We start from the raw sequence: 71,309 nt of genomic DNA on the forward strand, positions 1-71,309 counted from the left end.
ATGTTGACAAAGATGAATGGGTTAAGGCCATGAACCAGGAAATGGAGTCTATGTACTTCAATAACGTCTGGGAGCATGTTGATCCACTTGATGGGGTAAGACCTATTGGGTGTAAGTGGATTTATAAGTGAAAGATAGTTGTAGATAGAAAGGTGTAAACCTTTAAAGCTACACTCATGCCAAAGGGTAATATCCAGGTTGAGAGATTTGACTATGAGGAAACTTTCTCACCTGTTGTTATGCTAAAGTCTATCAGGATTCTTCTGTCTAGCCACATTTTATGATTATGAAATTTAGCAAATGGACGTCAAGACTGCCTTTCTTAATGCTAATCTTGAGGAGACCATCTATATGACTCAACCAGAGAGGTTCAAAGTTCCAGATCAAGAGCAAAGAGTTTACAATATTAATAGGATCATTTATGGGCTGAAACAAACATCTAGATCTTGGAACATCAGATTTAACACTGCTGCCAAGTCGTTTGGCTTTTACCAAAATGTTAATGATATTCTACTCATTGAAAATGATGTAGGGTATCTGACTGACTTAAAAAGTGGCTAGCTGTCCAGTTCCAAATGAAAGATTTGGGTGAGGCACAGTATGTTCTAGGGATCCAGATCATTCGGGATCATAAGAACAAATGGTAAACCTTGTCTCAGGCATCATACATCGATCAAATATTGATCAGGTACGGGATGCAGGATTCCAAGAGGGGTTTATTACCCTTCAAGCATGGAATCGTTTTTTCTAAGGATCAATGTCCTAAGACACATTAAGAGGTTGAGAAGATGAGACGGATTCCTTATGCTTCTGCTATAGGAAGCTTGATGTATCCATTATTGTGTACCAGACCCGACATTTGCTATGCAGTAGGGATTGTTAGTCGGTATCAGTCCAATTTAGGATTTGATCACTGGATGGGGGTCAAGATGATCCTCAAGTATCTTCGGAGAACGAGGGACTATATGCTTGTGTATGGAGATAAGGATCTGATCCTTACAAGATACACGGACTCTAACTTTCAGACCGATTGAGATTCTCGCAAATCGACATCAGGGTTAATGTTTACTCTAAATGGAGGGGTTGTAGTATGGCAAAGCATCAAGTAAGAATGCATCGCGGACTCCACTATGGAAGTCGAATACATAGCCGCTTGTGAAGCAGCTAAGGAAGCTATTTGGCTGAGGAAATTTCTTTCAGAATTGGAAGTTGTTCCAAATATGGATTTTCCTATCACACTTTATTGTGATAACAGCGGGGCTGTGGCAAATTCGAAGGAACCTCAGAGTCATCGTCGGGGTAAGCACATCGAACGGAAATATCACTTGGTCAGGGAGATTGTGCATCGCGGTGATGTGATAGTCACGAAGATCGCATCGGAGCACAACGTTGCTGATCCCTTTACAAAGGCCCTCACGGCTAAAGTGTTCGAGGGTCAACTAAAGAGTATAGGTCTGCGGGACATGCGACGTCTTATCTAGGGCAAGTGAGAGATGATACTGGGGTGTGTTCAAGTTTATTGTATATTGCACATTTTTATATTGTATTGTATATTAGTCTCCCGAGTCATTAATACGAGTGAAAAATTATTGGGATTGGTGTCCTAATTCTCTCGGAGTCTCGTTATTTTATAAATGTACATTGTTTGATGAATAAAATAAGTATTATTTAATTCTGGATTTACTCATATCCAATAAACAAAGCTCTTTGGTTATCTTATGTGAACTTAAGCATGTATATGTGATATACAAGTGGATCATGCCTTAAGTGATAACCTAAATAGGTCTGTAGTATAAGGATTAAGGTGGGATACCTGATCTTGGTGACACTACGGATACGACCTGCTTTGTAGAGGTTTGCAAGCGTTGTAAACTACCACAGATGGTAGATCCTGACCATTCATGTGGAGAGTGCGAGCAGAGGTGTCCTACACAAAGAGTTTGTATAAGACCTGGACCACGAGATGACTATACTCTGTCTATAACGTCGTTGATACTAGAAACTTACATCTCACCTAAACGACCATAGGTGACACGACCTCAATCCTAAGTGTTTTGGAAACTCCTGCCTTTGAGGGCAGTCCTTTGATTAGTATGGGTGAGAGTGGCCAGATTGCCAACTCAACATGCCTACCTTTTTGAAGACTTGTCTGATCTGAGAGTTGGGAACTCAATCCACAAGATGGAATTCACTCATTTCTCGAAACAGGGATAAGTAGAGAGATTGATCCTTTAATGGTTGATTCCGGGGCTTGAACATAGTGGTCACAGCTTTTCTTTGGAAGGGAAGACTCAATCATAGTAGGACTATGACTTATGTTCATTAGAGGGATCAGTTGTACTTAAGGAGTTCATCTACAGAGGCTTAACGATTATTGGCCCAGTTATACTTACGAACGACCTGTGAAAGGTTGTCGCACTTCTGATTGGTTAAGATGGACACATAATATATCTGTGGTAAGGAGAGTTCAGCTGTCGATCTTTAGTGGAGTGCCTGGTAATTAACGGATGGTGGATCCCGTGACTAAAGAGTTTAATCAGTTATTCACGTACCATTGGAGCTTCGAGCTACAGGTCCATAAGATCCCCTTGGTAGCTCAATGGATTCAGTTAAGGATCAGTTCATGGTGTTGATTTGAAGTGTTCAAATTGACAAGAGGTATATTGTTTATATATGATATGATCAGTATGATGTATGAGATACATTTAATGGAAGATTAATGTAAATGAGATTTACATTAAGTACCATGGAATAGAAAAAGAACTATGATTTATATATTTCATGAGATGAAATATTAAAACTATAGGTTATAAATATAGTATGATAAGTTGGTTATCATTATATTTATAATAATATTAATTATTGGATAAATAATTCTTTTTCTCTAATAACCAATTGAGTGGAAGATTATTGGTGGTTCATGTTAACCGTGAGATAAAAGGAAAATATTTTTCCTAATTTTAGTAAGTTTTTTATGAAAATTAATTTTGAGATTTTCTCTCGCAAAAAGAAAAGTCACGGTAGTTGTCAACTAAATATCGATTTACTAAATAACAGCTTGAGAAAAGTAAACGATCGTGTAGTGTTTTGTAGGCAACAGACACTGATCTATGTGATGAGCTAAACAATCGCTTAGCTTTTGCTAGACGATCGTTTGGCTTTTGCTAAACGATTGGGCATCAACTTATGTGATAGGTTTTTGTCTTCTCCCACTTGCCCAATCGTGTACACGATTGTTCATTCCTCCTTCTTCTGCCTCAATCCAAGTCCGAACAGAGCCTACCCTCTGCATTCTCACATAAAGAATACCAAGGTAACCTTCTTGGGAGTGTCATACTCAACTCGATGCCGTCGAGGTTCTGTGGAGGCCGTTCGTGTTGTTTGAGTGTTTGTGACTGAGGCGATCGCTGAAGACAAACACGAAGTATTCGTGCAATGTTGCGGTCATGTTGTTCGAGCGTTCAAGGTTGCTATTGTTCGAGCGTTCGTGAGCAATGACCGTGGAGGCGAGTCTACAAGTGTTTGTAGCTTTCGCCTTGTTCATTTGAGTTTTCATGTTGTAATTTCTGTAACGATTGCATAATTATATGTTTTGTGTACAATTGTAATTGTAATGTTCATTCATGATTGTAATTTAGAATGATCTTTATTCCACTGCTCATGGAAATCTCGAGTTCGATTTCCTTAAGGTATTGTTATTGTATCCATATTAGTAGTGAATGCCCTGAACTCAAAAGACAAATTACAGTAAGATAGAAAACCATGCATGGCATACTTAGTACATGACTTAGTCCCCTTTCGTAGAGCAATGGGTATATCAAGAGAGGCATCATAACCTCATGTCTTGCCTGACCCCTCATCAGGGTCACACTTAATAGTTTGCGCTCTCCCCCACCCTCTTGTGTTTCTTCTGATGACTCGTCATTACTTGCAACTTTGTGATTTTCTAAAACTATCACCTCAGTGTTATCATTATCAATCACATCACACACATCACCCTCAACACACGCATCACTATTATTAGGAATAGAAGTATCTTAACTTGAGCTGGTGTCGATTCTGATTCATGAACCGTAGCCGATGAAGCAACAAAAGACATTATTTTCTTTTTAAGATTCTTCCTGTAGTACGTTATCCATGGCACCTTTTTAGTAGGAAGGACACTTCCGTGAAGAAGGATAGAAACACTTATAACCTTGCTGGTGAAGAGGATTCCCAACAAAAATACACTTATGAGCACGAATGGCAAGTTTAGTTCGGTGAAGGCCATGACTATGGACAAAAATAGTGCAGCTAAACATCCGAAGAGGCACATCAGGAATAAGATGCGTAGTTATGTAATAATCTTTAAAACATTCGAGAGGTGTTTGGAATTTTAGAACACAGGAGGGCATCTGATTAATTAGATATGCCTATAAATAAGAGGGAAGAGAAGTAGAAAGCATGAGGGATCGAGCAACCTCAAGGAGGTGCCGATTTTTCCATTCAGCCACCCCATTTTTTTTAGGGGTATAAGCACAAGAACTTTGATGGACATTACTTTTGAAAGCCAAAAATCATGAAGGGTGTTATTTACGAACTCACGGTCATTGTCACTATGAATGGAAATTTTGGTGTTAACAGTGTCTCCATTATAGTATAAAATTGTTGGAATAAAGACGTTACTTCTGAATTATCAGTGAGAAGAAACACCCATGTAAGACGGATGTGATCATCAATAAAAGTTAAAAACCAACGTTTTTCGGACGAAGTGGTAATGTTTAAGAGACCTTAAACATCACTATAGACAAGATGGAATGGCTAGGAAGGTTTGTAAGGTTGAGATGGGAAGGTCACCCCATGTTGTTTTGAACGTGTACACACATCACAATAAAAAGAAGAAACATCAACATTATGAAATAAATGGGAAAATAAATACTTCATATACTAAAAGTTCAGATGACCAACACGAAAAGGCCATAACATATAATCTGTTTCAGAAGTTGAAAAACAAGAAGACGACAAAGATAAATAAAATATTTTATCACAATATCTCCAAAGATTCAATTAAATTTATAAATCAATTAACTTTCCAAATTATCTTAATTTAGGCTTCAAAAACCAAAATTAAAGGGCATAAAATCCATCAATTTGATACAAATTAAATCCTTCCAAATATTTAAATCAATTCAAAACCACATGAAATTAATTATCTCTTTAATTTTTTTTTTTTTTTAAGTTGGCCCTAAAATCCAAAATCAAAGGGAAGCAAAATTCAATATTTTCAAGATAATCAGTTCGAATATATAATAAATTTAATTTAATTTATTCAATAAAAATTTTTCAATTATTTCAATTTAATCTCAATTTCCCAAATGAAAGGAAAATTTAAACTCAATAATTTTAGATAATTAACTTAAATTTTCCTAAAATTCGGGATGTTACATTTTTCCCTCCTTAAGAAACTTTCGCCCTCGAAAGTTCAAGTCCTTAAAGGCTCGTGATACTTAGTTCTTATCTCATCCTCATGTTTCCAATTGCTTCTTCAGACCGATAATTCTGCCAAAGAACTTTTAATTAGCACTAACTCCATGTTTTAGAAAGTCTTCACCTTTTACCATGAATTGTATAACTTATCTGAGACAATATCATGTTACTCTCTAATCTTAAAACAAATACATATCACCATATAGACCTTCCCATACAAGAGTCTGAAAATCTCACTTAAATGAAGCTCTTGAAGTCCCCATATACTGTAGAGCATTTTTCATTCCAAAATACATCACCATAACCTCATAATAGTTGTAACCATTACATGATGTCAGTTTCTAAGATAAAAACCTTTATGATTGCATATATCTATATTGAGAATGTTCACATTCCATAGAGTGGGTCATCTCATTGTCCATGCAACAGAAAACGTATCTCTCGTGGCATCTCAAGTCCAGGATTCAGAATTCGGATTCGGTACCTAATTGCCCTGACAATCCCCTACAACTGAGACACACTATCATATTTAATCCATAATAGTTGATACAAAGTCGTGTGAATCATCTTTCTTTCCTAATAAACAAAGTTGATGTGCTTCAAGGCAAAAATTAAGGCACATATGAAATACTTTGCTAAATGGTTCTTGTATCAGTGACTTAGGCTATTCCAACTCTACTAAAGTCCTTCTATGAGGAGCCTTAAGAATAAGAGTTACTCTCAATTCAAGTTCATCTCTAGTGCTAGGGGTCATTCTGGAAGATCAAATTTACTCAACCTTAATACTCATATAGTTTGTTTCTTATGGAGCTAGATTACTTTCACCTACAAATAAAATCGATAGCTTCATTAATTCCTTGTTCTAGATAATCGTGTCCACAATCAAAACCTCTAAACCTTGCCAATATCTTTCGACGTTTTCCCCCTCTTTAACAAGGCCTTACCCTTTTTATTTCCATAGTTTCTAGCAATTATTGCTACTAAACATCCTTTCATAAAACGTTGTTCCCTCCGACTCCACTATAATTTAAAGAAGATTGCTAAGCACTCTTCCAACGCGTGATAGTCTAGCTTAATCAAATTCTCATGCTAAAACTGTGTTCCATGTCCAATAGTTTAGGCAGAATATCCATTCAATCAACAAATACTAAGATCCATAGTTCCAAATAGTAACGAGATTGTTCATACCAACTCTAAAGGTTCGTAAACACATATTTCCTATCTTGGAAATCAAACCAAACCTTTGTTCTTAATCTCGAAACAATAAAACAATTCTCAAATCATTTCATCTTCCCTTATCTTTTCCAAGACCAATAAATCCAAGAGGCTTTTTTTCACTTTCCTAGTGAAATATATCTGTACCAAAACATGTGACTGTTTGAATCCCCTTTCACAGTCTACAATCCAAGCTATATATATATATTCGAATAATGCCGACTACAATCCAAAGTTCCAAATAGAAATAAGAGATTCCTCCTTTACACTAAAGCCAACGCCTCCTTTACACTAAAACCAATGCCTTGTATCCACCCATATCATGTTTTAAAATCCAAATCATACTTAACTATTTGGGAGTCTTGAACACATTAATTTCCATTTATCTCCCCAAATAAATAAAACCTTTCCTTAAATACTTTTATTTTTTTTCATATTTATCCTTGTTTAACCCAACAACTTGAAGGTGCACTTTTTACTTCCAGAGTGAAACATAATCCCTAAACCAAGACATGTGACCCTTTATAATCTTTTCCATAAATCTAAAATCTCATTCCAAACTTGGAACTATAGTAGGGTATCCCCACAAGATAACATTGCTTTTAAACTTCAAAAAGTGTATCCTTCCTCCTGGTATGGTTAATTAAACTTGAACTTTTTCATTGCGACAAACACATAGTTCAAACCCAAGCACCTTAAGAATTTTCAATCCAATAACTCGTTTTCTCCCATCTAAAGGCAACTATAATTTCAACCATCTTGGCATTCCTTGACCAATTCATCTTACCTAGGTCTTGTAAAGAGTACCTCATACTATCGCTTTATGCTCCATCTAGTAATTCTTCTTCCTTTTAGGCACGTTACATAAAGAACCAAAACACCATACATTGCTCGCTCCACCAACTTCGATACCATGAAAGTGATCATGACCTATTAATTCTTTCAAAAATTTTCTTGGAACATTTTGACTTTATATCTAGTAATCCTTAATAGAATTTATAGTCTCTTCTTCATCTCTTTCTTATCTTATAAAGAAACTTTAATCTCGTAACTAAGAACGTGTGCCTTGTGATAAAGTTCCTTGTAGCACCACTAGTTTTATTCTTGTAATGCAAAACTTAATATTATTCCTCAGTGAATTTCCAATTCACCTACCTTATTCTATAGCTTAACCAAATACATCCATTTCTTTCTTTCATGTCATAAGTGCATAACACTTCATAGTTCTATCAGGTTTCAATATCCCTGAACAGAAATATATGTTCGTTTCTAACAGTCCTTCCATGAATTAAACTAACGCCAAATGGCCTTATTATGATCATTCTTTCTCTCCATAGCACCAAAACAAAATAGCCATCTCATACTAACTTCTTTCAAGAGGTCGTTAAACTAGTAATAACAATCAGTCAATACATAAAGTTTAGACATGAAGGCTTTTAAACACATCTTCCATAAAACATTCAATGAAAGAACATACCTGGCGAGGACAAAGGATCCGTGAATAGCGATAAGGGACACAAAACCAAAACTTACATTGTAAGTCAGTCTAGAGAACCTAAAACTTAGGCTCTGATACCAACTGTGATGACCAGACCTTTTGAGTACTATGATAAGGGTCGTTACTCATAATTACACATTTACATTCAAAACATTTTGACTATTGAGGAAAATAAATTTTCATTAAAATAATAAAGACAGTTTTCCAAAAATAAATAACAAATAAGAAAAACCTTTGTCCGGGACCCCTAAAATAATGAAGAAAAAAACTTTAAAAAATAAAATTTAGACCAACATCGAGTTTCAAATCAAAACTTTTAAATAGCTTGAAAACGTAAACTGAGCGGAAGCGATTTACATGTCCCATATGGCATGATCACAGGTCTCTCTCGTCACCTGCCGGTCCGTTCCTATCATTACCTAAAAAACATAAATTAAGAAAGGTTGAGTATAAAATACTCAGTAAGTGATCCCATTACCGGGATCAGGCTATGCATCCACGAGCAGAGAATGATGGCCTATGGCTCATACAGCTACATCAGTTTTTTATGATGAAAAGAAACCAAAAGACGTACTGTCTTGCCTTGACACACATGTCTAGCGACCCATAGGCACACCGTCAAACATGAAAAAATAACATGAACATGAACCCGTCGACTCATGCATGTCTAGCGGCCCGTAGGCACACCATCAAACATGGAAATAACATGAACATAAATCTGTCGGCTCACGCATGTCTAGCGGCCCGTAGGCACACCGTCAAACATGAAAAATAACATGAACGTAAACCTGTCGACTCACGCATGTCTAGTGGCCCATAGGCACACCGTCAAACATGAAAAATAACATAAACGTAAACCTGTCGGCTCACGCATGTATAGTGGCCCGCAAGTACACCGTCAAACATGAAATATGAAAAAAAATAACATGAACATAAACCTGTCAGCTCACGCATGTTTAGTGGCCCGTAGGCACACCGTCAAACATGAAACATGAAAAAAAATAACATGAACGTAAACCAGTTGGCCTAGCATGTCTAGCGGCCCATAGGCACACCGTCAAACATGAAACTAGACCCGTCGGTCCTTTGAAATAAAACATGCATCAAGGCGAGACGGTAAACTGCCCTATTAGTCTATTCATGCATCACATACATCATTTTAGTACTAATTAGAAATTCAAACGTGCTTATAATACTTATAACTGTCATGCAACAAGTATATCATAAAGACAAAATCATATTTCTAAAGTCCATTAATTAACTTTGTAAATATAATCTAGGCCGCTTGGCACGAAGGCACTTGTAATAGTACCACTTACCTCAACTTGGTCACAAAAGTCCACGCAAATAATTCCTTAAAACTTTTAGAAAACTTGAATCAACCCAAAGTTGTGGCTTGGTTCAAGACAAATTCTAAAACTTGATTCAATTAGCCAATCTGATCAAGAATTAAATCCAAAATCAATAACTTAATTTTTCCACTATTACTCTCAATCCAAAAGAATAACCAACTAACAACTTAACCAAAACTTACGATCTTTACTAATTTTCTGCAAAACGAAAAAATGGTCTCTAACTTGATGGTCAATGCCTCAAAACTTCCAAATCTTGAATCTAAGTTTCACACCAAAGAGAGGTTACTAACCCAAAATCAAATGGGTGAATTTCACCTCCCAAATTATAAGAAAAATAAGTCTTCCCAAGGTTTTCCTCAAAATTTCGACAAAGATCGGGCAGTGGCGGTAGATGGCGCGTCGGCTCGTGGATACTATAGATAGGCAATGGGTGTTGCTGTTAGACGGAATAATTGTTTAGGCTAGAGGCTAATAGTGAGAGTCTTGCATGATGAGGGTTTGCGAGAGTGAGAGAGAAGGGAAATTTCTAGTTTTACAGATTTTATTCAGCGATTACGAACAAACTAGAGCTTCAAACACGATCTAACTGTTCAAAATGAAACTCTATATGTCTCGAACATACTGATTAAATTTGAGCACGATCCAACAGTTCAAAATTCGATAATCAACAATTTTGTGGAAGCTGTCGCTGAAAAATCGAATTGCTCTCTCTCCAATTTTTTGCCTTTTTTCACTCTCATTTAATTTTGAAAAAATTTCAATTTTTTTTTTTCAAATTTTTAAAACATAAAAAAATATTTTATCATAATATCTCCAAAATCTACAAAAATTCTATTAAATTTATAAATCAATTAACTTTTCAAATTATCTTAATTTAGGCTTCAAAAACAAAAATTAGAGGGATAAAATCCATCAATTTGATACAAATTAAATTCTTCCAAATATTTAAATTAATTCAAAACCACATGAAATAATTATCTCTTCAATTTTTTTTTTTTAAGTTGGCCCTAAAATCCAAAATCAAAGGGAAGCAAAATTCAATATTTTCAAGATAATCAGTTTGAATATCTAATCAATTTCAATTTAATCAATAAAAGTTTTTCAATTATTTCAATTCAATCTCAATTTCCCAAATGAAAGGAAAATTTAAACTCAATAATTTTAGATAATTAACTTAAATTTTTCAAAGATTCAGGATGTTACACTAGTCCTATCAAAACTCCTAAAGGTAGCATCATCAAAAAGGAAATAAAGTCCCCTATCGTGTCGGATAGTGCTAATCGTTTTCCCTGAGCTCAAATCCTAATAAAACGGTATAGGTAAAAAAAAAACTCGAAAATCCAGATCTTTAGTTATCTTACTAATAGACAATAAAGTGTAAGATATTTTTGGGACATACAATACATTCTGTAATGTTAAACCTTGAAACGGAAAAAGATGACCCTTTCCTGCAACAAGAGCAAAGGACCCATCTACAATCTGAATTCTCTCATTATCAGTACAAAGGAAATATGAGAGAAATTGATCAGATGAGCCAATTAAATTGTTTGTTGCTCCTGAATCTAGTATCCATAGTTTTTTACCCTCAATAATAAGAAGACTAAAGGACTGAGGAGTACCTGATTGAATAATTGCACCGTCCCCAAAATTACCAAGGTCATTATAGGTGGTCACTTGTGAAACACCATTCGTTGAATCACTCATAAGTGCTCGGCTAGGATTCGACTTATCATTTGGAGGGCGACGTTTGTCATTTGGGGGTCTACCATGTAACTTGCAGCACTAATCGTTAGTGTGTCACAATTTCTTGCAATGTTCATATACTGAGAGATACTTACCACTCTGCTAGTCACCATCAGAGTGATGGGTTAGGTTGAGGAAGAAAGGTAGCTGATGGGTTCGGTTGCTGTCCACCCAGAATTGATGAAGATTCACCTGTTTCAAATAAGAATTTTCAGCTATCAACACTCATGCTGATTAAGTGACCGACGTTGGAGAGATTGGTGATGGTGTACGGTGCATCAAATGGCACCGGCTGTGGGATTGGGTTCGCCTTCAGCAGTTGTAGGAGTTGGTTCAACAGAAGAGACTGGGTAAGCTCACGTTGGGTCAAGGAAGAAGCTGACTTGTCTCCAGCTGTGGCTTAGAAGAAATCAAAGTCGGCTACATCAAGGGGTTCGACGCCAGTTCCTGCTCGAAATAAAATGGTTGCATCAGTCGCTACTCGGATGGTGACGCGCGGACGCCCTAGTCATTGTGTGATAACTGCTGAAAAATCGGGCTGAAATGGAGCAAGTACTTATTGACAGCGGCTTGAATGGCGACAGATGGAATGGTCATGGTGGCATCAACTCTCTCAGTCGTCTTTTCGTCAACAACAACTAGGTTTTCATCTTCAGATACCATATTGAAAAAGGAAAAGAGGATACAAAGTTTTATGCGGAAAACCCTAGAAATGGGAGGAAAAATCATGGTAGAAGAGCTCTCTTTTATTATTATTCAACCTACCTCGTACATTAAATACCTAAGATATAAATAGGCAATATAAAACCCTAATATAGAAATGGAAAAATGGGGCAAAGTAAAAAGACTAAAACACCCTTATTTTTCAACAATATGTCCACTCTCTTTCAAGTTCTATAAAACATATAAAAGACAAGGCTATATAGAGAAAATATGCAATAAAACTAAGAAAGAAGTGTGATACACAGGCAAAATGGAAGAGTTACTAGAGTACTTAATCTACAAATATGTATGTTCATTTCTATCTTGTATAATCATCATACCAATAGAAAATTTGATTTCAACCTAACCATCCAGAATAGAGGGGTGCTACACTACGTTAAGTAAGAAATAAAAAACAACCAATTAAAGCTTAGTTTGATGGCTATATAGAGTTAATGTTTTGATTTCTTCTGGAATTTCATTAAAAAAAAAAAAAAAAAGTTAAGCAAACTAGAGATATAAATGCATAATAAGATTTTCGATAATTCAGGTTCAATAGAGGTTAAGGAATCTATGCACTTTTTATAAACAAGCAAAAATTGTGAGTAATCTGCAGAAGAAGTATTCTTCTGGTATACTTGGATTCATTCAGCCATTAGGGGAAAAACCTTCTCCCACGGGCAAGGCATAATTGTGTACGATGTGATGTCTTAAATGTCTATTTCAAATTACTTTCTAAATACTAAACGAAGTATTTTCGAGTTTTTTTAAAAAAGTTAAACATTAAGAAATTCATTCTAAATACCCGTAACCTAATTATATAAACTCTACATTTTCCAAGTTTTTTCTCAGAAAACAAAATTGGTTGCCGTTGATGACTTTCGTCGGGGTTATACAAATGTATCTATCTACCTCTTTATTTCCTTTGAAGTAGATTACTACAACTATTGCACAATATTAAACTTTTATAGATAAATAAGATTACATTTGACAAACTAGTTGAGTCAACCCTAAAAATTAGAATTGTTGTCGTTTCAATCAACCTAACCATTTTACAAGCTACTGAACTGAGTTCATTGATATCCCGAATCTCAGCATCACTCAACTAGACAGAAATTTATGCCTTGAAATTACTGTCCCTAGCATTCATAAAAGACTCCCTCATTATGAGCTACAAAGAGTGAATAACATTTATTTCTTAAACTTCCCAAGACAAACTTCACTCTTTGCAACTTCAAGAAATGCCTTAAAAGATGATCTCGGGTGCATTCTTCCACAATCATCCTTATCATCTAGATGATGCTTGGATTCTCCCCATTGAATTTCCTTTGTAGCATGGGACTTGAACCAAAATGAGAAATCATTTAAAGTGATTCTTGCAGTTGTCATACCACAGGCCGCATCACCTAGTGAAGCAGCTTCAAGGTAGCCAGCATCAACCAAACTATCCATGTTCAACCATGTAGAATCCCTATGGTTATTAAGTATCCATTCTGCAAGATCTTTGACTTATGTTTTGGGTGCATCAACCAACTAGACAGAAATAGGCAATATAAAATCAGGGCTAATACTTTACAACCCCTTATTTTCAACAATATGTCAACTCTCTTTCAAGTTCTATAAACAATATAAAAGACAAGGCTATATAGAGAAAATATGCAATAAAATCAGGGAAGAAATATGATACACGAGCAAAATGGAATAGTTACTAGAGTACTTGATCTGTAAATGAATATTTTCATTTCTATCTTGTATAATCATCAAACCAATAGAAATTTTGATTTCAACCCAACCGTCCGGAATAGGGTCGTGCTACACTACGTTAAGTAAGAAATCAGACACAACCAACTAAAGCTTAGTTTGATGGCCACATAGAGTTAATGTTTTGATTTCTTCTAAAAGTTGAATGTTCCTCTCTCTAACAACAATCATAATTTGACAATAATTGCATTCAAAACACTCCTAAGACAAATTCTTCTCCGTTTACCTCTACTTGGCTATTAAACCAAGGGAAAATCATGGTAGGGTCTATGCACTTTTTATAAACAAGCAAAAATTGTGAGTAATCTGACATTCTTCTATTATACTTGGATTCATTTAGCCATTAGGGGAAAAACCTTCTCCCAAAGGAAAGGCATAATTGTGCACCATGTGATGTTTTAAATGTTTATTTCAAATTACTTTCTAAATACCTAAACGGAGTATGTTCGAGTTTTTTAAAAATGTTAAACATTAAGAAATTCATTCCAAATAGACCCTTAACCTAATTATATAAACTCTACATTTTTCCAAAGTTTTTTATCAAAAAACATAAACTCTACATTCTTCCAAAGTTTTTTCTCATAAAACAAAAGTGCTTGTCATTGATGACTTATGTCGGGGCTATGATATGTGTGAGGAAAATATTATTCTAATCCTCGACTGTAATGAAGAAATTTTCACATTACTCTATCTACAATCGACCAACGACATAAAACATCTACCTCCTTATTTCCTTTGAAGTAGATTACTACAACTATTGTACAATATTAAACTTTTATAGTTAAATAAGATTACATTTGACAAACCAGTTGAGTCAACCCTAAAAATTGGAATTATTGTCGTTTCAATCAACCTAACCATTTCACAAGCTACTGAACTGAGTTCATTGATATTCTGAATCTCAGTATCACTCAACTAGATAGAAATTTATGCCTTAGAAGAACATTTATTTCTTAAACTTCCCAAGAAAAACTTCTACTCTTTGCAACTTCAAAAAATACCTTAAAATATGATCTCGGGTGCATTCTTCCACAATCAACACTCGTGTCGGTTGGGTGACCGATGTTGGGGAGATCGGTGATGGTGTATGGTGCATCAGACGGCACCAATTGTGGGATTGGGTTTGCCTCCGACAGTCGTAGGAGTTGGTTCAATGGAAAAGGCTAGGCAGACTCACGTTGGGTCGACGGAAGAAGCTGGCTTGTCTGCGTCAGTTATGACTCGAAAGAAATGAAGCTGGCTACGTCGTAGTCGGCTACATTGAGGGGTTCGACGCCAATTACTACTTGAAAGAAAATAGCTGCATCAGCCGCTGCTTGGATGGTGACGCACAGACACTCTGGTCATCATGCAATGGCTACTGGAAGATCGGGCTGAGAAGAAGCGTCTGAAGGTACTTGTCAACAGATCGTGTACTCTCCAAATCAACCACAATCCACACATCAATTTTATACAGTATAGCATAAAATGGCTTTTGGATACTCCTAGAATAAACCCAAATAGGATTCAACAACAAAATCTCCTTGGATGAAGTAGCATTAGCTAAAGAAGCACCAAAGGAAAATGTAAATAGAGCTCTCATATTAACCCAATCAGCCTTTTCCCCCGTGTTGACCCAAATTGACCACTTAACCCTAGTCATTCAAAATAATTTTCACTAAAGCTAACAATCTTAAAATTAGATTCTTTAATCACAATCAAACAACCAAATGGTTGAACCAACCCATCCCTTTGAATCTTAGACAAATAAGCAATAATTTGTTCTTCAGGTACAGATACATGAGCTTCAAAAACTTATATGGAATAGTTAAAAGACTCACCAAAAGCATCCGAGAGCTGAAACTTGTTCAAAAGTCCAGCATCGACATTGTATTGAACAAGTGCGAGAAGTCTATTGACGGTGCTAGTGGTGGTACTAGGACGAGCCCTATATAGATGTGTTCTTAACATCAAACAAGAGAACTGATGTTGAAGGAAATGTCACTGGTTGTATTTGCTTCCTGCAAATTGTTTAGCCCAACTTACATGAGTCTCAGAATGAGTTGAGCTTCGTAAAGCATGAGATGAAAAATCCTTTAAATGGCCCCAGATTTACTCATAAACTCCTTGTAAATTATGTCATTATGGAAAACCAGAAACTCTTCCTTGATACTAGCAATGCATGCAAGAGATAAATCATGACAATCATAGAGGATATGTACGTCAAAAGTTTAGAAGGAGGGTAAGTGTCATCATGGTAGCATATCTACTTATGTAAAAATACCTATCTTATTTCTCTGTGCTAATGATATGATGTTTCTTTTTTGTTCATCATCCATGCCTCGAACTTTTGAAATTTGCAAGTTTTTTAACAATTTCTTTATTCAACACAATACACATGTATAAAAATATGAAGCAGCCACCAAAGTTAGTGTCAATAGACCATTGGAGTAAAGAAATGTTAAATTAGAGGTGAATGAATTGATATAACCTACTTAATATTTTTTAGGAAAAAGAACATGTGTTCTTTGTCAAATGTAATCTTATTTATCTATAGAAGTTTAATATTGCCCAAAGTTGTAGTAATCTACTCCAAGAGAAATAAGAAGGTAGGTAGTCCCATCTGTTTTATGTCGTTGGCCGATCGTAGGCGAAGCTATGTGCAAATTTCTTCATTTCAGCCGAGGATTAGAGTAATATTTTCCTCTCATGTATCATAGCCCTCAAGTCATCCATGAGAACCAGTTTTGTTTTCTAAGAAGGGACTTGGAAAACGGTAGAGTTTTATATAATTAGGTTAAATGTCTATTTGGAAATGAATTTCTTAATATTTAATTAAAAAAAAAATCAGAAACACTCATTTAGAAAGTAATTTAAAATAAACATTTAAGACATCACATAATGCACAATTATGTCTCGCCTATGGGAGAAGGTTTTCCTCTAATGGCTAAATGAATAAGTATACCAGAAGAATATATCTTCGGCTGACTCACAATCTTTGTTGTTGTAGAGAATTAGATACCTTAGCCTCTATTAAACCCGAATTTTTAATCATCTTGTTATGCTTTTATGTCTCTATAGTTTTCTCAATTTTATTTCTCGTTGCTCTGGTTTTTCCCTTGTTCAATAGCCAAGTAGAGCTAAACGGAAAGAATTTGTCAGAGTGTTTTGGATGCCCTTATTTGCCAAATTATGATTGTTGTTATAGAGAGGAACATTCAACTTTTCCATTAAATTCCAGAAGAAATCAAAGTGTTAATTCTTAGTGGCGGTCAAATTAAGCTTTAGATGATTTTGTCAGATTTCTTACTTATTGTAGTACAATACACATTCTAGATGTTGGATTGAAATCAAACTTTCTTTCTTGTTTGAAGCTTATACAAGATGGAAATGAACATATTCACTTGCACTCTTCCATTTAGCCTTGTCTTCTCTATGTTTAATTATGTAAAAAAATCATAATAGTTGTTCGCTTCATAGTGGCAAGTAATGTCCAATCGACCAATTGTCTCCTCAATTAGAGGCCTAAGATTCATTTCAGCATTTTTTTCCTTTTATTACTTTACTTCTCTCTCTTTATATATAATCTAAATTTCCACTTTATTTTTTAATATATACATATTTCTAAGTGATAAAATTACACAAAAAAAAAAAAAAAAAAAAATATGCCGTGAACATTTAATTTTTAGTTGATAAAATCTTTTTTTTTTCTTTTCTTCCTTAAGAATAGAAACATTCCATTTTTTTAATTTTATTTAAATTTAGGTCATTTTAATTTTAACTCCAGCATCTAGGACATATATTTTAATCTAAATTTTAAATAACAAGCATGAAAGATGTATATTGATATGGACAACAATACAAATCTAGATATATTAGCAGTGACCTTCAAAACTTATTTTTTTTAATTTAGGTCTTGATTGATAACGGTTTTATTTTTAGTTTTTTTTAAATTTTTGAAAATTAAATTGTAATGTTTAAAAGTAATTAAAAAGATATGGTAGTTTCAAAAATATTTATAATAATATCGTAGTTTTAAATCCTTATTTGTGAGGCTGCATCGTTAACTAAAAAAAGTGATGCAGTCAACATTTATTACTTTTGACTAAAAAAATAATATTCTTTTTTTATTTACTTAAAAATAAGTCATTTTGATTTTGGCTCCAATATCTAAAACGTATACTTTAATCTAAATTTTAAATAATAAACATTAAAGATTTTTATTAATATTGACAATAATAGAAATATAGATGTATTACTGACATTCGAAACTTATTTTTTTAAAATAATTGTTTTATTTTTAGTTTTAAATTTTTAAAAATTACGTCTATATTACTATCTACCTTTTACAACGGTTTTAAAAAACTAAACCAAAATTTAAAAGTAAAAAAAAAATACTTTTTAAAAACTTTGAAATTTGGTTAATAATTCGACTTTTTTTTTATTAAAAAAGTACAAAATCATTGTAAAAAAATTGAGAGTAGTTTTCATTTATTATAAAATATTTTATATTATTAATACTAATTAATAAATAGTTTTAAAGATTATGGATTTAAATCCAAGATCGACTGATGCATTAGTTTTATACGGTCAACGTTGAAGATGCAGAGTCAAACTGGTGACTCTAGTGTATACCCCTTGATGTCAATCTTGATCCTTGATTCATGATATTACGATTGTCATACCCGTCCATCATTTTCATACATTCATAGATGTAGAAGTACGAGACACATTTATAGGTTGATCCATCATTTTCATATATTTATAGACCTCGATGAAGACGATCCTTGTGGGACACAAGTTTTTTTTAGGAAAAAAAAATGTGACAATAAGTAATTGTATTGATATTTTAATTAAAATTGATTTTTTTAATTTCAAAGTAAATTAATTGGAAATTATTAAGAAAAAAAATGACAAATTTGCTAATTCCCTTAAATTATGAGATTAGTTACAATAACAACCTTGAAATTTCATTTTGATATAAATATTATACATCGTTGTATTTAAATTATATTTATTTGAATGTTCTTTTAGTACATATTTATTTGACTTGTTAGATTATAAGTTTAGTTCTAAATTTTTAAAGTTTTAACTATTAGAGTGGTTAAGTTTTTAACTTCATGTAGTTTTGCCTATTAGAATAGTTAAGAGAAACGTATCTTTTTGTGTTTATGTAGATTTGAAGCTGATGTGGTTCGATCTCTAGTATTTGATTCTTTGATTTTCTCTCGGTTGAATGTGTACGATAGATGTATAAAAGCGAAACATATGGGTGTTCTTGAAGTTGGAGTCTTGAAATAATGTTCCTACATATGAAAACACATGAGACCATTAAGATTCGTCAATTTCTGTTATCAATTTCAATTTAGGACATGTGTCAGTTTTTAATTAGTCTCAAATTCAATTAATTGTAATTTTGTCGTTAATTTAAGAAATGACGTGGCATTTTGTCATTTGTTCAAAAACTTCTCGTTCAACCATCATTATCTTATTTATCGAACAAAAATGGTTAAATATTTAATCACTAAAAAAAATTATATAATTATAGTTAGATTCATATTTGAAATTAAATTGATTTGAAATCATAAAAGTTAAAGTTTCTTGTGTTGGATACTCATATGAAATGATTTCATGTTAAGGAAAACAATTTCATATTAAATTAAAAGGTTAGCCCATGTATTTTTAAGTTTATTTCAATATGTTGTGCTTAAACTTTACAATTTCACACACTGGTTCACTAAATTGAAATTTTGAGGTTAATTATATTTATATATATATATGTGTGTGTGTGTCTAATACAATGACTAAAATTTTGTAAGAGATCCAAAACATATTATATCCAAAATAGAAAGTTCATGGATATGTTGGACATTTGTATCTTATTAGACATAAAACTAAAATTACGAAACTAATGTGTAGCAAGACTTAACTCTCATCTAGGAACTCTTTTTATTTCCTTTGAATGATATATGATTGACAAGCTAATATCATTTCTTTTTATTTTCTTTGAATGATATGATGATTGACAAGCTAATACCATTTTTATTTAGGGAAATTGGAGTGTGGAGTGGAATTTGAGGTTTCATTATGAAAAATGGCAAAATCGCCCAAGAATAAGAATTATGGCAACTCATGTGACATGCACATGGCCACAAATTTCTAAATGCTTGATTTGTCCTTATCTTGTTTGTTGTTGATGAAACTACAAATGTCAGGTAATTCCAAAATAGAAAACAGGATTGAGGTACATACATGGTAATTGTTGATATTTGTGAAAGACAACTGTCTTCCTAATTTTGCTCAGGTATTAACATAATCTCTATATTTTATTATTATTTGAGATTCTATTTGTTGTTTCTCTTGTCAGATTTTTTTTTTTAAAAAAATATCTCTTTGCATCACAATTTGGATGTGAGATCCACGGACAACAACCATATTCTTTTAAATATCTTGAAAACAACTATGCTTTTCTAAATATTTTTTTTAAACTACAATTTTTTTAAAAAAAGAACCTTTCTAATTTCTTAACATCCATATATTTTAAAATTTTCACCACATAGCCATATTTTCCAATTTATATTTTAAATTTTTTAACATACATATATATGTGTTAAAAACTTCACTACATACCTATATATAAAAACACAGCGTATTATAAAAATAATACTTGTTTTTTGTAAAAAAAAAAAAAATGATTAGTATCTAAGTTTAATTTTTTATTTAAAAATTTACATGAATAAATCTATAAAAGCTTGCAATAATTTTAAATTAATATGATCTAATTTAGATATTATATATTTGTGCATTTAAGGTTGCATATTTATATGAAGGTTAAATTATATTTTTAATTTCTAAATTTTAAAAATTATGATTAATAAATTCCTGAACTTTCAATTTTAATTCTAATGAATCACTAAAACATGCTCACTAGAATTATAAACTTTCAATTTTAAATTTAAGAAATGTCAAATATATTAAAAAATATTTAAAAGTTAATCGTTTCCTTGGACAAAAAATGGTTTTTGTCTCTGATTGAACTTGAATTTTTCAAATTTTTGGTTAATGTATAAAAAATTGTCCAATAATATTTATTAGACACTCATTTCAATATAATGTCTTCAATATTTAGTTTTTAATATTTTGAATATGTAAGAGATTTAATGGATGCAAAGTTGATATTTTTGAGAATTTATTAGATAAAAATAAAAATAGAGAGACCTATTTTTTAATTTTTTTTAAAGCTCAAGGACTATATATAGACATAAATCTAAAAGTAATGTGCAAATTTGTGCACCATTGACTTGAATTCCTGGATCCATCATCTCTTTTCTACACGACTATTATTTTTATTGTTAAACCAATTGATTTCTAGCACCATTTTGAGTGATGCCTGACTTTCGAGTTAATGTTCTCTGTTTGGTCCTTGAATTGTTAGTAGTGGACGCTTCTTTAATCCATATTTCTTTGTGTTCTTGTTACAAGTCATGAAAGCATAAGAATTGGGACAATGATTTTTATTTATTTATTTTTTTTGGATGTTTTTGGATGTAGAATGTCACATTCATTTGCCTTCGGGTGTACATAGTCGGCCGATTGGAAGATTTTTGTGGATCAACCCAAAAATTCAGGTTGGCTAATAATGAACCCTATTAGTTCTTTTTTGGAGGGTCAACCCAAACCAACCCAACAGGTTAGGTCGGGTTGGGTCACTGGTTCTGTTTTTTTTTTTTTTTTTTTAATTTGACTATTTTTTCGTTACTTTTATTTATTTATTTATTTATTTATTTATATATATATATATATATATATATATATATATATATCGGGTCAGGTCGACCCGACCCAACCCTGAAATGGGGTAACCCTCCACCCAACCCGAATTTAATATTTTTTAACATTTTTAACTCAATCCAACCCAACCCTTGCGGTTTGGGTTGAGTAGTCCGGGTTGGTCGGGTTACCAGGTTTTTTGAACAGAGGACAACAACGGACTTTAGAGTAAGGCCTGACCCTAAACCTATCACATAGACTTTCAATAGATTGAACAGTAGTGTGCCCTATGTTAGAGTGCAAACAAAAATGCTACTTCTTTGTCGATCTCGAACTCGAGTTAAGGCGCTAAGGGGGTCGATGGAAGCTACTACAAGCTGAAGAACTTGAGTTTATTCTCTTGAGTTGATGAACACTTGTACAAATAGAATTGAGTAATTTTGAGCCTATACATTGTCGAAATCCAGCAGATCTCCAATACATTCATGTCACTTGATAAATGAAACCATACAATGGGTCCATTTTTCGATTGCGGTGACGTTGGATGGTCAAATTTGATGTGAAAATTCTATGCAATATGTTTGTAAATGAAAAGTCGGATTTGTTGGGAATGTCCTAGAACTCGCAGTTCATAAATTTTGTGTTAAACATTCTATTTATCAATAAAATATTGTTGAGTATATTATTCAATAAAGTTGTTGATTTTGCATTCTATCATGAAAATCCAATAAACATATCCATGGCTATAGTATGAATACTTTAGTGACATAAACAAGATCAAATTAATAGTATATAACCTAAATGGTCTATAAGTATATGAATGAAATTGGGTATCTCTTAACACTATTAGATGTGGCCCATTTTGTATAGGTAATACAAACGACATGATCCACATATCATTCATGTAGAAATATGTAAGTGGGGACCTCCTATGCAATGAGTTTGCATATAGACTGAACCACGAAATAGTCACTTTTCTTTATAACGACCGTTTATTATTAAAACTGACTATTTCATACTTAAGTAACCTAGGATAACTTGATCTTAATCCTGAGCTAGCTATGAACAGGATTATCTTTTGATTTGCATGGGTGAGAGTAGTCCAACAACACTACTTTCCATTTTGGGATAAGATCGGATGGATAGCTGGGAACATAGCCCTGCGAGATTGAATTCACACTTACCCATTTTGGGTTAGTAGATAGGTTGTTCTCTTAAATACTGATTCTAGGTATTGTACAATCGAGGCCTCGCCTTCTCATGATAGAGAAGGACATGATTCATAAGTAGTATTATGAATCATTCATTAGAGGGTCAATGGGAACTTAAGGAACAAGATGTATTTACAGGGGTAAAATGGTAATTTTGACACAGCTGTAATTACGAACGATCTATGAAGGATCGACTTACTGATTATGGCTTATATGGACAAAAAATATATCTACAGTAAAGAGTCGAGCTATAGTGCTATGTCTTGATAGTTAACGAATAGTTATCAATTCGATTAAAAGAGTTTTGACGAATTACTTACAGATCGTTGGAGCTCATGAACTGTAGGTCTATTAGGTCCCTCTACTAGCTCTTAAATTGGAATAACAAATTGAGTATTGATGTATAAAATTAGGGTTATGAATTTGAAACGTTCAAATTCAATTTTAGGATTTTCGATTGATTGTATATGATACAATTAAAAACGTTTAATTTAATCGAAATTAAAGTAAATTGGAAAACTAATTAATATTTTAATTATGATTTAAATATGAAATTGATTTATTGGTGAAATTGATATTTTATTGATTTAATAAAGATATTAAATTAATATTATTTTGATTAAAAAGTTTAATTAAAAAATTAAAAAATTAATTAAAATTAGTTTTTTATTTAAATTAATTATATTTGAATTAATTTTATAAAACTAATTTAAATTACAAAAATAAAATGATTTTTTAAACCATTTTAAGTTAATGGGTTTTTCCATTTTTGGAAAGAAAAAAAACCTACTAACATAGTTAATGGATTATCACCAAATTCTAATGTCATTTTGTGATGATCATCAAGCTGGAGCTGCCCACCATGCAACCCTGTATAATTGCATGAATTCTATTTATATATAGAAGCTCCATGCATGAAGAAAATTAAGTATTCTGAGTTTTACTTGTTGAAGTGAAAACCTGAAAACTCTACACATCTCTCACTTGTTCTTCTTCAATTCAACTTGATTTAAGTGTTTCCATCACACAATCCAACTTGAGCATAGTGGAGAAGATCTCGGTGGTCGTCCTCTTGAAGATTCAAGCTCTATCTTGGTGGATTTCAATTGAATTCGTGGGGGAAATCTTCAAAGGTAATATGTGTTTCAAACCCTCTTATGAGTATCATATGAACCATATGCTTAAAACTTGTCAAATGTGTTTGTCAAGTTTTTCGCCTTCCAAAGAAGTTATTTAAGATTATTTGGATGGATCACGAAGGAGAGGCAAAAGTAGCAAGAAGAAAGGGAGGGGGGAAAGATAAAGGAGAGAGAATTGGAAGAGGAAGAGTGAACTCTTTTTTAAATGAACCTATAGATGAAAATTCATAACCAAAAGGATTATTTTTCCATCAAATTTGTATTGGCCAATTGACTTAACTAGGTGCACAAATATTGGAAATTTTCACAAAATGATCCAAATCTAAAAAAACTTTTTTATAAATGACCTATTCCTAAAAACTTACCTATGACTGACTTTTTGTCCATGTGAAATACCAATTTTACTCCCAATTTAAAAAACTCTTCAAACTACTTTACGAATGATCATTTACCCCATTTTTTTGCTTACATCTCTCACTGTGCGATTTTGGCTCTCATTTTCTCTCGTTTTTTCCTCTCATTTTCCCTCCTCGTCTCCCATCTTCATCCGAGCGTTTGATCACCTTCGTTTGTACACATTTTCCATCATCGTCGATCTTTGAAAGGTATGTGACTCTTTTACTTGAATGCATGTTGATATTCGTTTAGGGTTCTCGCCGGTCGTTTAGGTTTCGCAAAAGTTCGCGCCTACCTTTTGTTAAACAATTTCTCAACTTTTGTAAATGATCATGTATTCGTTCTTAATAGATCATTTAGATAATCCTAGGCCAACATTTAGTATTCTTTAAATGATCAGTTAGAGAAACGTAAATGATCGTTTAGATAAAGATGTGCGATGGTTTAGCCTTGTTTACGCGATCGTTTAGTTCTTTGTAATGTGATCGTTTATTGTTTGTTATGCTATTGTTTAGGTATTTGTAATGTAATCGTTTAGTTGCTTGTTATGTGATCGTTTTGGTATTTGTAATGCGATTGTTTAGCTATTTGTTACGCTATTGTTTAGTTGTTTGTTATGCGATTGTTTAGTTTTTATTATGCGACCATTTAGTTGTTTTAGGCGATCGTTTACTAATTGTGGTAATGTATACATTTGTTACAGGTTGCTAAGATGACTGTCCCTATTGAGAAATATTTTCCTGCTACAGCTTCTTGCCAAGTCCACAAAACTGCGTCCGTTATTATGAATAAGTTGACAAAAGAGCATATGAGAATGTTTAGGACAACGACCTTTGATCCATTGTTGGACATAGATCTTGTATTTAATGGGCAAACTTTTCACCATTTTCTATTCAGGGAGGTAAAGGATGCGAACTCAAACATTATATCATTCAACATATTGAGGAAGAAGGTAACATTCTCCCAAGGCGATTTTAATTTGATAATTGGGTTGTGGCCAACCAAGAAAATAGTAGAAAGAGAAACAAGCGGTGAGAGGCTGCGACAACTCATTCTTGGACCAAAGGACCCAAATGATAAGGATATTTCTTGCAAGAGCATGGGGAATGCGTTTGAGAAGTTCACTTTTATAAACGATGAGGATGTCATCAAAGTTACATTGGCATTATTCATCGAAACATTGATGATTGGAAAAGACAAGAAAACCCAATTTGATGTGAGGACTTTTGGGATTGTCAATGACCCTAAAGTCTTTAGACATTATGACTGGTCGTCCGTCTTTTTGAAACGTACATTAAATAACATGAAGACTATCATGTGCGAGAAGGAGGCAGATGGGACAAAGAAAGTAGAAAATGCTCATCATGCCTCACATTATTGTATAAAGGCATTTGCACTTGTATTCTAGGTATGTACTTTCATTACCATTTCACTTTAATCTATATGCATATATAACAAAGCTCTCATATTATAGGTTTGGGCTTACGAAATTTTATCCACGTCAAGTAAGTTCATCATCACCAAAGTCAGTAAGGCTGCAATTCCTATAATTCTTAAATAGATTTGTTCTTATGCTCCATCTTATAAATCATCGAGTAAGAATGTGTTTCAGCCCAAAAACGTAAGTAACCGATCACTTATAATTATTAGCATCTATCATAATTTCATGCATTTTGACTTACTCAATCGCTTATGTACAGACTATTGTTTAATGAGATTTGTACTAAGTGCAAAGGAGATAAGGTACAAGAAAGACCGGTTGGAAGGACTCAATGTTGAAGGAAGAAGGATTAAAGAGGGTAAGGGGCATGATCACTCTCTCGATACCCATAGGTCCTTTGGGGGGCACGATGGGTTCAACCAACATGTTGGGGAGCAAGAACGCCCTCCATCCGATGGACCCCATGTTGGTGAGCAAGATCAATATGTAACTAAGCATCGTGCCATAGAGCCCAAATCACGTAGGCCGGTTTAGATAACCAGGAAAAGGATAAGAGGGGACATGATGAATCGTCAAATACACAACATAAGTCCTCAAAACATCGCCAGTCCAAATCGCACAAAGTTCTTAGGGAGGAAATTAAAGTAGTTCACAAAGATTTGGCGAACTTGACTACCATGGTCCTTGGAACATGAATGTAAGGTGTTGGGGAAGTATATGGTCTTGAAGATTGTCCATATCCATGGTTAGTATCGAACTATGAAATACATCTGGGTTCATTATTGTGACCAAACCAAGCTTCACTTCGATCTTCTCCCAAGTTACATGGCTCAATACGATTATCCATTAAAGACATGGTGGAAATATTACATGTTGGAATGGTTGCATATCCAAAGTTTTGACTAGTTGGAATGAGTTGATTTGTTGGATTGCACTGCTGGTAAATATTCTCAATGTGTACTCTATGACTTTCACAGGGCGTAACTAATACAAATAATGATATCCGGGATGCATCACTGCCTTCTAAAAAGAAACTAAGATCTTCATCATCGACTATATCGATTGGGGGAGTCGGGACCAATAGACTATAGCAATATTTTGTGTGTATATCAAACATATCTAGATCGATATTCAGCCGTTGGTGCATAATATTCACTAATTCACTGATTATTATATTATTTATGACCTTCATATCTTTCATATGACCTTCAACATAATTACTTCTCAACTGGTCCCATTCCCCACCAAATCGTACGAAGATGCGAAATAGCGTCATTGATCTGCAATCGGATTAGCAAATTTTAAGCAATATCCAATCAAATTTTAAGAAATCACCTAGTAATTGATAAGTGATCACCCAACTATTTCTAAGTATTCGCTTAGAATTGTATATGTGATCACATATATACTACTAAACGATCGTTCAATATTATATACACGATCGTTTATATAATACTATATGGTCGTGAAGTAGTATAAAAAAGATCATTTATATAAGACTAGATGATCGTTTAAATGTTATATAAACGATCGTTCATATAGTACTAAACGATCGGTTATATAATACTAAACGATCGTTTATATAATACTAAATGGGCATTTTATATTGTAATGAACGATCGTCTATATGTTGCTATATGATCACTCATTCAATATTAAACGATTTGAATGACAAGATATACGGTAGAATATCACTTTCATTCTTTTCGTTTCTAGATCTGACAAACGAATCTTGATCTATACCCAAAGACACAATGAAATGAACAAAGATGAAAGCGATCGACAATGAGGATGTTGTACTGAAACTCTGAGAGATCAATGGGAGAATTTAGTGGTGGGTTCGACGGAAAATGAATAACTGAGAGTGACCTTCCATTCTTGATATCAATGTCATTTAATATTATTGGTATAATATTAGTTGGGAATAAATACGTTGGTGGAATATTAGTGTTGCATTGAATACATATTAAATGAAAGCTGAAGAAATCGTTGAAGAAAGAAGAAATGTGGCATAGTTTGAAGAGTTTTTTAAATTGGGAATAAAATTGATATTTTATATGGATAAAAAATCAATCATAGATAAATTTTTAGAAAAGATCATCCATAGAAAAGTTTTCGAGATTTTGGTCATTTGGTGAAATTTTCCGCAAGTATGGGTGGCAACACAAAAATATTTTCCTTCTGATAATTAAACCTTTTTACTTTTAACAGCTAAAATATCCGAAAGATGGCGAAACGCCGGTGAACCGCCATTTTCCCTTCTGCGTGCGTTCTCGCTCGTCACTCCGGTGCTCCCCATTTTCGGCCACGCCGATCTGAAGATGATGCAGAGAACTTCACCGCTATGTTCTTCTTCCTCTTTTTCTCATTCTTTTCCAAATATATCCATTCTTAATCGATACACTGAGCTTTTCCGAAAACGTCTCCCTCTTACTTGCAAGGGTTCGGCTTCCTCGATTCTTCAGGTGTCCTTGTACCATCTTCACACCTTCGTACTTTCGCAGCCTTCTCGCCGTAGAGTTGGTAAGTTCTTCCAGTTTGGTTGTTACTCTAATTTATCTCGTTTAAGTTATGGCTGATGGAACGCCTCTGTTTTGGTGTTATATGTGGCCTTTTTTTGGAAACGCAATTTGAAATCAACTGGATTTTGTTGGTGTTTTTTAATGATTTGAAGGGAATGTGTCGTTCTTTTGAGTTGATGTGGGTAATTTAAATGTGAAATGATAATTTGTTTTGGCATTTCAGCTACTTCTGAGATTTTAGAATCTGTGGAAGCTCCGTTAGGATTTGTTGAAATTGGTTACATATCCAATGTTCATGGGACTGAAGGGGAAGTCCGAGTAAAACCTACTACTGATTTTCCTGAACTGCGATTCTCCACGGTAAACCAATGGCAATAATTCTCGAAAGAACCTGTGCATTTATACATCATTGTAGGAATGAGCTACTCCTTGCATATTGAAATGAAATTGAAACTCTTACAGTATATGCCTTGTGCCCCCAATTCTTTGCAGAAGAAGAAGATAAAAAAAGAAAACCCCTCCAATGCAGTGCTATAATTTTCACACACATATATATAGTGTGGGGGGAGGTGTTATTATTAAGGGAATTACATCCTATCAAGTCTTTATACGATACAAATACTCAAACCTTGAGTGTGTCTGTCATCCTAGCCCCTCTCTCTCTCTCTTCTTCTTCTTCTTTTTTTTTTTTTTTTTTTTTTCCTTTCTTTCTTTCTTTTTTTCTCCCTCTTTTTCAAGAACATCCTAGTCCCTTTAAATCAATAGCGACTGCTACTTACCCCTTTTCTTTAGCCTGGCACAAGATGGTTGAAGCAGCAAGTTTCAGGTAGGGAAGAAATCCGAGAAGTTGACCTGGAAGATGGTAGGGAACACCCTGGTCGAAAGAGTTGGATATTGAAGTTTGTAGGAATTGATACTGCGGAACAGGTGACCCTGTTTCCCTTTTTGTGTATGACTAATCATGTTTCTATCTGAAAATTGTGTCTTTATTCTCATTAGTACTTCATGTAGCTGTTTAATGTATAGAAGCTATGAGTTTATAATTATTGATTTCTTTTCTCTCTCTCTCTCTCTCTCTTTTTTAACGCACATTTACTAGTTAAACAAAAAAGAAAAAAGGCAACCATCCAAGTTAGCCCGGCAGATATTACTATTTTCACTGATATTGTTATAGAGTCAAAATAAACTATTTTGAACTAAAATGTGTCAGTAATCTTGATTTCATAATCTATTCAGGCCAAGCAACTCATTGGATCAACTCTCCTAGTGAGAGAAGACGACCGACCACAGTTGGAAGAAGGTGAATTTTATTCCCGTGATCTTGTTGGCATGAGTGTTATTCTGAAGGTATGCAAATGTTTTTGCATGTACAAGTTGTCTCTCAAACACGTTAATTTTCTTATTCGACTTCCAATTATAATATTATTTTTGTTAATTAGGAAACCCCCATGCACCTCTTTAGGGAAGTAATCTGATTTGTTGAAGTATTCAGTTATTCAATTTTTGCATGTACAAGTTGTCTCTCAAACACGTTAATTTTCTTATTTGACTTCCAATGATAATATTATTTTTGTTAATTAGGAAACCCCCCATGCACCTCTTTAGGGAAGTAATCTGATTTGCTGAAGTATTCGGTTATTCAATTTTTGGTCTGCTTGTGGAGATTTGTTGCTATTCTGTAGAATGAGGACAGATTTGATGCAGCTCATTGTTTGTTGACAAATTATGGATGATTGCTTCTTGAGGAACTATATTTTGTGTAGAACTTTCCTGCACTACCTACTTTCAATTGAGCTTTTGCACTATTTATAAATATAAATTTTTCTTTATTTGATGTTTATATTGTTTTATCCCTTCATAAAAATATGTTATATATCTCTATTTCTTTCTTTGGTTGCCTTTGATTGCTTGTGATACTAATTGCATACAAACCTTTCAGGAAACTGGTCAGTCTCTGGGAACTGTTGTTAATGTATTTGATAGTGGAGGGGCAGATCTTTTACATGTCATGCTTAATAGTTCTGAAGATATTATTGATGCTACTGGAAATCCAACCTCAATTGAAACTGGAGTATCTGGTCGCCTCGTTTGGATACCCTTTGTCGAAACAATTGTTCCTATTGTTGATCTCCAAAGACGAGAAATGAAAATTACACCTCCAAAAGGGCTTCTGGAATTAAATTTGCATTCTGATGAGAGATCGAAGAAAGAACGACGCCAACTTGTGAGGCATATTTTTTATGTTCATGCTTTATATATAAATGAAGTAATGATGCCAACTTATTTTAAGTGATGAATGCCCTGATGAAAGGTCTCGATATTATTCAGGCATTTGAACTTCATGTTCCATAGTTGCTTCATTATACAAGTTTTTGTTGCAATTTGTGTATTTTATGACAGAAATATGAATTCTGCTACTCTTTTTTCCCTTTCTTTTCAGCCTTCTTTTGCTTGCAATTTTAAGTTCTTTTTTCCTATCTTGACGCTTGGTCTGGTAACCTCGATATTTCATTGTAGGAATGGAAAGAAAGGAAAAAGTTCCAAAAACGCCTCGTAGCTGCAAAAAAGAAGCTGTCTGAAATGGAACAGAAGCACATTTTTTATGGTTTCAAATTTGGAGAAAAAGCACAGGGAAGGTTACTTGCCGATCAGATAGTTGGAGTGAATTCCAAGTTGCTTCAAAAAGCTTTACAAGATATTGCGATTCCTACAAGAAGGTGTAGCTCAATTTTGAGTTAGATGTAGTTTGTACTCTTTTTATAAGTTTTGTTTCTCCAATGGTGTCTTTTAATTTGAACTAGAAATATATAGTTTGTCTCCATCTTTCCGTACGTTTTGGTTTCTGCATATCCTGATGGAACTTTTAAGTGCTAGTTTATGCCTTCAGAATATCCTTGAACCTGTACATAACCAATTGCCGGGCAGGTGCTAAGTCATTGGTTTTTTTATATAATTTTAAGTTGGCCAATCCTACCATTGCAATGTTACAAATGTTTCTTCACTTTTCATTTCTCTTTTGAAAGATATCGTTGTGATTAGTTAAAATTGACTAATTGAGTATCTCCTTCAGTTAAAATTTACTTACAATCGGTTCTATGAAGTTTAAAGGTCAAGATATTTAACTTTCTCGTTGTCTGATTTGATAGTTTCCTTTAAGTCAATGAGTTCATGTGTGGTTAAATCCTTTTGACTACTTTCCAATGCACTGACCTTGTATTGTCAATTGACCACTTGAATCAGGTTGACTGTTGACGAGCTATTCAATGCCTCTAAATTGGAAAATGTACAAAATACTTTGAGGATATTAGATAGATGTGTAATTTCTGGTGCAAATGAAAAGGAACTTGGTACACATGCCAATTTGCAGAAAAAGGGACTCAATCTCATATCTTCTGGAAAAACTGCCGTTGTTTTAGTTGTTAATGATGAGGGATGGTACTCCGACCTTGATATAGTTTGTGATATTGATGAGCATCCAACATCTTCTTCCCTTCCTGATCTACTTTGTGATGATAGAAGGTTTGCAAAGGTTGTATTTTATTTATTTTTTTATTGGCCCTTTATTTTGATGGATTAGTGTAGGAATGAAATAATAAGTTTGTTCGCTGTGATTCAACGTGCATTAGTTATGGAATCCACTTGTCATCACTAGAGTTTTAAACAATCGTTCTTGCATGTGGTAAGAAATGCTTTGCGAAGATCAGGCTTTTTCGGTTCTCTGTCTACTTTTACATTTTACTTGTTGAAACGAAGTTTATTAGATTACTTGGAAATAAATGTCTAAAGCAAGTAATTTACTAAGATTTTCTTGCTGGTATGACAATATAGGTTGGTTGCATTGGCTTCTAGGTATTTTTATTCATTAATGTGGGAAGGGTATTACTTGGATTTGCACTGAATTCTACTAAGATAAATATTGAAATCTTAATGAGCATGAATCTTTGAGAACATTTTCTGACTTAAACATGTATTCTGCTCAGATTGAAGACCGAGCATACGTGCCTCTGATTTTGGTATGCTCAGCTTCCACAATTCATTCAATTGAAAAGCTTTTTGTGGATAATGATTACTTTGCCTTCGATTCTGAAAAGGTTGGTGAGCAGTCTTTAAGTGAAGTTCTATTTCCATTATTTCATATCGGTAACATATATATGTATTCTTTTCTTTTTATGGTAAGAGACGGTTTACATATAAAAAAAACCATTTAAGAGAAAGTGAATATGTGAAAAGCAAGTTTGGAAGTGAGTTTGAAAGGGTTAAAATTCCTTTTGTCACATTTAAAATAACTCACATATGATTAAAAATCAAATTGTAATTGTTGGAAGACTGTGTCTAAAAGTATAAAATTGAACATTAAATTTTAATTTTGAATGATTAAGGACGTGATGGAGAGTAATTTTGAATATGACAAAAGTGATTTAATCAATTCAAAATTACTCCCAAACATGTCTAAAATCACCTTTCACTAGTTTAACAGCTGTCATTAATCAATGAGATTAACTCACGAGCGGGATCCATTTTGGGGGTGCTTTAAGGCTTAAGCTATAGCAATCGTAATGGAGTCATTAACAATTTTCTTGCTTAATTACTTGGAATCAATTTTCCAGATCTGGTTTTTGGAAGAAGAGAGACTTCCAGTTGTTAGCAACGTGGTTGACGAACAAAAGAAATACAAGATTTTGATGAAATCACCATGGGAAATTCTACAATCCCCAGTTGGTTCTGGAGGAGTCGTCAACTTGCTTTCATCTCCCAATGTCCTGGAACGTCTCACTGAACTTGGCATGGAGTATGTCGAGGTAAGAAATGTTATCAATGTTATATTGCAACGGTTTATCATCTTGAGTTGCTTGTCCATTGAGTTGACAATGTACCTTCTTACAGATATGCAGCAGCAGCCATACAAGTGCTGGGATGAACACTCTACTTCTTGGATATATTGCATCCTGCAATGCTAATATCGGGATTCAGCTCCATAAAAGTGACAGTGACTTCGAGAAAAGCTTTGACTTGATATTCTCAATGAACTTCATAAAGAAATTGACGAAGCAAATTGATAAGCCTAAGTTCTATGCCATCCCCAAATCAAATGCACATGTTGAGAAGGTTGACAAAGAGTGGGTTGAGGTTAGCCCTTCCTCTCCTAACTCATTCCAACTTTGTTCTTCAATCTTTAGTTGGTTAGATGAGTGTTCTTTTGACGAAATCTGTATGATGGAAATTGCTTAATAGATCGTTCTTCTCTTTATATATTGAAGGTTAAATTATACCAAATGTTTCGAACTTTAGGGGTAGGTTTGGTTTCCATTATATCATAGATTTTGAAAAGTTTCTTTTTTATATACTTTAACTTTTGAAAATTGTTTTAAAAGACCGTCTTTGGATTTTTTTTTCTTGTTAAAATTGACCCTAAAAAATTGGAGGGGACATCATTTATGTTAATTGACAAGGTAACTAATGTGTGCAAATTCATTATGTAAATAATTTTATCGATATATTTTAAATTAAAATCAAGGATGGAAATCAAGTTATCACGGCGATGTATGGTTGAAATTTTGCTAAATTCGAGTTACCGATAGAGATATAAGAGGGTAATATCTTTTTTCTCAAATATTCATGAAGAATCGGCAATATTGTCGATATATCGTTTAATGGATATATTGTTGATGTCTTTACAAAATGTGGAAATACTGCCATAATATTGTGAATATACCGCCAAAATATTGTGGATATATTGTCCAAATATCGCTAGATCTTGTTTTTTCCAATTTTTAGCCTTCTCATTTTCTAACTTTTTTCAATTTTCAAATTCAACTTTTTCCAGCCTCATCTTCAATCCAAAATCTTCTTTTCCAGAATTTGAAATAATAATAATAATAATAATAATAATAACTATATGTTCATCTAAACTTTTTGAATTTATTTGGATTTTACTTCTGTTTCTATCTAAAACTTTCATTTTCAAGAAATAAAATTTGAGAAGAAAAAATAAACTCAGGTATTTTATAAAGGAAATTTTTAGAAATAGAAAATTTTAAAAAATATTTGTACTTTACAGCAAAAAATCTAAAAGTGATTTGTACTATTATAGCTTTTTACTATAAAATGTAAATATTTTTAAATATTTTTTATATTTAAAAATGTCTCATTTTAGAATGTATTTGGAATATATTTTTAAGTGTTTAATTTAAAAAATAAGTCATTTTAGAAAAAATTGAAGTGTTTGACAACCACGCAAAATTGTTTTCGAAGAGTATTTTTAACAATTTTTTGTCAAAAGTATTTAAATAAAAATGATTTTTTTGAAAAACATTTCTTTGTCAATCCAAACGGATTTTTATGCTTTAATCTTATTTGAACTTTTTTCTATCGAATTTTTATTTCATTTCACTCAAAGATAAAAATTATAGATATCATGAAAATTTATAAAAATATTGTACAATTTTTAATGAAATTTTAGGACAAGCTTTTTTAATTAATAAACTACAACTTTAACTATATAAATCGATAATTAAAAGTCAAATATCATCAATAATGAAGTGATAGATAATAGTGACGTCCGGAAAATAAATGTCCTGGATAAAGTTCTAGTTATATAGTAGAAGGTCAAATACAATGTTCAATAGTAAGATGAGTACTTAGGATGTAGTAGATGAGTACCTAGGATGTAGTAGTTGTCTAGCCCAACATTGGCAGTATTGCTCTCAAGTCATAGTATGTTTAAAATTTCTAACATAATTGAATTTATGTCGTGCATGAGTATCAATGTTGACCTCAATGATACCAATGTGAGGATACCTTGGGTCAGACAATATTCCATATAAATGATGATGCTTTGTAGAATATAGATAATATAGAGGTTTTAAGTTGAGTCTTCATCGCTTTCACGATGAAGTTTTGATCTCTGTGTATCAGTTTATTGCATTTATGTGCTCAATCTAAACCGTTATCTATCTCCCACTTGTCAAATCAATATCAACCATAGCCACTTTAATAACTATAGTTACTATTGCAATAACCATAATGACTATGATTATTATTGCATATTATCCATGTCCATATTGACCATCCAAACTCATTCCTCCATATTTGAAACAAATGAGTCTAGCTTCATTATTCGTGGATCTTCTACGGATGAAAAATTTTCTTATTGCTCCAATTTCTGATCTATTCTCTATGATCATGATCAGATTACCTTGAGCATCATTGAGAGGTGCATGCCTAACCCACATATAGAGTGGATCATTTTTCTTCATCACCTAGCTTAATCCCAACCTCATGCAAATCCAGATAGTACTTTTCCTCGACCTTGTAAGCTTCTACATGTGTATCCTTTATTTTCAACTTCATATTATACTAATAGACAACTATGAAAAGAAACAAAACTCATAGCAATTCGAGTTTGAGGTGAAATGATGTGAAAATTCATGAATTATTTTTGGAATAAAAGTTTCACACGGTAGAAAAATAAGCAAAATTCATAATCATTTAAATTTGAGATCATCATGTGAAAATTAAATAGAAAAAGTCCCCAAATTGGATCTTAAAAGAAGATTTTGGATTGCGGACAAGGATGGAAAAAGTTGAATTTGAAAATTGGAAAGAATTAGAAAATGAAAAAGCTAAAAATTGATTTTTTTTTTGGAAAAACGATATCTAGGGATATTTAGGCAATATATTCAGATATTTATTTTGACGATATATCCACAATGTTTGGACGATATATCCATGATATTTTGATAGTATTTCCACATTTTTATAAAGATAACAACGATATTGGCAATATTTTGTGAATATTTGTGGAAAAAAGATGTTACACCTTATATCTTTATCGGTATCTCGAATTTAGCAATATTTTAGCGATATATTGTCAAATTATCACAATTTTTTATCCTTGGATCTGTTCGATCTACGAGCAACCTACATGAATAGTCTAAAGCATGATACAACGACTAATTCTAGTAAAACAAAAACATCAAACTACTCATATATGACAAAACTCTTAGAACTTAGTTCAAGTTAAAAAAGAAAGAAAGGGAAGAAGAACTCTTCAAAATGAAATGTGATATAGAAATAATTGCTATTTATATGCTAGTCACTTAGTAGCTATCCAACACATAAAAGTAAACCAAATGAAAACAAGTGAAATATATATATCAAACATAACTTAATTGAGATATTTATTTAACTTTCATTATATTAAATTTGCAGATCAAACATCATCTAATTTGATTTTTTAAATCCAATTTAAAAGTTTTCAACTATGAATTTAATCCATTTTTATTTTTCAATATTCAATTCATTTTTTTTTCACAACCTTAAAAAATCTAGCAACCTATTATATCCTCTTTTAGCTCAAGGACATGTTTGGACTATGGAGTAGGAGTTGTGGGAATTCTTAAACCTACATTGAGTCCCACAATTAAAAACCATCAATTTCATGACTTATGTCTTACAATCCCGTTTGGTAACAATTTTTTTTTTTTTTTTTGTTGAAAATTAAGCTTATTTTTCTCACATTTTCTTACAATTGTTTGCATCTTTCTTAAGTAAAATAGTTAAAGTCTTAATCAAATTTCAAATTCCAAAACCAAGTTGTTAGGAACTATTTTTTTTTTTTTTTTTTAGTTTTTAAAGTTTGGCTCGATGTTTGAAAGCATGGATAAAACGTAGGCAAGAAAGCAAGAAATTTAGATGTGAAAGATGTGTTTATAAGTTTAATTTTTAAAAACTAAAATCCAAAAACCAAATTGTTACCATACACCCCTACATTATAGACTCCCACGCCTAAACAACTTTCCAAACTTCACAAATTTTCATACTAAACAATTTCACTCCTACCTCCTAAATGTTATATCTTAATGCACATTTGATGAAATCATAAGAAAAATAAATATTTTCGTATATATATAAATAATAACAGAGATTTGTGTTGCTATTACTTTTTTTAGTACCACTGTTTACTTAAAGCATGAAATGTGTGCTTGTGTGAATTCCATTGGTCAAATTGAATTTGTAGTTATTGAAATAAATATTGGAGACTCGGATACGAAAGCATTACAATTTATATATAGTTCAATATTGTAAATAAATAAATAAATAAATAAGTCGGGAGGATTCATTTAAATTTAACTTGCAATTTTATAATTTGGTAAAAGTGATTTTTCTTTTTATAATATGTGCGATGAAAAACTCAGACTTCAAATCTCAAAATTAATCGTATAAATTTATGTAAGTCGAGTTAAAAAGTGATTTTTATAAAATTGAAAAGAAGTTTATTGAATATTGAGGATATAGATAAATATCTTTTGAAAAAAAAATAAATAAAAACAATAAATGGCAGCATTAAAAAGGGTATTTGTGATAAATTCCCCAATACTAATGTAATGGGCTTTCTATTGAGCCCATGGGCCACAGATACTAAATCGAGTTGCTGAACAGGGCCCAAGCTCTTCAGAGCCGTAGAAAAGAAACCCTAATCAGACGGTCATTCTCTATATAAACCATTCAGAGCCTATGAGCTTATCGTCGAAGCTGGGACGGCCAAAGGAAACCCTAGTATCTGTGAGTACTTCTCTCTATTCCGCGGCTAGGTTTTCTTTCGTTATTATCATCTTTGAACCATCTTCATTTGCCCTTGTGTTGATAATATTTCATATGTTGTTTGAGTGTCTTGTGGTTCATCCATCGTGTGAACTTTCTGTTATTGTTGTCAGTTAAGGGTTGGATTTTAATTTTTACAGCTTTTGGTACGTTTGTTTGAGCTGGATAATGATTTCTTGTGATGAAATCTGTAGGTTTAAGCGAAAATGGCGGTGCCTTTGCTGTCGAAGAAGATCGTGAAGAAGAGGACCAAGAAGTTCAAGAGGCCCCAGAGTGATCGAAAGATCTCTGTCAAGGTATTTTTATGTTTCTGTCTTTTCGTCTTATGTTTGTATATCGTAGAATGTGCATTAAGGAAGATGATGATACGTATTGTCGCCCCAGTCTTAGTTGCATCTATTGATGCACGATGGTGACTGACAGAGTGTCTGATTCTTATTTTATTTATCAGCACATTCATTGTAATTTAATTTTAGAAGATAGGTTCACTAGGTTTTCTGTTTGTACTTTTAACTCTATTTGTTGAGGCTTGTTTAGTAGGATCTGACGATATAATGATACATAGACTGACCTGTGTCTTCGGATGCAACCTGCTGAGTCGAAGATCGACTATCTGATCCTTCTTTTGGAATTATATATGATTTAGTTATGATTTAGTAATTTAATTTGTTTTTAAATTTGCCCCTGTTAAAGTCAAATATAGTACCTATTTCTGGGAAACAAAGATCATTGTTGAGGCTTAGTCTTCTGTCTTTTGATGACAGATCGTCAGGCCAGCCTATTGAGTTTGTTTTCCATAAGATATGCAACAAGGCGTGATGATTATAACCCATCATTTCTGCATTTGAATGATGAATATTTTCATGCACTACCATCTGATCTTCGTTGTATATCCAAATCCTCATTGTTTTCAAATCGTCTTCATTTAACTTGCAATTATAAGTTCATTTTAACTTGCAATTATAAGTTCATTTTAACTCTTTAACTTACCGATGCAATCTATGATGCAAACTACCCAAATCCCTGACCTTCTATGATTATATAATCAAATATCACCATCTTTCGGCTGAGGTTGCAGTACAAATACACATTTTTTCACTTTGACCATTTCCCGATTTCTTTAGCTATGTATCTTAAATTGCCCGTGGTATCTAATGTCCAATCCTTTTTAATGACTGGACGTTTCGTTTTGAGGGCATAGAGTAATTATACACAGGTCTTGCGACACAGTTAGCTTCTTGCAATGTATAAGCTTTCTGTTACTAAATCCCTGCGTACATGTCAATGATCACTCTTTCTCTCTCTTTCAAGCAATCAATTGGGTTGTTGCTTATCTTGTATTTTTCATCTGTCAGGAAAACTGGAGAAGACCAAAGGGTATTGATTCCAGAGTTAGAAGAAAATTTAAAGGATGCACGTTGATGCCAAATATTGGTTACGGCACTGACAAGAAAACCCGCCACTACCTGCCTAATGGGTTCAAGAAGTTCGTTGTTCATAACGTCAAGGAGCTCGAACTCTTGATGATGCACAACAGGTTTGTGTAAACCTCTGATGTTTACTTATCCCATCTTTTCTGTATATGCTGGCTTGTCTTGATCTGTGTTTGCTGTTACCGCAGAACTTACTGTGCTGAGATTGCCCACGATGTTTCAACAAAGAAGAGGAAAGAGATTGTTGAGAGGGCAGCTCAACTAGATGTTGTAGTTACCAACAAGCTTGCTAGGTTGCGCAGCCAAGAGGATGAATGAACAATTTAGATCCTTAAATGCAGTTTTCATCATGCTTTGTAGTGAGATTTGGTTAATATATATCTTTTTTTGGTTCAAGAGATCTTGTTATTTAATGACTTCTGAATCTGAATGTTTACAACTGTCACTTCAACACTACAATTTCGAATTTTTAATTTTGATATGTTGAATTTTGGAGTCGATTTAATATCAATTGCATCCTTGGCGGTGCTTACCAGTTGCTGCCGTGTTGATATTTTGAAAGTTTTTTATTGTAAGTGAGACTAGGAAATATATAGGGCTGGAATGAAGTGTATTTCTACTTAAGTTATAGGTTATGTACTTTAATGTAAAATGGGTACCGAATTGACACCAGTCTTGCCTCTATTTATATTTATTTTCTAAATCAAAGTCACCAGTATCATTTTTGTCATTTAGCTTAAAAAAAAGAGGAAAAAACAGGATTTTAAGTTTTTAAAGGTAGAATTTTATGGGTTTAATTTTAAAAAACGAAAGATGCCCTAATATTCGAGAGAGCATCACATAATTTGTTTCTCAAAATATGAGTGTGAAATTATCTTGGAGGCATGGACACTTAATTTTTAATTTTTAAGCCCATGTCCACATTTGCTTTTGTGCCATTGGATGTTGGAGAGCTTCGGGTGGAGTCTGTGATTGACGGCTTGCGTCTGTAGAATAATGGTGAAGGGAGGGAGTTTGAACGAAAATGGGGAGGAGGAAGATAAGAACGCGAAATGGGTTTTTTGTTTTTTGTTTTAATGTGGCTGCACAATGGAGAATAAGATATCAGGGTTTTTCTGTTTGTGGGTTGTGTAGGGCTTCTTATTATAAAACGTGGGTTTTTATGAGTTGTGCTTCTGTATTTTTTTAGTTTGGGCTTTCTATATAGAAGACCTTAGTTGTTATGTTGGCCCTTAGTTTGGGCTTTTTCATTGGAGGAGTATATTATAGAATTTGAGATTTCATTTTGAAAAATTACAAAATCATCCAATCTCATGAAATTTAGCTCACCTTAATAAAATATCCAAATTTTTCTACCAAATTTATATTGATTGCACAAGAATTGAATTATTTTTTGCTATGAGTTTACAACTAGAATTTGATTTAAAATAAACCAATCTCTTCTTCATTTTCCTCTCTTTTGGAATTTAAATTAGAATTTTCTTCCCTAATTGATTCAAATTAGCTTACAACTTTTTGAAAATATTCAGGATTTAATTTGTTTATCGCCATTTGGATTTTAATTTATAATACATCTTTAGATTTTATATTATTTTATTCATTTTTTTTGTTATTCTAAATTTAGATTAATTATTTTTTTTTATTTTAATTAGGATTTTACGGAATATTTTATACACATTATCATCTAATAAAGTGTATATTTCATTTAAATTTGATTACTTTTTGTATTTTATAATTACCTTTTGTTCATTATCATCTTGTGGTATTATTATATCATTAATTTGTCTTTTTGACAAAGAACATTCACTTTTGCAATATGCTTCGAGTTAGGCTTAAAAATGAAATTATGAATACAGTGTAATTGTAAATAAAACTCTCTTCCTGATTTTTCTCCCTTTATTATTAAATTAGATTTTATCTATCTACTTATCGATTTTTTTTTAATTAGAATAAACAAAAACTTACTTTTTTCTCTCTCCAATTTTATATTTGAATTTATTTTTATTATCGAATTTTCTTTTATCCAATTAAATTTTGATTTGTTTATAGGTTTGTTACAAATTCAATTGTATCTAAATATTTATTCTTATTATTTTATACATATTGTTATCAAATTAATTTGATTTTTTTTAATATTTTATATTTTTTATGTTTTCAATTTTTCATATACAAACATGTAAAAATGGCTTGTTGAAACTAAAAAGAAACATATAATTGAGAATTAAATTTTAATTGCTTGTAACATGTGGGTGTGTGTATATATATATATATATTTCAGTTTATTATTATTAGTATTCTTATTCCTATTATTATTTATTAAAAGAAGATAATAAAAAACCCTAAATATCATCTTGTTCATCTTCTTCACTTCTGCCCCCGAAATCACATTTTCTCCTTTCCAATCTCATGTCTTCGTTGGTTCAACAACTTTTTCTTCAATTCCATCATCTTGGCTACCTTTTAACGACCACCCTCACCAGGTTGCCGACCTTTTTTCACTTGCACATATGTTTTATGCTTTTGTTTCTACTTTGAACATCATTTTCAACAATGACGTTCAGGGATTGATAGTGTTTAAAGTTGACTTTCAAGATCCAATGAGCAAAATGGTCGGTCACATGGAATGAAGATGATGAAACTCCCGTGTCAAACACAATCATACTTCTAATGGTCACATCATCATGAAGTTACAATTCCTTCACATATTCACTTGTTAACAACATATTCACATCCATAAATTTCTAACGACCACCATCGATTGCTCGTCATCTTTCCTTGCATAAAGGACCATATCGGGTGATTTTTAATTTTGCTTCTGGAATGTTTAGACATTTTCATTTGTACTTAATTTTGTTGTTTTAGGGTAGTTTTGTCATTTACTAATTAGTATTTTTTATTATATAAATTCATTTTGCTATTTTTATAATTTTGAAAGTTTTTTTACCATTTTTTCAAATGAAACTTTAAATTTCGCTGTCTCTTGTCAGCCCTTCCATTTATTTTGAAAATAGCTTAATGGACTTCAAATTATCATTAAGACCTCATCCATGATTTTTATGAAATAATTCTTTTTTAGAAAAATTATCTAGGATTTGACATATCTTTTCAAATCCTAGAAATTCATGTAAATTCTTTCTTCTGAACCCTAGAAACATCCCTCACTCTTTTTTCTTCCTCAACAATGCAAGCAAAGCTTAAGTCGGAGATCGTTGCATTTTCCTGTCACCGCTCATCTCCCCGATCGTCGGAGATCCTTTTCTACCACACACAATTGCTAACCAGATTTTATCGTGGATCTCTGTTCAAGCGTTCGAGCTTTGTCATGGATCTCCGTTCTAACTTCATTGACCGTCGAGCTTTATCTGCCTTCGTCAACAACTCCATCAAGTATTTGTCCTCGGTTCCAGATTTGAGCTCTGTTCACAACCGTCGTGTGAAGGGTCAATCACCGAGCGTTCGTTCAAGCATCCATCTTTGTTTGGGCGTTTGTTCGTTCATTCACCATGGATCTCCGTTCAAGCGTTCCAGCTTCACTATGGATCTTCGTTCCAGCTCCGTCGACCGTCGAGCTTCGCTGGCCTTCGTCAACAATTTCGCTTGCGGTATATAATCCAAAATCTCACAGTTTATTTCAAATAATCCATATATCTCTGAGTTTAGTTCAAATAATCAATATATATCTGGTTGATCCGGTCAACGAATCTAAGGTTCAGATGGATGGACAACAGATCTAAGTGTATTTGTACATTTTTTCTTAGTTTCCAAGACATATGGGTTTATTGTGGATGCAATATCATCTATACTGAATGTATACTACTGTTTAAGTATAGTTATTCTGTGAAATTCAACTATATATTGCGCGTATATATATATATATATATATATATATATATAAAACCTAGGCGTGACATTTTCAAAATTTTCCTTCAAAATTTTCAAAATTATGGTTTTAAACCCAAAATCTCAGAGTTTCGATTTGGTTACTGTATCGTCTATACTATTATTTAGATATACGATTGTTTATTCAAATAATCTATATATATATATATCCAGGTTTACTTCAAATAATCCATATATATATGTATGTATGTATATATATCTATGTGTGTATGTATGTATATATATCTATGTATGTATGTATGTATGTATATATAGATATGTATGTGTATATATATATATAGGGACAACGGGTCTGGGTGTATTTATACATCTTATTTTTCATTTTCAATTTTAAATATATATGGATTTATTACATAACTTCTACCTCAAATATACCATCAAATATTTGTATTGTAAAGAAAAAAAAGATTACTATATATTTAAGAGCACTAGCTTAAGAATTTAAACTCTATGAATTTGGTTTGTTTTCTTAGAAAAAACAATCTGAACTTGAAAGGCTTTGATATTGTTAAATTCAATTTAGCTTATAAGATAGACTCCTTAGAAAAATAAATGCTTTTCAGAATGGGATATACCAAAGATGAAGGAGTTTTGAGAATTCTCCAAACTTATTTAGCAACTAAGGGTTGGTTAAATCCAATTATATCACGGAAATTAAACCACCAAGATCCTTAGGGAGGCAAAGGGAATCCTATCTTTTTTTTCTCAATAATGAACCTCACCAAAATCTTTGAGAAACATCGAGTTATTTCATGACAGTATTTTTTTGGGTAGCTTAAAAACACTCATGGCATATGTTGGAAAAGAATACTTTTAATCAATATTTCTCAAGATAAAATCCAAGGTCCGTCAAGAGTAATTTCAATAGGTTTATGATTGGAATTAATCCAGTTTAAATGGCAAACATAAATCTTTTTAAAAAGATTTTCAAAAAGGTCGTTTCAAAGTAATCTATCGAGTCTTTCCCAAATACAATCATTATTCCTTTTTCTATACCAAATGAACATCGGGCCAATAAAATCAATATGTCGAAGATTACAATCATCTAAAGCTATTTGAAAATTTTGAAGAAAATGGCGGTCTCTAGGGGGACCTCCATATTTCTCATCGTTTCTCAGTATATCATTTAAGTCATCCTCTATTAACCAAGGGTATTCATTATCATTACGGAGTTTACTAATTAAGTCCCATGTGAGGAATTTTTATGAGTTTCAGGGTATCCGTATGAACCTGTAAATCTCCATCGTAAGTCATCCCATTGTATATCGCAATCAATATGATTTTGTGAGTTAGAGCAGATATTGATATTGAAAGGATCCTTCCAAATGAAACATAAACCTCCCTTTGCACCTATGCCTAACAGTAAAGCAACCATCAAAATTTCCCGATCTTTTAACTTTGTTTGTAACTTCTTCATTGCATTTAGTTTCAAATATAAAAACAGCTTGAGGATTAATGCTCTGAATGAGACCACTCAAGGCTCGAGATGCTCTGGGATTCCGCAATCCACGAGCATTCCAACATAAGATTTTCATGGCTCCCATCAGAGTTGCACAATAAGCTCTGTTGATATATTATGTTAATCAAAAGTTTCAGATATATTGTCTACCCGTCTCAATCTTTTAGCCATAAACTTTCCTGCTTTAGAAATTGCTTCCCTCGTTGAGTTTTCTTGGATGGATGTATCTTCAAAAAGAAGGTTGCTCTGAGTTTTTTTTATTTTCTTTTCCAATTACGAATTTTCCAATATGCTTTTCAGGATTGAGCTACTGATTTTTGTTACTGGACATCAACACTTCATTTGATCTTGCATCAAGGTGGCACGTTTTGTTTGAAGTTGACAGGAGTTCTGGCTGTTGTATGTAACCGGTAAATAAATCTCCTTGCTTAGTTATCACTTGATTTAAGTCAATAACCTCTTTGGTGGGATCTGAATTTTGTTGTAATTCACTAACCTTGTTTGGATCAGGCACCTCCTGAATATTTGATTCTTTAATCTTATTGGAAATATTTAAATTTGATGCAGGATTTGATGGAAAAACCTGTTGAAGATCTTTATATTCTCCTTCTTTCTGCCTGACGAGGGAATTTTTTCTTGTCTTTTGGAAGTGCTTTGAAAACTTAGCCAGCTACCATATTGGAGTTCCTTTGGTAAATTATCATTCTCCTCAATTAAACTACAATCTTCTACATGTTCGATATGACCGCAAAAATAACAAAAATCCAAGAGCCTTCCATACTTCATTTGGATCTATATACATTCTTTTGTTTCATCGTTGGATCAACATGCCTCTTCTAAGGGGTTTGGAAATGCCGATAAGAACTTTCGTTTGTAGATAATCCCAACAAAAATTTTCTTGATCACTCTCAACTTCAAGACATGTACCAATAGTATTACCCTACTTCTTTTTGCCATATATTTATTTTGGTCGATTAGACCAATTTTCGGAGTTCTTGTAAACACCCCAATTAAGAATGCTTGAAAAATATGAAAAAAATGTCCAATAAATAGAAATAAATGTTGCTTTGGTTAACGTGAAAAGGATAAAATTGTCCATTAATTATCTCTAAAAGCTTTCAATGAAATAAGGACATTTATGAAATATAGGACCAAAGAAGATTTTTCATGTAAAAATCCCATTTAGTTTTAGTGGAAAATAATTTATTAGTTTCAGACATCATTAACATTTTAAACTAAATTAAACTTTTTTTTAGCAAGTTAATAAATGACATATTTGTAGTTACTTTTAATAATTCGTAAAAAAATTAAAGTACTTTAGGTTTTATCTTTTAATATTATTTATTAAAAAAGACATGTCTCCAACGTGTCGTGTCCTACATTTTTAGAAAATGGCGTCTCTGTGTGTCATGTCGTGTGTGACATGTATGTGTCCATGCATAGAGAATTACAATATGTTGTATTGAACTAAAAAAAATTTAAAACAAATGACTAATTTGTTTAAAAAGTTCTTTAGAACTAAAGTATCCTATGTTAACATACAATCAACTTCACATTTTAGAAGTACATTGTTTCAAAATATTAAAACATTCAAGTATATTAGCCCTCGAATTCCTCGAGGAGCGGAGCTGCCTATCTTCTACTGCACTAACGCATCTTGATAGTTGGAGAATGAAGACCACGGTTCGATTTTCACAATATATGAAAATGAGTTATTTGTATGCTATTCCTTGCAATCACAACACTTGCTCGATCCGTATGGAGTGTCTTCAAAATGAAAAATAACAAAATAACCTCATCATGTAGTGCTTGTCAAACGTTCCCATTATAAAGAACTAAATCTTTCGAAACTCTATTTTTTTTTGTTGTTGAAGAGGTTCGCTCTCGCTCCTTTGCGAATATCTCTACCTTGTAAAATTCCAAGAGAAAGGAACAAAGCTGCATATGAATCAGTAGCCTTTGGCTTCTTCTTCGGGACTTTCTTTGGTCTGGAAAAATGTCTTTCTAGCATCAGTCTCTGTATTGCTTGATTAATTAAATATTAAAAAAAATAAACTATAAAATATTTTTAAAAAATTAGCCTGAATGTGGATAATGGATATTGGCTCTCTAATTTACTTATTCACCCTAGGATTATAGGTATCTAGCCATTATATCCCCTTTGTCAAAGAATATCACTTTTCTTACCTTGTGCAGCAGAATGTACCATTCCAAAAAGAAGACTTACAAATGTTGGCAAAGAAAGAATTTTTCATCTCCTTTTTTTGCCTTGAACATGAAGCATTATCCTTCCCTTTACAACTCCAAAGAACCCTTAGACACTGCAGGCTTAGCAAGAAAAGAACCAGAACCTTACTTTTCATCCCCATTTATAACCATCTCTGCCCCTTAACTTTTACTCACACATTACAGTTCTCAAATCCCAAACTTTTTGGGGTCTTGATTCTTGAGAAATTCTTGATCTTTCTTTTCCTCTTCAAAACCAGCCTTTTGTTTCTGAAAACTCACTGCTCAAATGGCTAGTACACAGATGAAATCCGTTGCCACTTTGCTTCTGTTGCTTAACTTTTGCATGTATGCAATTATTTTGGGCATTGGTGGCTGGGCCATGAACCATGCAATTGATCATGGCTTCATCATTGGTAATACCCCATGCCCTTGATTAAGCTCTTTTCCTTTTTTTTTTTTTTTTTGGGATATCTGTGAGTGTCCGGATTGGCTTATGTGCATCTCGACTAATCTCATAGGACAACCCATCTGAACCTACATCATTTAAGTGTTGAGGAAACTCGTAAGATGTTAAATATTAGATAGGTGGCCACCATAGAATGAACCCACCTCAACTAATCTCACGGAACAATCCACCAAATTCTACATCATTTGAGTTTTGAAGAAACTTGTAAGATATTAAATCCTAGATAGGTAGTCACCATGGATTGAACCGTTTCTCTCTTAGCCATTTATCAAACTCAAGCGTTCTATTTACCACTAGGCTAATCCATGATGGTTTCTTGATTAATCTCTATTCATAATCTATTTTGAACCTGGAGTCATTGTCAGCCTGTCTCAAAAAGATTATCTGCAACGAAAATTTTGATAGTACTGTAAATTGAAGTGTGTCAAACTTTGATGCTACATTTTTGTCGGCATATGTTGTCGTTTCCTGTTTCTTGTTCATGTTGGACATGTTTCTATGTTGCAGCTTGCTGATGTTGCTGAGTGAGAATTTTGCAGGTCCTGGGTTACGACTACCGGCGCATTTTTCGCCAATTTACTTCCCCATGGGGAATGCAGCCACTGGTTTCTTTGTGATATTTGCTTTGTTGGCTGCTGTGTTTGGAGCTGCCTCAGCAATCTCAGGATTGAACCATATTCGCTCATGGAGTGCTGAAAGCTTAGGAGCAGCATCTACTGCTGCTGTTTTTGCTTGGACTCTCACTATCCTTGCCATGGGGTATGCCTTCCGTTCCTTTCTGTATATGTAATAACCATTATTCTTAATTTCCCCCCTTCTTGATTCTTTCTAGGTTAGAATTATGGAGATAATTGTACGGTTGGCCACATAGAATACGTTCCACTTTATAAAACCCAAGTTTTTTTAAAATCTTTTGTTAGTGTCATCATCAGCGAAAATTACGAAAACGACCTAATTGTGCACATGTGTTGGGCTATGAGCTCTTGACTCTCGCTCCTTCCTCTCGCTACTATACTCTATAGATCCTTGGTTCAATTTCTCAATTTTTGCTACTCTTGCTTTTGCTCTCTTTTAATTAAAAAGTAGCGAGAAACGAGAGCGAGTAGTGAGAGAAAATGGAGAAAGTGAGGAGCAAGAAAACCTAAGACCTAAGGAGCGAGAGGAGTGGGAGCAAGATCTCAACATGTGTGCACTGTATTTTATTTCTGTAATTTCACATTGATATGTATGACATAAAAAAAAGGTCAAAGAACATATTTTAAAGAAAATGAATCATATTTCATTTGAGCCTTCCAAAATGGGCTATTTGTTAAAATAAAAATTTAAAAAAAAAAAAAAAAAAAAAAAAAAAAAAAAAAAAACAGATTATGCTTTTAAGTTTTTGAATATTTGTAACAATGAGCAAGGATAAAGGTATTAGAACCTCTAAGCTCATGGTTAACAACGAGAACATATGTCTAACTGGATGATCTATACTCAAGTTGACTAATATTTTGTCTTTTCAAACGATGTCCCAATTGACAAAATATGGGTGATATCAAATCTTCGCCTAGGATTTGTATCTCAAGGGGGTTGATTTTCTAAGTTCTTTGATAAAATATAAGAAACAAGGATGACTTAGAAAGCCTAGACTGAACTCTGAGGTTTTGTTCTTTACGCAGTTTTGCTTGCAAGGAGATTGCACTGGATTTCAGAAACGCTAGACTGGTGAGAAAAACAAATTTCTATGTTTACCCAATCTACGATTTCTTCTCACAAATTTAATCTAAAAGAACTCCAATTCAAAATATATTGATATGCCAAGGATTTACATTTGTTTTCATATTATTGCAGGTAACAATGGAGGCTTTCTTCATTATTCTCTCTGCTACACAACTAGTTTACATAATCGCCATCCATGGTGCTGTATCCACAAGATGAGAGTTGAATGATGGAACATTTCTTTGATTCATTGCTCATTTTCATTTGTCTTTTGGTGTCAATTTCCTTGGTTTTAGAATATTATTTTTTTGTGATCTGTGTGGTGTGATTTTATTTGTATGAATTGACAATAAACATTGGTTTGGTATTTTATTTAAAGCTGGATTCACTCACTTTCTCTCTCAATTTTTATTTGTTGGATGAATAATTCAAAGAAACATACATTGAGTTATTAGTCCACAAATTAAATATGAGAGAAACCAACCAAATTTTATGATAATCCAACCATTTATTCAAGTTGAGGTGAACTGAATTTTACAATATTTGTAAAGGCTAACTAAAAAAAGGGAATTTCTACTTTGTTGAAAAAATATTGTTATTCTTTCAAACGTTACAATATTACTTTTGACTTTTCAAGTATTTTAAAATTAATAGATTCATTCAAAATTTGGAGAAAATTGGAACGTAAAGCGAGTGTGGCTGGCGGTGTTCAAGTCTCAATTTTCGTTTCAAGTCACAACTACACCTTTTTAGGTCTCAATTTGCGGCCAACATTAAAAAAATATTTCTACTTCAAGGGTAGTTTTGAAACATTTGTGAAAGGTTGAAAAATATTGCAACTTTTGAAAGATTATGAATATTTTTTTTTTTAATAAGGGGGCAAAGAAAAACTTTTTTGTAATTTAACCAATCTGTACGCTTCTATTTATAATAGACAAACTGTCGAAGTTAAAAGTAGATCCTAAAATCAAATGGCAAGTTAAGCTCGTTAAGTCATCCGGAATAAGAGGTTAGAGATTTAAACCTCTACATGTTGGAAAATCTCAAATCTTGATATCCAATATGTAAGATGGGATCTTCTTGGTGAAGAGAAAACAAAGCAGCATCAATTAAAACGTTTTTGGAATAATCTTAATTAAGAAGAAGCATAAGTTTAATAATTTTTATCGGAATTTTCTGTATGAACACGCATGCCTGAATACCAATTTGTCGTATCTTCTGTATCTTTCATTTTGTGTTGAAGGAAAAATGAAGCATGTGAGTACTGGGAAGTATGACAAATTGGTGCACTTCAACAGGTGGAATGAAGTGCCAATAATTGTTCAATAAATGAGGAGGTTTTGAATTTAGTAAGATTTTGGAAGGATTTGTGCTAATATTCATTAAGAAGAATTAGTAGGATGAACTGAGCTGAGGACTGGAAAAGTTGAACAGTTTGAAGTGGGGATTAACCTTTGATTGATCTTATGGACAGGTTTTGCTAGCAAAGAAATTCAACAAACAACTTGCCTCATGTTTCAATGGAACATTTTCAAACCATTTATAGTGTTTGAAAAGTCGATTACTAGCTTTAGCTACCAAATCCTTGCCAGGATCCATCCTGTTTTTCACATCTAGCATTTACGACGAACTGAAGGGACCAAATGCAAAACAACCTTAACTACTTGTTGTCCAATAGAGTTAACACTGCCACTGCTTCCAGCAACTGTACCTCGTATCTGACTGATTGGCCTCAGCCTTCAATTTATTTATCAACAACCAAGGGAGAGTTCGAGAGTTCCCTACCTCTCCAAAACTTCTCAAAGAGAATGTTTACAAGATCAGGCAAAAAGATAATCACTCCTTCACTCTTCATTGTTTACATACTCCTCACCCTCATGCCCCAACCTCTCCTAATTAACAATATTTCCTCGGGCCCACCTTATAACTAACATTTCCCTCACACACACTCACCTCCTCTCTTCACACGCTTTCTCACATACATTAAATATGGGGCCTATCATTACCCGTCCCCCAAAGAGCCACCTTGTCCTCAAGGTGGAAGTCAGGGAACAGTTCATTGATAACCGAGGTCAGCTCCCATGTAGCGTCGACTGGCAGTCCATTCTCCAAACAAATCAAAACTTTCATAGCCCCTTCATCAGTTGGTGAATTACGTGAACCCAATACTTCAACTATTTGCAATACATACGTCAAATCTAGCGTAGATTAGGGGGAAGTGGCAACAAAGGCAGATTGGCCAATTGCTTTCCGCAATAAGGACACATGAAAGACAGGGTGGATACCTGCATTTGGTGGTAAGGGCAGGTGATAAGCAACTTTCCCCAGTCGAGCAATGATCTGATAAGGACCAACAAATCTTGGGGCCAGCTTTGGGTGGTTATGCTGTGCTAATGAGGTCTGCCGATGAGGTCATAGCTTCAAAATAAACCCATTCATTCACAACATATTCAACCTCATGCCTCTTTTTGTTGGCGAGCAGGCACCATTCTTTACTGAGTTTTCTGTAGTGTTGCTTTCAACTTAGACAACACCTCATCTCATGCTTTTAATTGTTGATCCACTTCACTGACAGAACACAACCCCTGTTCATAACACGGCATGGGAGGTGGGGAGCGACCATAAAGAACTTCAAATGGGGTTAAGCCAGTAGAAGTATGATATGAAGTGTTGTAGCTAAATTCCGCCTATGGAATCCATTTCGACCACTGTTATGGTCTCCCCATTACAAAACACCTCAAATACGTCTTGAGGCCACAGTTCACAACTTCCGATTGCCCATCAATTTGTGGGTGATACACCGTACTCCGGTGTAACTGGGTGTCTGTAACCGTAAACAATTCTTCCCAAAACAGACTTGTAAAGATTTTTTCGCAATCAAAGCTTCTTGGGTAGCTGTGTAAATGCACGATTTCTTTAACAAATACAGCTGCCACCATGTGCTTCGTAAACAGGTGAACAAAATGTGCATATTTTGATAATCTATCTACTACTACCATTATCTTGTCAGAATCATCAGATTTAGGTAAGCCCTCCATAAAATCCATTGTGTAATGACCTCCAAACCTTATCAGGAATTGACAACACTTGAAGAACACCAGCCAGAGCTAAGGTAAAATACTTAGCTTGTTGGCAGACAACACATTCGGCCACAAATGCTTAGACGTGAGCTCTCATACATTGCCAATACACCTCCCTAGCCAAGCCTTGATATGTCTTAAGAGCTTCCTAGGCCACCGATGGAATTATTGTGGAACTCCGTGAGTAACAGGGGAATAATAGGTGATGTTGTCGGAAGTACAAAATGCCCTTTATAACACAAAAGGTCGCCTTGCAAGGAGTAACCAAGGGGGGTCTGTTGCTCGTCTCGAAGTGCTTGACAAATCTCCTTTAATGCATCATCAGCTTCAACTTGCTCACAGAACACTGTATATTCAAACCCTCTATGTTACTAAAGACCCCAAGTTCTATAGCCGTTGGTAATCGAGATAGTGCATCTGCAGCCAATTCTCCATTCCTCGTTTATATTCAATTCCGAAGTCATAGCCCAATAGCTTGAATATCAGCGTTGATATTCCCCGACAATCACCTGTTGTTCAAGCAAGAACTTCAAATTCTTTTGGTCAGTACCTATGAAAAAGTGCTGGCCCAACAGATATGGTTGCCACTTCTGAACTGCAAACACTATAGCCATTAATTCACGCTCATAAACTGCCTTTAAAGCAGTGGGTTGGTGGAAGCGCTTGGCTGAAGAAAGCCAGAGGTCGTTCATTTTGCATCAACGCTTTCCCAACACCCACCTCTGAAGCATCTGTCTCTACCACAAATGGTTCTTTAAAATTTGGCAGGGCTAAACAGGAACTGAAGCCATCGTGGCCTTCAATCGGTGAAAAGCTTCTTCCGCTTTCAGATTCCACACAAAATTCCCTCTCTTCAACAATTGAGTAAGAGGTAATGTTATCAATCTGTAGTTCGCAACAAATTTTCTGTAATGTCCGATTAACTCCAAAAATCCACGAAGCTCTTTAATGTTTCTAGGAGTCGGCCACCTTTCCATAGCCACAATTTTTGCAGAAACCGCCGCCACCCTTTCCGCTGATACAATGTGTCCTAAGTACTCAATACACACTGCCCTACATTGCCATTTTTCTAAAATTGGCCACAAATTGGTTTTCCATCACTTTGGTCAAATGACTTACATGCTCCTCCAATGAAGCACTGTATATTAGTATATCGTCAAAAATCGAATGCCTAGTCGAGTCCTAAAATTCCAATCTCCTCGAGATGTCTTCCTCCAAATTCATTCCCAACTACAAAACTATTCTTCACAGTTACCCTTTTGGGTTTTTGGATATTCCTCCTTTGTTCCCAATCATTCTCCTCATCGATCTAAACTTGGTCCAAAATCTATTAAGTGCATTTTTCTAGGTTTTGCATCACATCAAAAGGGGTATAAATGTTCCCCAATTATTAGATAAACGTATACTTCAATGGATGTTACCTTCTTTGAAAACCAACATTTTTTCACCAAGTCTCAAATTCAGGGGGAGAATGTACGAGAATTCGAGCCATGGGAAGTTCGGCCTACCTGTCCCATACCTCCTACTCACATCATATCCGAAGTTTTAGCTCCTTCTCTAAATGAGCTACCTAATCCCGTGTCAGTCCCACCTATTGCTTCTGAACTTGAAGTCTCACAAGATCTTGAATCTGAACCTTTAGTCTCACAAAGTCGAACTCCTATTGTTTACTCGAGAAGGAAAGAGGCTACCTTACAAGACTCTGAATGTCAACTACCTGAACCAGACACATCTTCTTTGAATTCCACTTATGAGAACATCACTTCTATGGTGCCTTTGATTGATGATACATCACTACCAATTGCTAAAAGGAAAGGTGTTAGAAGTTGTACTAGCCATCCAATTGAAAAATATGTGGCATATGGAAAATTAAATTCGTCATATAAAGCCTTCATAACTCAGTTGGACAATATTCAAATTCCATACAGTATCCAAGATGTACTTAAGGATCCTAAGTGGAAAAAGGTTGTAAGTGAGGAAACTAAAGCTCTTGAAAGTAATGGAACGTAGACTCTCATAACACTTCCTTCTGGAAAGAACCCTGTTGGCTGCAAATGGATTTTCGCAGTTAAATATAAGTCAGATGGCAGTGTTGAAAGATTCAAAGTAAGACTTGTGGCTAAAGGCTTCACTCAATCATATAATATCGATTATCATGAGACTTTTGCTCCTGTTGCTAAATTAAACACTGTTCGTGACCTTTTATCTTTAGCAATAAATCCAGATTGGCCCCTTCATCAACTTGATGTTAAAAAATGCCTTTTTGAATGGTGATCTTGAAGAAGTTTATATGCAGGTTCCTTCTGGAATGGAAAATGAGTCTAGCAAATACTTGGTATGCAAGTTGAGAAAGTCTTTATACGGATTAAAACAGTCTCCTCGTGCTTGGTTTGATAGATTTGCCAAAGTTATGATTACAAGTGGTTATCATCAATGTCAAGCTAATCATACTCTATTTGTGAAATCTGCAAACAACAAAACTACAATCCTGATTGTATATGTAGATGACATCATCATCATTGGAAATGATCTATGGGAGATCCTTAATTGAAAAGATGCTTGCAATTGAGTTCGAAATTAAAGACTTGGGAAGTTTGAGATATTTTTTGGGATGGAGGTGACGAGATCTAAAGATGGCATTGTCATCTCTCAACAAAAATATATCCTAGACTTGCTAAAGGAGACTGGAAATCTGGGGTGTAGACCGGCTAAAACACCTATGGATCCAAATTTAGGCCAAGACCAAATTGAAGGGATTAGCCCAGTTGACAAGGGCATGCATCAAAGGCTTGTGGGAAAGTTAATTTACTTGTCACATACCAGATCAAACATATCATATTTTGTGAACATTGTTAGCCAACACATGAACAGTCCAAATGAACATCATCTTAAGGTTGTTAACAGGATTTTAAGATACTTGAAAGATACTCTAGGTCATGGACTATTATTTAAAAAGTCATCAAACAGAATGGTAAAACTTTATCCTGATGCTAGTTGGGCTGGAGAGCTAACTGATCAAAGATCTACATCTGGATGTTGCTCTTATGTATGGGGCAACTTAGTCACCTAGAGAAGCAAAAAACAGTCAGTTGTAGCCAGAAGTAGTGCAGAGGCTGAATATCGAGCTTTAGCATTGAGAATTTGTGAAGGGATGTGGATTCAGAAGCTTTTGGAAGAACTAAGGATAGAAACTCAAAGTTCGTTGAAAATACTTTGTGACAGTCAGGCAACAATCAGCATAGCAAAGAATCCTGTCCATCATGACAAAACGAAATACATAGAGATAGATTGACATTTCATATCTGAGAAGGTCAACAAGAACATAGTGGAACTAAACTACGTTCCGTCTCGCTTACAAACATAAACTGAAGTTCCTTCTTCTTGCACTGATGGCCGAAGCTCAATTTCCCATGGCATTTGACGCATAAGCCCTTTTCTTTCTTGGCCCTCATCTCTTCCTCCGTTAATCGACGATAAGGGGACTATTATTGCTCTTTCCACTATTGTCCCACTTTGGAATGATTGTTGTCGAAGATCCTCCCAAGTTCCGATTAGAGCTTAATGTAAACGATCGAGTGTTGGTTGATCTGATCGACCCACTTGTTCCACCCGACTCGTTGGACCCAACCTTTCCCCTTGAAGTGTTTGACAAGCTACAACCCTTAAGCCTTCGTTGTTGAATTATTTAGTCTTCTATTAATTGGGTCATAGTCATCTTGGCCTTTAGTCCCACTGGGTTCAATTTCCGCATCTCACTTTGGATCTCCTCCTTCAGCCCACGCACAAACTTACTTTCTAGGGCTTTATCTCCCAATTCCTTCAATCTGACTAAATACTGCTCAAACCGGCGACAATATTCCCTCACTGTTTTCTCTTGTTGCAGATGCATCAATCTCGCGTAACGGTCCACTTCATTCGCAGGCATGAATCTCTCCAAGAACAACACTCAAAATCAACTCCAACTTCCTATCGGTTTCCACTAGTCCTCTCACCGATACCAATCCAACGCCTCTCCCTCTAAACATAATACAACCGCATCCATCTTATCTTTCTTAGATAAATAATTGACGACAAAATACCTTTCAATTCGATGCAACCATTCGTCAGGGTTTTCATTATTTTCCCTCTTGAAAATCAGCACTTCGAGCTTCTGTAATCTCATGTCGAACAGAGGGACCTCCTTACTCCCAGGTGCGTTCTCTTCTTTCGCCGACTCTTTCGATGACGTCTCAACAATCCCTTTTCCTGTATCTGTCACCATTCGCTCCGACAAGGCCAATCCTTTCTCTATCATCATGGCATCCAATCACAACAAGATCAAGCTAATTGACCCCTTGACCGACTAAATTTCACTTGCCAACTCACCAATCTTCCCAGTTGCCTCATCGAGTCCTGAATCCACTATTGTCCGTAACACTATCTACTTCTCACTGATGTCCAACGGTTTCTCCTCCAACGCCACGGTTCTGCTTTCCATCTTTCCCACCATGTCCAAGATCTACTGCTCTGATACCAAAATTGATAGGCCTTAGCCTTCAATTTATTTATCAACAACCAAGGGAGAGTTCGAGAGCTTTGTACCTCTCCAAAACTTCTCAAAGAGTATGTTTACAAGATTAGGCAAAAATATAATCATTCCTTCTCTCCTCATCGTTTACATACTCCTCACCCACGGGCCCCAACCTCTCCTAACTAACAATATTCCCTCGGGCCCACCTCATAACTAACATTTCCCTCACACACGCTCACCCCCTCTCTTCGCATGCTTTCTCACACACACACACTTTCTCACCCCATAAGAACTCTGTATATTGAAGAACTATCAATATGACAGAGCTTTAATTCTAGATATCCTTGGGTTTTTCTTGTGCTTGTATCATTTTCTGCAGGTTAGGAAGCCTGGATACCTAACATGACTCCCTAGTTTAAGCAACATGTAGGAAAGTTCCAATTTATTTGGAAGTGCAATCAATAGCTGAAGCAACCTGGGAATTTGAATCAATCTCTTTCTTTATTCAGTTTGAGGACAGGAAACAATCTAAAAGGCAAGATATTTGATATGTCTTCAGTGCAAATTGTACAAAATGAAAGGAAAGGAAGATGAGGCCATGTGAATGTCAACGAGACGACGCCAATGATTGTTACATGATTAATTGGGTCTCGAATTTAGTGGGTATAAATTGAAGTAATGTGGATAGTTAGGAAGAATAAGAAGGATGAGCTGAGATGGGAGGGATTATAACTCCCCAGCTACTGAGAAGCTAAACTCAATTAGTTTTCCTTACTTTTGAATGAGAATATCCATTGAAGGCCGAACACATTCATCTCAGAGCTTGCAGATCAGGATAGCACATGGAACTTGAAAATAAACAAATATAACGTGCTGAAATAGAGCATCTATGGCCTGATGGATACTACCCGACAGATGAAAAAAAATATGATAAATGCTGCGATTTTTTTAACTCATTTAAATGCCCTTCACTCATAGTGAAATTCAAGTAAACTGAACTAGTTTACATGATCATACAAGTAATATAGAGTAAGTATAGTAAACACTACGCTGCCAGGTAACTATGAAATTACCATCAACATAGGTCCTATCTTAGGAAATCAAGCATCACATGACAACTATAAATCTGTAGAGAAGTACCAGAAATTTCAAACTTATCAAAAGGTTTGCTTCTTTGATGAATTTCATCAGTGCACTGGAACTCTCCTGGGCGGTCTGCTTCTATGTTTGAAGTTCAAAATAATGTCAGTTCCAGCTTACTAAATCAAAAAATAAATAAACCGTTGGCACAGTATATAATATGATCGCAAAATGACATTAAATGAGTTAACAATAACACTCAATATTACAGAGAGAATCCCAGATGAGGAATCTAGCAAACCCAATCCCCTAGTGCCACTTGGGGAAATGTTATGATACAGATGAGATATACCTTTAACTTTAAGACAACTCAATAAGATAGTTGGCTTAAAAGAATAAACAAGAAAATAATGGGCACCTAGGAACAAAATATGTTGAAAATAAAACATTCAGCTTTTCAGGCTTTCTGTCAGCCTCATAATCCTAACAAACATATTGAGACTGCAACACCAAAAGATGCATAGTGATTAAAAAAAAAAAAAAAAAAGTAAACAAATATGTCAAGAGCCTGAAGTACATGGAAAAGAAATTGTCGATGAACCTTTATAGTAATCAAAACTTTACTCCAGTGATAGAAAAGGGGAATAAAGAATGCTTTCCAATTAGAACAGATGAGAAACTAATAAAATTACATAAAACCCTATCAAGATAACTCCAAAAAGAAGAAACGAAATTCAGCAAGATGAGCTCAGAAACATCTCTAAGGAAACAATAACAATACTGCAAAACATTGACAAATGCTAGTAGTTCTGACACATCACATGCAGTTGTTTGCATTATAGATGAGATACGCAATTCTTCAAAAGAACATACCTGAATTTATTAATCGGAGCCCTTCAGCAAATCAAACAATCCACAACAACTAAATATAGAGGTCCTCTGTGACATTAATGGAGCTGAAGCCGAAATCTACATAAATGATGAAGCATGGTTATATTTGATTTATTGGGACTTGCACCAAAGCACAACCGATAAAATAACTTAGCCATACCTGCTTTTTAGAGCATATTGGAATCTCTGAATCCTTAGAAATAGCATCATCTTTATTACCAGTAGCACCAACAGCAGGAGAAACTGAAGAAAGAAGCTTCTTTCCTTCCAGATATTTGAACCCTTGTTCCTTCATACTTGAAGACATCTGATCATTCTCCATTGCCACAGCTAAAACTTTCCCCCCGTTTACTTTTGGTAGTGAATCAAAATTAGTGAATGATGATGCTCTAGTTCCATCGCATTGGTTAGACATCAAAGTATTTGCATCAGTATCAGAAGCCACTAAATTCTCACCAGCTGCAACTTTCATGAGGCAAAATTTCTCTATAGACAGAGGGACCTCATAATTAACTGAATTAGGAACCTGAGTAGTTTCAACAGATGAGTTGGTGCACTCCCCAACTGATGCAGATTCATTTATCCCAATGGTCGCAGGTGAAGATTCATTAGGCTTATCATTGAAAACATTAGATGACAAATAGGCTTTCGCTTTCTTGTCAGTAATACTACACTCCTTAGCTGAACTACTGCTAGAGTTCTCGTCTTCCCTTTCATCATATTTCTTCCCAGATTTAATGAACTCGATGCTGATGCTTTGACAAGCATTATTTTCTGTGGATGTTAATTCCTTCTCAACTTCAACAACACCATTGCCATCAAATCCAAATTCATGGATAGTCTCATTGGCTCCTTGAATTCTTCCTGTTCCCAGAGATTTTTCCTCATCCACAGTAGACAAAACTGGTGATGCATCAGAATCATTATTCTCCAATCTTTCATTGTTCCCATCAAGCGGATCGTGACAATTATGCTGATTATAAATGGCATTGAGCTCCCTACTCTCAGAGTTGCTCCCGTTCTGACTTTTAAATTCCTCGTCTGCTGCAAAAGGTAGTTTCATTTAGAAGTTACAAAATTAATTATGCAGAAAGTGATGAAAGTCGTCAAAACAAAGGGAATCTCATCTCCCCACCTAACACCCAGGAAAACCAAAGCACCAAAAGCCACTGTTTAGAATAGATATCTAACAACCAGATCAATAATAGATATAAAATTACAGATTTTAGTTCAACTACACAGATAAGTATAGATGGGTTTGAAGGGATTGCAGGTAGTGTGCAGGAAAAGTAGATGGCATAACTTCATTTAACCAAAACCTCAAGCACTAGAAGTAAAGCCAAAAAGAAAAATGGCATTCACAGCATAGCCAACAAGCAAAGAATGAGTCATCTTGAGGGATGAAAGCAACTCGATCGCAAAGGATCAACCAAAGGAATGCAAGATAGACGAATTATGAAACCCCCATTAATCCAAACTTGATAAACCAATGAAAAAACAAACGAAAACGCCAGAAATGCAGCCTACAAATACTTGATTAAAGCGAAGTAGGTAACTGTAGATAAATTCCAGCGGATCATACTGAAAAATAAAAACCTAAACAACAACAATCATAGATACTTGACAAAGTATTACTTGATGAACTGATTTTAGCCTCCTTTTCCATCTTTTTCCTGGCTGCTTTTCGCTTCTTGACACCTGACGGCATAATTAGCACCTTTCTCGAGAGTGGATCAATGGGGTTCTCTAAAAGAAGCCAAGAAGGCGCCTATGGGCTATCGCAGCTAGTGAACGAAGAATTTTCTCCCTTTGAATGTGCAATTACGGAGACAAACTCTGTGAGAAAGAGGGAGAGAGAAGAAGGGGAGAGGGATGAAGGGAAAGAAGGGGAAATGGGTGGAATGGAAAACAATGGAGGGGGAAATTCAATGGGAGATTCGAGAAAACGCCATTAGTAGAAAAGCAAGTGTGTTTATAAAGTAGAAAAATGTTGTTGGTTTGGTTGGTTCCATTCCTTCTTCTTCTTCGCGGCTCTCTGTTTTGAATGAAATAAGACAAAGACAACGCCATCATTTTTTCAATTTAAATTAAAGTAAAGGCAAACCCAGCATTCACTTGTTTGTTTACACGTCAAAGCTTTTTTTTTTTTCAATTTCTTTTTTTACTTGGAACTAAACTTCGAACCTCGAGGTCAAGACTCAAGATTAGAAACCTTCTAGGGTTAAATTATTTTAATTTTCACGTGGTTCCAATTTTAATATTTATCCTCGTTTAAAAGTTTAACGTGTACCATCTAAAGTAAGTATGTAATTACAATTACTATTGTAGTTCAAAATTTCGGTAGGGGAGATTTTTCATTTTTCTCCCAATTTCAAAATTTTCATCAATATTTCGATATTTTTATTGAAATTTCGATTTTTTTTAGCAAGCTATGCTAGCTCAATAGGAGTGTAATATGAATTTTTTCTCTTTTATAATAAAAAATCTTTATTTTCATTCAAATATTTTTCTATTGAATTTTCATATCATTTTATCACAAACTTAAGTTAATGTGGGTTTTATAATAATCTTCTCATTTTCTCTCAAACTTTATCTACTTGTAGAGTTTTATGAAGAAATCGAATTCCTTGTGGAAGCATGTAAGTGTCGTGCAATTGAAATTTACAAAATAAATAATTAATTCTAAACATGCTTCTGTTGAGTGTAAGAGGAAGAGAAGAAAATACTTACCCTTGTAGAAATCTTTCTTCACGAAATTCCTCTCCAAATGTCACGAACATAGGAACTCTCTCCTTTGATAGAACAACATTAACAAGCAATCAAAACTCCTGAACATCACCACGCGACCACCTTGTCATTCTCAGGAATGAGGAACGGAGGATGTGAGGCTCCTTCTTGGTTTTTGGAATAGGGAATGAGAATGTTGAGAAGATGATAGGAGACTTTCTCTTGAGAGAGTTTTTCTAGAGAAAAAATTATTTCTACGTATTCTCCTTTATGTGTTTTCACAAAGCACAAGACGAGTGAAGGACTAACTTCCTCACACCTATACCTAGAGATGTCCATTTAACTCACAAGGCCCCGCTCTGAAGTGGGTGGGGAATCCCTAATTAGACGAGGAAGGAGGGAGTGGGGAGAAATTTTTTTCCATTGGCTAAACGAGGATAGGACGGGGAATATATTTCCCAACCTCAGCCTCATCGCCCTTGTTATACATATCTAATTTTTATATAAGGTTTTAATATATGTGTGTATATATATAGATATATAATTATATATAACTTTTTATTTGATATATTTATTTCTTATTAAGTAGAGATTAGGATATATTGTTGTAATATTTAAATTTTAATTTTTAGAAATTATGAAAATTAAAAATTTTAATCACATATTTGTCACATATAAGTAAGATATTTAACTATTTAAGTAAGAAATTTTGATATAGTGATTTAAGTTTATTATTATTATTATTATTATTATTTTTGTAAAAAATCTAAATGGGAAAAATTTCTCCACGGGGAACCCGCTCCGATCCGCGTAGAGAATTTCATAGGGATGGGGAATGAAATGGGTAGCAGAGACATGGGACGGGGAAGCCAACCCCGACCCTGCCCTGTCCCCTAGATCTACATACACTAAATAACTCCCCTACAATAGGGAGTTATAATATTATATTAATTTATATATTAATAATATAATATTTAATATGATTAATTAACTAATTGATAAACTACATAATATGCATCTTGATCATATTAAAATTCAACTCTCTCTTATAACCTATAATTTTAATAAGAACTATATTTATATTAGATTTTAACATATAGTATTTATATGAATTTTATTCATATAAATAATATTTGAATCTCATTCAAATATTTATCTTTTACATAACATATAGGTTTAATTATAAATCATATTTATAATTAGCTATATATTATAACGTATCAATAGACATTATAATTTATATCAATATAATTAATACCTTAAATTTTCTTAAATAATTTGAACAATTCAAATTATTCTAAAAACGTTTATTCATTGTTTTTATCCTTATTGAGCTAATAAAGGAACCTTTAGACCTACAAATTAAAAGCTCCAATGATACGAGATTGATTAATTAAACTAATCAACATTCATTAACTGTCGATCACTCCACTAAAGACTGACAACTACTGTAACATCCCAAGTTTTATTTGATTTTAGTTTAATTTTCTTACATTAATTGGCTTTTTTATTGTTGAAGCCAAGGTTTGAGATCATTTGACGAGATGGTTAATTCAAAAATATTAATTGGGATATTTCAAAATTTGATTTTTGATTTAATTGAAATATTGAGGGAATTGAAATAGTTGTTAAAAAGAGAGAGAGAACAAAAGGGGTGTAAATAAATATAGGATTAGAGAGCTTTGACTTTCGTTATATATATGGGGAAATTTGTATGGATGACCCATTTTTTGGGCCCAAAATGTCAAATTACCCATTTTTAAAAAATAATGTCAATTGACCATCTACTGACATCATCGTCATACCAAATTACGTAAATTTCCCTCACAAGTACCTCATATTATAAGTTTGACTCTTGTCTGGTCAAACACTCTCCTTCTCGCTTTAAATTCCCTAGTTTTATGTGATTTCTTGTTAGTGTATGAATGATTTGACAATTTTCGCGACTGAAGCCTTAAATCAATAATACCTAAATACAATACAATGGTGATTTCTTTCAACTATAAACTCCATTTCAATGGTGATTACTTCCCTGGTTTTCGACGGTGTTTTGTTGAACGGAGTTTTTTCGAACGAAGATTTCCAATACTAAGATTTTCGGTGTTTCATTATTTTGAGTATGTTTCATTATTTTTGTTGTGTTATTTCTGGAAAGGTAGGAATTGAGCATTACGAAATTTTGTATAGGAAGAGAGAGAGCAAGAGATAGAACGAGAGTAAGAGAGAGCAAGAGTAGAAGAGAGAGTGAGATTAAGAGAGAGAGCGAGATTAAGAGAGTACACTTCAATTACTCGTACAACTTAATGACAGATGTTCTCTTGCTTTGTAGGATGACAGAAAAGTGTCTACTTATTCGATATGGAGGTGATTGGGATGAGAATGAAAGTTCGTATATTCGGGGCGAGTTGACAGGAATCATTGTGCCTATTACATTGAAGTATGAAGAACTTAAATCTCACATTTTCAGGGTTACAAATGTCAGTTCTTCAGAGTTTGATCTTATAATGATAGTTAAATATAAGCTTAAATATGAAGCCCCTCCATAGTACATAAGGAATGATGATGTTGTTCGCTTCTTTCTTTTCCAAGAAGAGCTTAGTAGACTTCAGTTATCTGTAACGTTAAAATCGAATCAGAACGAAAATATTAGAATGGTGTTTGGAAATGTGAGTTAAGATGATATGACTATGGACAGATAATACGAGGAATCATACGAGTTTCGTCGGGAAGAGAATGATATTCCATTGTCTACCAGCATTGTACCATCAACATTATCACTAGACAACGACCGCACTAATTCAGCAAGATTGAATTTAATGAATTACAGTGATACATAATTGGGCAGTACTTCAGTTGTTGGTAATGAGAGATCATCTAGACTTGATTATATGGATTGTGGTCATCCAGAGCAACGTTATGGTCCTTCAGTAAATGGTAATGAGCAACCAACGGGATTGAATGAAATGGATCGTGATCATAAAGATGTGCGTTGTTCTATAGCAGCTTCAGTGGTTCCACCATATGTGTCTTCAAGTCATAGGGGGAAAGTTGATTATGTCTGATACCTCTTCATCTGAGACATACGTTGAAGTTGATCAACTATTTTTTAGTAAAAAGGACTTGAAAATGTGATTATTTATTTTGTCCATCAACAAAAATTTTGAATTTAGGTCAATAAGTTAACCAAATTTTTGTTCATTGTCAAATGTATTGGGGAGACTTGTAAGTGGAGTCTTCGTGCAGTAAAAATGGAAGGGTCTGATATATTCAAGATCACAAAATACTCAACACACATGTTCCATCGGAATTCTGAATCACGATCATAGACAAGCAATTGCTATGGTTGTTGGTCAATTGATTAAAGATAAGTTTACAGGCATAGGACTTATTTATAAACATTGTCATATTGTTGAAGATATGACGAGAGATTATGACGTGTACATAAGTTATGATAAAGTGTGGCATGCAAGGGAAGCCGCATATGATCTCACTATAGGTACTCTAGAATACTCATACTCCATACTACATACTTATGGGGAAGCGTTAAAAATAGAGAATTCGGGTACAGTGTTTGAGATCAAATTTGAAGATGATGTGCCTTTTCAAGTATATGTTTATGGCATTAGGGCCTTGTATTAGAGGTTTCGCAAGTTGTCGACCTGTGATAATTATTGATGGGTCGCACTTGAAAGGAAAGTACAAGGGGAACATATTGGTTGCAGTTTCTACGGATGGAAACAATCAATTATATTCATTAACATATGCAATAATGGACAATGAAACCGATCGATCATGGAAATGGTTTATGTTGAATTTGAAATACAGTATCAGAGAACCCGATAATATGTTGTGTCTGATCGGATGGTATCTATCAGCAATGCTATTCGTGTATTTTTTTCCACGACATTTCATGGATTATGCACGTGGCACATAGAACAGAATCTTATTACAAACTTTAAGGATAGTACGGTTGTTGGGATATTTAGAGATATAGTAAGGGCATTTCACATGACAGAGTTCCAGATAAAATGGGACGAACTTCGTAGTTTTCGAGATGGTGCTGTCGAGAAATATCTAGAAGACATCAATCTTCAAAGATGGGCATGGATTTACCAAATAGAATGAAGATATGACAACATGACATCTAACAGTGCAGAGTGTTTCAATTTATTTAAAGAGTATCGGCTATTGCCCATAGTATGCTTGATTAAACGTGTTAGAGGAATTCTCCAATCTCGCTCTCTCGATATCACTCTCTCTCAAAATCTCACTCTCTCAATGTTTGAAGTTTAAACCTTGAACTTTGATATAATGTTTTATATACTATTGATATAATGAAAAGAGCAATAGCTCAATAATACATGTTCTGATAAAATGTATAATATTGAACTTTGAACTTTGAACTTTGATAAAATTGTTTTATACATGCTTTACATACATAAAAAATACATGTTTTATACACATAAAAAATACAAAGTGTTCGCCCACAATTGACACGCTACCTGCATCCTATATTCACTCATTTTTCTTCTGAGTGATTACAGAAGGATCAACGCTAGTCACCAAATGTTCTAGTAATTTTATTGCAAATATGCCACAATTAAGCGACTCGTGTTGTATGTTGTCGTTCATAGGTCGGGTGATTTTCCAACAGGATGTGGATAGGTCCGGCTTTGAACGATCCACGTCACAGTAGTGAAGTAGAGATGGTACTATGACAGCCAATGGCTCCAGCCAAGTCCCCAGCTTCATCATTGGTGTGTATGACGGAAGTGAATTGAACACGAATATATGGCCTTTGTTAATGTCTACTGCAAGGACCATCCAGTGCTCATTAATGTTCATTGTTGTATACATGAAATCCACATCTACCCATTTGACATTGAATTTACGGTGACATAGTCCTTGTACGTGTCTCCATCCTCCCATACTAGGGCAGCCTCCCATCTCAGCTTATTCTTTATTCGTTTAAATACCCTGCTACGAGCATTAAGGTGACTCTGCAAAATAAAATGAGAAGTTAAGTAACGAAATATATCATAGTAAAATGGCTTTGTACAACAAAAATTTTACCGTTACTCCAATTGGCAAGATGGTGAACTTGTACATGCACATGTTAGGTCGGGTATAAAACTTTTATTTCATAAAATGAAATAAAGTATTTATGGTCTATACAAAAAATTACTATGTCAGTCAAAGTACAAGATATCCAATTGTAAAGAAGTCAAGATTAGGAAACTTACATCACACTCAACCCACGAACTCGGTTCAATCAATTATTTGAAAAATTGCTTTTATGGTGGATTAAAGGAATTCTCTCGAACCTCGTTATTGGTATTCTCATGTGATCTAACCCATCATTTCTATAAATATATTAAGTAGAACGTCATGTGCTACGATGTACCCGACAATCGCTCTGAACAGTGATGTAGGCACACCCGGGAGAGGATACTTAATCTTTTCAAACGGAAGGTGTACCCTAGAATCCACACTTTTCTTCTTTAGTTGAGCTAGGGTGTATTTATCAACACCTTTCCTTTTATGAGTAGTTCTTCAAGATTCCTACATAACCAAATAACAAAAAATCATTCATCAAGAAATATAAAAATATATCATTTCAAATCACGAGATATAAACAAAGATTACTAGTCAATAAGTTACTCACTAATGTAGGCCTCTGGATGTGAGATGTCAGTAGGTGAGGTAGGCACGTCAGACTGTGTATGTGGGACATCGGCCTCTATAGGTTAGACATCGGTGCGTGATGTTGTGGTATCGGGCTCTAGATGGGGGATGGGAGTAGGTGTAGTGGTGGTATTTTGAGACCCTACAGGGAGGATGAGAGTATGAGAGGCAGTCACATCAATGGTATCGGGATCCCGAGATGGGATGAGCGACATTGTGGCATCATCACTTATATGTGGGATGGGTGTCTTGTCGTCTCCTCAATCACCGTGGAACCCTTCAATTAGTAAACTAAAATGATGAGTTCACGAACATGTAAAAACATAAAATGATAGTAAATGCAACCTTGCACATAGACTGCAACAGTGACAGGATGGCCGACAATTGTCCTTTCATGTTTGTCATATTTTCCTTGATCTTGGATACACGACTATCTAAACTCGATATATGACCATTCTATTGGGATTGGGGTCCTAATTCTCTCAGAGTCTCGTTGTTTGTAATGATACACATTGTTTTATGAATAAAATCATTGTTATTTCATTATGGCATTTACTCATTTTCAATAAACAAAGCTCCATGGTTATCTTATGTAAACTTAAGCATGTATATGTGATATACAAGTGGATTATGCCTTAAGTGATAACCTAAATAGGTCTGTAGTATAAGGATTAAGGTGGGATACCTGAAATTGGTGACACTACGGATACGGCTGATGCTTGAATTTTATGAATAGAAATATGGATGATATGTGTTGATGGATTGCGTTGTGCACTCAAGTTTCCCCAGCGGAATTCAAGTGTAAATTCCTCTGAGTTTTCTGGTAAGTCCAGGGTCAAACATAGGGACTTGTGAAATTAGTTGCGTTGATAATGTTTATGAAAACTTTGTGGTAACCAATTAAATAAATAAAGTGTGGGTGTGTTGTTGCGTTGATAAAAAAGAGTAAATAAAGGCGGCGGATTTGAGAAAAAGAGTTGTGTTGATAAATACAATGAGTATGCAATGAACAGGTTGAGAAGATCTTTAGCTAGCGTTACTCGGGAATGCGTCAAACTTTGCGATCATGTTACAACCATGCACAGCAAGTCATTTCCTAATGTAAATGCGATGCTCTTAAGTCTAGGACGCATGTGTTGAATGAAAAATGTCCATAGAGCTTATCCCTAAGTCTCTACTCTTGTCCTATGCGTTGATGCAAAATGCATGAAAGCAGGGTGGCCGCATACAATTATATCTTATTGCTAAGATGCATGCAATGCGTTAATAACAAATAGTGCTCATTCCTAAGTGTCTATCTTTCGTTTATGTGTTCTAATATGGTTCTTCCAAACCTAGATTCTGACTTGACCTTCCCAAGTCTAGATCCTGTCCTTAGACTACCCACTCGAGTATCTTTAATAGACGAATGAAGTATACATAAACAAGATAATCACAAAGAATGAAGATTCCCTAGTTGTACTAGTTAAATGCTTCTCAACCCATTCAACTGTTTAGCTACTCATGCGTGAATTACAGAGAGTGAACAGATATAGAGGAAGACATTCCATTCTTATAACTAAATTGAGTACAAAATGATAATGGAAATTAAAGGTAGAGAGCTTGGTAGCAATTCCTTGCTGACCGAGGCTTTTTACACTGAATCTCTATTCAGATCTACAAATATTCCCGCTTCCGTGGGCATCGGCCCTCTCTCTGTCTTGGAGCTTTCGGTGTTTTTCCAAGCTTGCCGGAACGATCTATCGGCACACCTTCTTCCTCGCGTCCGCCTTAAAATAAAAGAAGACTATGGACAAAGACGTGAACTTGTAAAATGATGAAATAATTGACTGCTAAACCCCTTCTCTGAAGAATGTACTTAGTATTTATAGGGCATCAAAGGTGAAAGGCTCTCTTTCCTGGTTGTACAGATGGGACAGCTTTAATTCTTGACTGATGCACTGGATAATTATCACCGATAAAGCTGGATGTACTTTGTGACCGTTATCGGCTGTCAACTTAATTTGGATCCGACTGTCGTCGGCTTTCTGTCCCATTGATCTTAATTGTCCTTTTGTCCGAATGCGTCCACCATGTTGCGGTGATTCTTCTTGGGTGAATATTTGCGAGTACGATCAATGCAAAGTCTTGCGGTGAAGTTGCGCTCGACCAATGTATTCCTATGATCACATTCTTTGCATTGCGTTAATGCATTATTCTGCACAAAAATATAAAGATCAACTGCTTTAATGCATTGGACCCATGCGACCGCAATATTATAGAATTTATGCTTAATGGACGCAATTTAACATATTTCATCAACGCAATTTGACATTGTTTAAGGATTCAGCACTGTGATAACGTGCATTTCTGCCCATTATCAACGAATCGCTTTGTAGAGGTTTGTAAGTGTTGTAAACTACTACAGATGGTAGATCCTGACGATTCATGTGGAGATGTGCGAGCGGAGATGTCCTATCAAAGAGTTTGTATAAGATCGAACCACGAGATGACTAGACTCTATATATAATGCCGTTGATACTAGAGACTTACATCTCACCTAAATTACCATAGGTGACACGACCTTAATCTTGATGTTTTGGGAACTCCTACTTTTGAGGGCGGTCCTTTGATTAGTATGGGTAAGAGTGGCCAGATTGCCAACTCAACATGCCTACCAGAGCTGGGAACTCACTTACACAAGATGGAATTCACTTCTTTCCCAAAGCAGGGATAAGTAGAGAGATTACTCCTTTAAGTGCTGATTCCGGAGCTTGAACATAGTGGTCACAACTTCTCTTTGGAAGAAAGGACTTAGTCATAGTAGGACTATGACTTATGTTCATTAGAGAATTCAGTGGTACTTAAGGAGTTAGATGTAACTACAGGGGAATAACAGTTATTGGCCGAGCTGTACTTACGAGCGATCTATGAAGGGTTGTTGCACTGTTGATTGGTTAAGATGGACACATAATATATTTGTGTTAAGGAGAGTTCAGTTGTCGGTCTTTAGTGGAGTACCTGGCAGTTAACGGATGGTGCATCCCATGACTAAAAAGTTCAGTCAGTTATTCACGTACCGTTGGAACTTTGAGCTACAGATCCATAAGGTCCCTTTGGTAGCTCAATGGATTCAAGTTGAGGATTAGTTTTTGGTATTGATTTGAAATATTCAAATTGACAAGAGGTAATTCGATTATATATGATATGATCATTAAGGTGTATGAGATACATCTAATGGAAGATTAATGTAAATGAGATTTACATTAAGTACCATGGAATAGAAAAAGAGTTATGGTTTATATGTTTTATGAGATTAAATATTAAAACTATAGATTATAAATATAGTATGGTAAGTTAGTTATCATTATATTTATAATAATATCAATTATTGGATAATTAACTCTTTTTCTCTAATAACCAATTGAGTGGGAGGTTATTGGTAATTCATGGTAACCGTGAGATAAAAGGAAAAATGTTTTCCTAATTTTAGTAAGCATGAGATTTTGTGAATTTGAGATTTCCTTTCTCGAAAATATTCTCACGAAAGTTGTCAAGTAAATTGGATTTACTAAGCGACAGCTTGGAGTAAGGTAAACGATCGTGGAGTGTTTGTAGACGATAGACACTTAGCTAAGCGATGAGCTAAATGATCGCATAGCTTTTGCTAGACGATCGCTTAGGTTTTCCTAAACGATTGGGCATAGACCTATACGATGGGTTCTTCCATCTCCCACTTGCTCAATCATTTACACGATTGTAGTTTCCTTCTGTGTTTTGCCTCAAACCAAATCCACACAGAGCCCATCCTCTGGATTATCATACCGAGAATACCAAGGTAGCCTTCTTGGTGGTGTCATACTCAACTCAACATTATCGAGGTTCTGTGGAGGCCGTTCGAGTTGTTCGGGGTGTTTGTGACCTAGGCGATCGCTGAGTTCGAGTGCGTGGTGATCGTGCAGTGTAGCAATCGTGTTGGACTAGCATTCGAGTGTTGTTATGTTCAAGCGTTCGTGATCAAGGAGCTTGGCAATGAGTCTGCAAAAAGGTGTAGCGTTTATCCTTGATCTTTTATATATCATGTTGTAATTTCTATAATTAATGCATAACCGTATGTTTCTGTTTATAACTATAATTGTAAAGTTCATATACGATTGTAATTTGGAATGATCTTTCCACCGTTCATGGAAATCCTCGTGTTCGATTTCCTTCACATCCAACCTTGATAGTGAGCTATCAATGCTCCGCAGTTACGAATAAATAGAATCGTTGGGATTGGCTCATCTATAAATCGTTCTTTGTGGAAATCCGCAATATAGACATTGATGCATTATTTTATGCAGTGAAAATATAGAATGAAATGCAGTG

At 34.2% G+C, this 71,309-nt stretch overlaps 5 protein-coding genes, 1 long non-coding RNA gene, 4 other non-coding genes and 1 pseudogene across 22 annotated transcripts; 9 read left to right on the forward strand and 2 right to left on the reverse strand.

Annotated features, from left to right (window-relative positions):
- Positions 1 to 11,379: 11,379 nt before the first annotated feature.
- Positions 11,380 to 15,690, reverse strand: LOC150034781 (phytochrome B-2 pseudogene; annotated as a pseudogene).
- Positions 15,691 to 24,947: 9,257 nt separating this feature from the next.
- Positions 24,948 to 25,643, forward strand: LOC150034782 (uncharacterized). Its single transcript, XM_090316845.1, has one exon. The coding sequence runs from the start codon at positions 24,948 to 24,950 to the stop codon at positions 25,641 to 25,643; it is 696 nt and encodes a 231-aa protein (XP_090172971.1).
- Positions 25,644 to 27,782: 2,139 nt separating this feature from the next.
- On the forward strand, positions 27,783 to 38,098 carry LOC120082966 (16S rRNA processing protein RimM family). Of its 4 annotated transcripts, XR_016531083.1 has the most exons (12): positions 27,783 to 28,199; positions 28,422 to 28,558; positions 28,991 to 29,125; positions 29,435 to 29,545; positions 30,138 to 30,422; positions 30,716 to 30,915; positions 31,439 to 31,727; positions 32,179 to 32,289; positions 32,806 to 32,997; positions 33,083 to 33,325; positions 37,640 to 37,762; positions 37,996 to 38,098. XR_016531083.1 is itself a non-coding variant. In XM_039038417.2 (11 exons), the coding sequence occupies exons 1-11, from the start codon at positions 27,998 to 28,000 to the stop codon at positions 35,464 to 35,466; spliced, it is 1,983 nt and encodes a 660-aa protein (XP_038894345.2). In that variant the 5' UTR covers positions 27,783 to 27,997; the 3' UTR covers positions 35,467 to 35,583. The 4 variants fall into 4 exon arrangements, 3 of the variants coding, with proteins under 3 accessions (XP_038894345.2, XP_090172239.1, XP_090172240.1); XM_039038417.2 differs by lacking the exons at positions 37,640 to 37,762; positions 37,996 to 38,098 and adding an exon at positions 35,389 to 35,583; XM_090316113.1 differs by lacking the exons at positions 37,640 to 37,762; positions 37,996 to 38,098 and having other exon boundaries at positions 33,083 to 33,472.
- Positions 37,726 to 39,771, forward strand: LOC120082967 (large ribosomal subunit protein eL32z). The gene is made up of 4 exons (XM_039038418.2): positions 37,726 to 37,762; positions 37,996 to 38,097; positions 39,157 to 39,338; positions 39,423 to 39,771. Exons 2-4 carry the CDS (start codon positions 38,008 to 38,010, stop codon positions 39,550 to 39,552), a joined length of 402 nt encoding a protein of 133 aa, XP_038894346.2. The 5' UTR covers positions 37,726 to 37,762; positions 37,996 to 38,007; the 3' UTR covers positions 39,553 to 39,771.
- On the forward strand, positions 38,157 to 38,236 carry LOC120084307 (small nucleolar RNA U31b). The gene has a single exon (XR_005483670.2). It is a non-coding gene; the product is annotated as a small nucleolar RNA U31b (small nucleolar RNA).
- On the forward strand, positions 38,610 to 38,686 carry LOC120084298 (small nucleolar RNA Z195/SNORD33/SNORD32 family). The gene has a single exon (XR_005483662.1). It is a non-coding gene; the product is annotated as a small nucleolar RNA Z195/SNORD33/SNORD32 family (small nucleolar RNA).
- Positions 38,795 to 38,878, forward strand: LOC120084299 (small nucleolar RNA Z196/R39/R59 family). Its single transcript, XR_005483663.1, has one exon. It is a non-coding gene; the product is annotated as a small nucleolar RNA Z196/R39/R59 family (small nucleolar RNA).
- LOC120084303 (small nucleolar RNA F1/F2/snoR5a) lies at positions 38,938 to 39,083 on the forward strand. The gene has a single exon (XR_005483667.1). It is a non-coding gene; the product is annotated as a small nucleolar RNA F1/F2/snoR5a (small nucleolar RNA).
- A 2,545-nt stretch (positions 39,772 to 42,316) lies between the features above and the next one.
- LOC150034783 (uncharacterized) lies at positions 42,317 to 45,632 on the forward strand. The gene is made up of 3 exons (XR_016531084.1): positions 42,317 to 42,836; positions 44,894 to 45,003; positions 45,161 to 45,632. It is a non-coding gene; the product is annotated as an uncharacterized LOC150034783 (long non-coding RNA).
- A 1,286-nt stretch (positions 45,633 to 46,918) lies between these two features.
- Positions 46,919 to 49,381, forward strand: LOC120083618 (membrane protein PM19L-like). Its single transcript, XM_039039450.2, has 4 exons — positions 46,919 to 47,235; positions 47,828 to 48,047; positions 48,950 to 48,995; positions 49,122 to 49,381. The coding sequence occupies exons 1-4, from the start codon at positions 47,109 to 47,111 to the stop codon at positions 49,206 to 49,208; spliced, it is 480 nt and encodes a 159-aa protein (XP_038895378.1). The 5' UTR covers positions 46,919 to 47,108; the 3' UTR covers positions 49,209 to 49,381.
- Positions 49,382 to 56,362: 6,981 nt separating this feature from the next.
- On the reverse strand, positions 56,363 to 60,618 carry LOC120083616 (uncharacterized). 10 transcript variants are annotated; one of them, XM_090316117.1, is made up of 4 exons: positions 60,186 to 60,611; positions 58,711 to 59,591; positions 58,533 to 58,628; positions 56,363 to 57,794 (listed from the first exon to the last, which is right to left on the reverse strand). In XM_090316117.1, the coding sequence occupies exons 1-3, from the start codon at positions 60,256 to 60,258 to the stop codon at positions 58,542 to 58,544; spliced, it is 1,041 nt and encodes a 346-aa protein (XP_090172243.1). In that variant the 5' UTR covers positions 60,259 to 60,611; the 3' UTR covers positions 56,363 to 57,794; positions 58,533 to 58,541. The 10 variants fall into 10 exon arrangements, with proteins under 10 accessions (XP_090172243.1, XP_038895376.2, XP_038895373.2 ...); XM_039039448.2 differs by having other exon boundaries at positions 57,563 to 57,800; positions 60,186 to 60,618; XM_039039445.2 differs by having other exon boundaries at positions 57,563 to 57,797; positions 58,711 to 59,594; positions 60,186 to 60,612.
- Positions 60,619 to 71,309: the final 10,691 nt, after the last annotated feature.

This window comes from Benincasa hispida, chromosome 8 (genome assembly GCF_027475165.1).
Source record: "Benincasa hispida cultivar pf3 chromosome 8, pf3_genome.v1.1, whole genome shotgun sequence".
NCBI classification, from domain to species: domain Eukaryota; kingdom Viridiplantae; phylum Streptophyta; class Magnoliopsida; order Cucurbitales; family Cucurbitaceae; genus Benincasa; species Benincasa hispida.

What these genes read in the sequence shown, in the direction of transcription:
- LOC120082966 (XM_090316113.1), top strand. Translation starts at nt 27,998, where the DNA reads ATGATGCAGAGAACTTCACCGCTATGTTCTTCTTCCTCTTTTTCTCAT. An exon ending in GCCTTCTCGCCGTAGAGTTG is followed by an intron (nt 28,200 to 28,421) that starts GTAAGTTCTTCC and finishes TTGGCATTTCAG; the next exon opens with CTACTTCTGAGATTTTAGAA. An exon ending in GCATGAGTGTTATTCTGAAG is followed by an intron (nt 29,546 to 30,137) that starts GTATGCAAATGT and finishes CAAACCTTTCAG; the next exon opens with GAAACTGGTCAGTCTCTGGG.
- LOC150034782 (XM_090316845.1), top strand. Translation starts at nt 24,948, where the DNA reads ATGACTGTCCCTATTGAGAAATATTTTCCTGCTACAGCTTCTTGCCAA.
- LOC120083616 (XM_039039445.2), bottom strand. Translation starts at nt 60,258, where the DNA reads ATGCCGTCAGGTGTCAAGAAGCGAAAAGCAGCCAGGAAAAAGATGGAA. An exon ending in GGCTAAAATCAGTTCATCAA is followed by an intron (nt 59,595 to 60,185) that starts GTAATACTTTGT and finishes TACCTTTTGCAG; the next exon opens with CAGACGAGGAATTTAAAAGT. An exon ending in CAATATGCTCTAAAAAGCAG is followed by an intron (nt 58,629 to 58,710) that starts GTATGGCTAAGT and finishes TCATTTATGTAG; the next exon opens with ATTTCGGCTTCAGCTCCATT.
- LOC120083618 (XM_039039450.2), top strand. Translation starts at nt 47,109, where the DNA reads ATGGCTAGTACACAGATGAAATCCGTTGCCACTTTGCTTCTGTTGCTT. An exon ending in TGATCATGGCTTCATCATTG is followed by an intron (nt 47,236 to 47,827) that starts GTAATACCCCAT and finishes AGAATTTTGCAG; the next exon opens with GTCCTGGGTTACGACTACCG. An exon ending in ATTTCAGAAACGCTAGACTG is followed by an intron (nt 48,996 to 49,121) that starts GTGAGAAAAACA and finishes ATATTATTGCAG; the next exon opens with GTAACAATGGAGGCTTTCTT.
- LOC120082967 (XM_039038418.2), top strand. Translation starts at nt 38,008, where the DNA reads ATGGCGGTGCCTTTGCTGTCGAAGAAGATCGTGAAGAAGAGGACCAAG. An exon ending in ATCGAAAGATCTCTGTCAAG is followed by an intron (nt 38,098 to 39,156) that starts GTATTTTTATGT and finishes TTCATCTGTCAG; the next exon opens with GAAAACTGGAGAAGACCAAA. An exon ending in CTCTTGATGATGCACAACAG is followed by an intron (nt 39,339 to 39,422) that starts GTTTGTGTAAAC and finishes CTGTTACCGCAG; the next exon opens with AACTTACTGTGCTGAGATTG.